At 40.0% G+C, this 72,089-nt stretch overlaps 2 protein-coding genes and 4 long non-coding RNA genes across 6 annotated transcripts; 5 read left to right on the top strand and 1 right to left on the bottom strand.

Moving 5' to 3' along the window:
- The first annotated feature begins 14,292 nt into the window (after nucleotides 1–14,292).
- LOC120893990 lies at nucleotides 14,293–15,269 on the top strand. Its single transcript, XR_005738166.1, has 2 exons — nucleotides 14,293–14,712; nucleotides 14,790–15,269. It is a non-coding gene; the product is annotated as an uncharacterized LOC120893990 (long non-coding RNA).
- Nucleotides 15,270–16,788: 1,519 nt separating this feature from the next.
- Nucleotides 16,789–17,454, bottom strand: LOC120897174. Its single transcript, XR_005738507.1, has 3 exons — nucleotides 17,350–17,454; nucleotides 17,196–17,265; nucleotides 16,789–17,128 (listed from the first exon to the last, which is right to left on the bottom strand). It is a non-coding gene; the product is annotated as an uncharacterized LOC120897174 (long non-coding RNA).
- Nucleotides 17,455–20,616: 3,162 nt separating this feature from the next.
- LOC120896795 lies at nucleotides 20,617–21,411 on the top strand. The gene is made up of 4 exons (XR_005738458.1): nucleotides 20,617–20,670; nucleotides 20,736–20,850; nucleotides 20,935–21,004; nucleotides 21,072–21,411. It is a non-coding gene; the product is annotated as an uncharacterized LOC120896795 (long non-coding RNA).
- A 23,025-nt stretch (nucleotides 21,412–44,436) lies between these two features.
- On the top strand, nucleotides 44,437–44,804 carry LOC120895389. Its single transcript, XR_005738312.1, has 2 exons — nucleotides 44,437–44,546; nucleotides 44,607–44,804. It is a non-coding gene; the product is annotated as an uncharacterized LOC120895389 (long non-coding RNA).
- Nucleotides 44,805–47,919: 3,115 nt separating this feature from the next.
- Nucleotides 47,920–69,762, top strand: LOC120897103. The gene is made up of 3 exons (XM_040301717.1): nucleotides 47,920–48,127; nucleotides 69,215–69,616; nucleotides 69,685–69,762. The coding sequence occupies exons 1-3, from the start codon at nucleotides 48,120–48,122 to the stop codon at nucleotides 69,749–69,751; spliced, it is 477 nt and encodes a 158-aa protein (XP_040157651.1). The 5' UTR covers nucleotides 47,920–48,119; the 3' UTR covers nucleotides 69,752–69,762.
- LOC120897105 lies at nucleotides 56,188–56,806 on the top strand. Its single transcript, XM_040301718.1, has 2 exons — nucleotides 56,188–56,702; nucleotides 56,775–56,806. The coding sequence occupies exons 1-2, from the start codon at nucleotides 56,250–56,252 to the stop codon at nucleotides 56,784–56,786; spliced, it is 465 nt and encodes a 154-aa protein (XP_040157652.1). The 5' UTR covers nucleotides 56,188–56,249; the 3' UTR covers nucleotides 56,787–56,806.
- Nucleotides 69,763–72,089: the final 2,327 nt, after the last annotated feature.

Below are 72,089 nucleotides of genomic sequence, written 5' to 3'. Positions count from 1 at the left end.
CACGATTTCGACGATTCCGGACGATTCCAGACGATTCCAATGACTCCACGCGGTTCCAGACGATTCTAGACGATTCCGGATGATCCAAGGCGATTCCTACGATTCGCGACGATTCTGGACGATTCCGACGATTCTGGACGATAGCACGATTTACGTGTTATGTTTTCTTGCATTAAGCTATGAGCTATTTCACTTTATTAAATATGGTTTGCATTATTCGATTGTTAAAGACCAACACGTTGAAAGGTGTCTCAATATATCAAACTCATTTCGATAACTCTAATAAAAGGATAAATGAGATACATATTACTCCCATCCTGATAATGAAGGGTGAACATAGTGTTACTATTATGTTTTTCAAAAAGGTATTGTCACATAGCGCAACACAGGTACTGAACGACCTGTATTAAACCAGAAGGGTTAACGGACACGAAGCGCAATCCGATTAGGACCCGAAGTGACGAGGGAAAAGCTATAAAAAGAGCGCAGCATAAGATTTGCGCCCTTTTCAAACCACTCGCGGAATCTGGACAAATTTTTGGCAAACATAAATATATCGTTTCGGCAAGAAATTATTCCGCGTTGGTTTCATTTTCCTACAGGTATAATTTGAATTTTGCTTCACATAAATTTTGTTTACATTAATTATTGCCACAAAATATTAATTTAAAAAGAAATTAACACAGAAAAAAGATCATAAAAATCAGGATTTGAACACACGCTTTCTCGGTTCGAAAACAAAAGTGTTTTCACTGCTCTATTTGGCAGTTACATTAGTGAGGGTGTAAAACCAGTATACAAACAAGCTAAGATGGCGGCAAGCTATCCCCCAGCCGCAAAATCGGGTTTTCGCCGCGATTTTCGACCAAGCGAAAATAAAAATTATGCCATTTGTATGGGGCGAACACACACACACACACGAATTATGGTTGTTGATTATGGGTGGGAAGATTATGGTTATGACTTCTGTTTCACTCTCGCTTACAGGCGATGATGTTCCGTCGCTTTCTCACCAAGTTATTGGTGCAAATCTGTGGTTGTTGCTGCTCTTTCTCGCACGTGAGGGAGTTTTCTTTGTCCTTGTTTTTCCCGTGTGTGACATTGGCTGCGAATCCTCTTGATGCGTTAAAGGAAGTTAAGTTAATTAAAGGGTAAATTGTTAGATGCAATGGCTCTGGCACACTAAATGATGTACCAATTCGTGCACGTTTATGTGCCACACTGCACCTAAAGCGTTTTGTGACTAGCATAACTACAAACACAGTATTATGATGTTTGTAGATTTGGGACATGTTTTGGTAAACTTTTTATGCGGTCGAGCAACAATTAAATGCCGCATGTTGTATACCCTTTAAACCAAACGGCAATCTGCTGCAATCTTTTTATCGTCACTCTGGTGCTCTCTTCGACCAGCGCCCCGACTCATTGAACGCATGCTGTGATGAGACCGGTTCCTACGAGGCCAGACGAGATCGATTCTTATCCAGACCATTCCCCAGATAGCAAGAACCGACTATCCGATAGCGTGATTTGAGTAAGGTTAAGAAGTCGTTTCAGCGCTGTCTACAGCATTGTTCGTTATGTCAAAGAAGAAGAAGTAAATGTGTACGGGAGGCTATGAGCTTGCAATGCCGCACGCGGCCTCAGCACGTGGGGGATGGCGAAATAACCTGTACAACAAAGAGAGCAGGGAGATGGCAGGGAGCTGTGGGGTCCTATCGGCCACGGCCTGCAATCGACCAAGTAGTTCCATGGAGCGCTGGTATGTGGTCAGCGAGTGCGCTAGGTAGTTTGGCAGGCTCCAATCCGACCCGTGGGTGCAACGAGTTCGAGTCGACACAAATTAACTGGATCGTTTACGGATGGTTCCGACAGAGAAGGATTACGCTGGATCCTTTCCTCGGGGCCCCACGCGGCCGCTTAGTTTGGTTTGGCCTCTGGTTAATCCGCCCCTGCCCGCACCTCACTATTGTTTGCCTTAAGGCTTACTGCAAATACAGTTTACATTTGTTATTCTAAACTATGCTAGCATTATTGAACAGCAATACGAAAGAAAAGGGATGGGAAGGAAAGAAGGAGAAAGGGAGTAAATAAATGGGGAACCAGAGCGGAAGGAAGCGGAGGAGCAGGAAGGTTGATAGTCGAAGAGGTGAGATGAGAAGATGAAAGCGGGGATGGCGTGTAGTAGCGTTTACTGTTCCGAAGCGATGATGGGTTCTAAATAATGGGGGACGAGAGCGAAGCGAACTGGACGGAGCATACAGGAACGGGGAGGACATATAGGAAGGGATCAACATGCATTTTTTTGAAAATCGATGTTCTTCCTTCTGTATTGTCCACATTGTCCACATCAATTTTATGAGCTGCGGATCGTACAAAGCTTCTTCATCTTTTTCTTATTTGACACAGTAACCATTGCTTTTCTGCCTGCCTCAGCCACTTCTTCTTCTTCTTGGCGCAACGACCTACGCGGTCATGCCGGATAGTTAGCCGTTGCTACGAGAGACGGTCCATACGAGGCTTGAACTCATGGCGAGCATGTTGCTAAGTCGTGTGAGTTGACGTGACCTGTTACTAATTAGTTTACCCCTAGCGAGATAGGCAGTCCTGGGCCACTAGGATGAAACGACGCTTGAACGCAGGACGGTCACGTTGTTGTGTTTTGTTAGGGTAGCACGACAACGAGGGTCAGCTGAAACAAACCAAGTCATACATAGAATGCGGGGACGCGTAGAGCAGTTTGGCGCGTGAAGGGTCCGGCTGCATCACCGGCATTTGAGCCTCCCGGGGGCCGGTCGCCACAGCCAATCCTCGAGCGCAGCGGCAGTGCTATCGACTATGCATGCAGCATAAACGCCACTTACGCATGCTGCGTCAATCGCCAGGACAGCGTCTAGCCCGTCACACAACTTTCTATGCCATCCTCCAGGCAACGACATGGCCGCGCAGCACCATCCGCAACGATGATGCGTTTTCAAAAAAGGCGAGAGAAGGAGCAAGCCAGGCAAAGCGAGCGATGCATGCGTCAGCCAAGCCGGGGCGGGTCGCTCCTCGCTTACAGCATCGAGCGAGAGGCGGGGGAGACGTTCCATTTTCTCTTCCGTACAATAGACCCCGGTAATTAGAATTAAAAGAGTACACCATGGTGGGTAAATCCTAACCTTCAATCCGGTGGGAGCGAGAGAGGAAGGGAGGGAGGGATGGGAGAAGATTGGAGGGTTTTTACATTATTAAAGAAAAAAATAATGGAAAGACAATTAGTGTTCAATGACATCCCTCATTTTAATGTTTGACCTTGCGTTGACTGTAACTAAGCATTGGTTGGCTTAACATGAGCGGACTAGTGCATTGAATGATCTTTTGTTTGAATTATTTTTTTTGCAACTAACTGCAACTAACTGCACTAACAAATAACATAAAACCAGTACGAAGCATGCATTCAATCGATCCGGCAAATAGCTCGAACGGTAAATCGATTCCATCCACACGACAACTTGCGCGTTGATCAAATCCAGATTCGAACGACGGCGTTCTAGCCAACGCGCAATGCATCAGCGGCCAAAAAAAACGGGAAGGAAAAAAACAATAACCCCAAGTCAAGCGCGCTCACACAAGGTCAATCATTCGCCAATAACTGCTGAGAGAATGAAGGAGGTGGGGAAGTGACGACACTGAAAACGTATATGATCTGGTAGAACGGATAAAGAAGACAGCAGATAAGCGATATCACTCCCACCACCAGCATATGAACAGCTGGTGTGATCGCAACTACCGACCAGCAAGGAGTAAGGGGAGGGCAAGATTCATTTTTTTCTAGCCATCCATAATTTTTTTTTTGTGGCTGCTATTCGATACAACAACCCTGGGAAATCCGCCACAATTTTTGCCATAAAACCCGTCTAAAAAAGTTCGCTTGGTCGAGTAACCTCTTAAACCGGACGTCGTGTGGACGTCGGGTGGACGTCCACACGACGTCCACACGACGTCGGAAATCTTCAATTTTGCGGCTAGGGTCTGTTCTCGTTGAAACAAAAAGTTGAAAGATTTCGAAGAGAACCCGTTACAGTCGTGAAAGCTTCGGTTGAAATCTTTATTCGCCTTCTAAGGCGACTAAGGCCTTAAATGCCATTTGAATGCCTTCAAAGCCGTTTGATGCTGGTAGGGTAGGTTCCCTCGCTCATGAGAAAGCGTATAGTTGCACTCAACCTTTTATGAGGATTTATTGCTTTACGCAATTGAGTTTCTTTGCGCGCAATTATCGGAGTAACTTGCTCCAATAACCAAACATAATATCTTTCATCCATGCGTAGACAATTCAGTCAGTCGATCGGTTCAAGCCGTAGCTCCTCGATCAAATTGGTATGCGAAAATGTGTTTCTGTTTTGGTATCATCGCTTCATCTACTTAGATCGTTTCTTTGTCGTTGAATTATCACAACAAAACGGCTTCCAAAATGTATCGTATTTTTGTTTCGCAAAGAATTCTTTTGTTTTTCTTTCGCCAAATACCGCCGTTTCACATTTTGACAGCTTAATTCTCCTTTTTGGCTGAATCACCATCCCTAGCCGCAAAAGCTCACTTTCAGGAAAATAAAAATTATACCATTTGTATGGGGCGAACACACACACACAAATTATGGCTGATTATGGATGGGAAGATTATGGTTCTGCCTTCTGTTTCGCTCTCGCTCCAAGATGATGGTGTCCCATCGCATTCTCACCATGTTATAGGCCAAAGCTGTGGTTGTTGCTGCTCTTTCTCGCAAGTGAGGGAGTTTTCTTTCTCCTTGTTATTCCCATGTGTAGCACTGGCTGCAAACGATCGCCATCCCCGCGATCGATTGATTTGAAGAGGAATATTTTAGTAGCAAGCAGGTGATCATAGTGTCGAAAGTTTAATTTTACAAGCGATAATTTAAACTCTATTTAATATGTCGACAAAGAGATGGCGCAGTACAGGTGGTTTAAACTACACCCGCAACAAGAGGATGCGTATGTTTGATGCTGAGTGGGAAAACGAGCTGCGTAAGGATAACGCTCGTCCTTCGACATCGTCTCAAATTCCATCGGCTGGTATGTCTTGCAGCTGGCTGTACAATTTTAGATGTAATGTAATTTAAGTTTTACGTTTACATCAGATGCACCGATACCTGCGGCTGAAGCTTTTCCAGAAAGCGTGTCACAGGAAGCGCAAGAAGACGAAGAAAGCATTCCTGTGGGTAATGAGGATAGCGATGATGGAGCTGATAGCTCTAGCAACGATGACCTCTTCAGCGACTTTAGTGAGGACAGCGAATGCAGTACCGACAGCTTGGATGGCAGAAATGTCCAGTTTAGGGACAAACTTAGGCGATGGGCGCTTTCTTGCAACCTCACCCATTTTGCTGTAGTTTCTCTTCTTACCTTACTCAAAGAGGAAACAAGTTTTAAGTTGCCAAAGGATCCACGGACTCTTTTAAAAACAAAGAAAGCAACGTCCAATGTGATAGAAAACATCGGAGGGGGCGAGTTTTGGTACAACGGTGTTGCAAATTGTCTGACATCGTACTTCACGTAAGCAAATGTAGCTGCTTTTTTGCAATTCAATTTTTAACAACCCATTTTTAACCCACCCTTTTTAGGAACATTAAACCCAAAGCATCAACTTTTTGGTTAGATTTTGCTATGGACGGATTGCCCATCCATAAGAGCGGCCCTACACAATTGTGGCCGATTTTGATGCGAGTAACCGATGTTACGCAAGCACTAGTATTTGTTGTGGCTCTTTTTTGTGGAAAAACTAAACCAGCGAGCGCGGAAGATTATCTTCGGCAGCTGGTTACAGAGCTGAATCAGCTGCAGTCAACGGGTATAGCGTTGAGCGGAGTACAAGTCAAAATCCGTGTACGCGCCATCATCGCCGACACTCCAGCACGTGCTTTTATCAAATGTAACTAACGACAGAACAAAGGCATCCTTTCTATCTTTTAATGTGGTATTGCTATTCACAGGCGTTATATCACACAACGGCTATGACTCCTGCCTTAAATGCACAGAGCACTCTGTGTACGATGCAGTCACGCATCGGATGCACTTTTCCGGTGTTGATGCACCGAAGAGAATAGCCAAAGAGTTTAAGGAAGGGAAGTACAAATGTCATTGTAAAAATACCACCCCGCTCATTGCCTTAGACTATTTCGACATTATCGACGATGTTCCAACTACCGATCGACTGCATCTGATTGATCTTGGAGTAATGCGCTACCTGATGAGGTCGTGGAAAAAGGTACATTTGGACAACTAATGGAATCTGGAGGATATAAAATATATATCGAGCGTTACGGACAAGGTGAAGCTACCTTCAGAAGTACCACGAAAGCTACGCAGTATTCATTACTTAAAATTCTGGAAAGGTGCAGAATTTAAAAATTTCTTGCATTACCCCAGCATTGTTGCACTGAAGGATACTCTTCCAGAAGCAGCATATGAACACTTTAAATTATTTTTCTGCGCTATCACTATTTTTTCGTCCCCAGCCCATGAGCAACAATATGGCACACAAAATGCTACTTAATTTTGTGCGTGATTATGCCACACTGTACGGGGAATGCTTTATCTCCAGCAATGTGCACAATTTAAAGCACGTATACGATGATGTGTGTAGCTTTGGATCGTTTAACGAATATTCAACCTACGTTTACGAAAGTGCACTTCAAGTGATAAAACATTTAATACGCACTGGCAATAACATCATGCCACAGGTTATAAACCGCATTGAAGAAATAGCAAGAATGCTTAACGAGCACCTCGCAACAGTTGCTCAGGATTCGCAACAATATCCTGCTATCGTCAATAAAGGAAGTAGCATTAATGTACACGTAAGAAAAAACTTTACGCTAAAAAAGGGACAGCGCGATCAATGGTTCATGCTAAATAATGATATTATCATGAAATTTTCTAATGCAACGCTATCTGATTCAAAAGTTACTGTAGAAGGCCAGTATTTTCTAAAACAAAGGTCCTATTTCATGAAACCATGTAACTCCGCATTATTGTATATTTATGCTACAAAACTGAACGACCTTTCTACCAACACGCATATGGTTTCAGTTGATGAAATCAAATGCAAGTTGGTTACAATCAACATTGACGAAGAAAGCATGCTAGTGATTCCATTATTGCACACATTAGAGAATTAGCTTGTATTAATGTAAATAGAATTAGACCATATAGATTTAGCTTGCATTAATTTAAATAGATCTAGATCATATAGATGATATTTAGGTATGTTGAATTTTGTTGACCGTGTATTAGAACTGTACACAAAAATAAATATGAACAAGAAGCATGTAACACAAAATACAATACAACAACCTCGGCCACGTGCCAGCCCTTCCGAGAGCCCTGCTCAATCGACTGCTCTCTACTAGTGTTGGGTTATACGATTAATTTCACGACCCGGAGTGGGGTGCGAGCCAGCCGGAATCAATTCCGACCCGTGGGTGCAGCGGGTGCGCTAGATCGAAGTTGAACCTACTTGTACCTTTCGGGTCGACCCGAACGACTCCGGGTCGCTTACGGAAGGCTCCGACCCGATAGGTTCGGGTCGACCCGCCCATCACTATTCTCTACCCTCGTCCTCAGCGCACGAAACATACTCAGATGCATCCGCTTAGAATAGACTAGCATATTGCAATGCAGAAAATGCATTTGCACATTTCGTCACGTACGTACAATGTTAATTTTTGTTTGTCTTGATTTCGTAGAAATAAAAATGAACGAATGAAAATTAACAAAACTTGATGAAACGCCTTTTTTATATTTTTTAACATTTTCATAAAGTTCACATATCGACTTAACATTCTAGAATTCTATTTAAAGAGAGAGAGAAAAAAAAATCGTTTTTAAACTTATCTGTCAGGTAGCGAGCTCCTAGTTAAGCAGCTCGTTTGTCTATACCCCTGTATATTGAGCCGATTTTTTCGCATATTTTAGTTTTTTTGAAAAAACCTCGTTATATCTGCATCTGTACACGTATTGAATTCGGTACTTCCTACTGCTTTGAATAGTCTCAAAATATTAGTCTGCGCTGCCATTGCTATTTTTCTTATGCCTGGTCTTGATACTCCCTTCCAGCTGCATTCCGGAACGAATTTGCGATCGAACACTAAATCAAGCGTGTCGTGCAAGCGATTTTCAACATTTAGCCGATGTACGGATGCATTAATTCCCTTCTTAATATTGTTGAAATAATCCTCACTTGCCAATGCATTTTCAAATACCGATAGCTCTTCAGCAGAAGATATTTTGCTCAGAGAAAACTCTTCACTATCGTTCCTACGATTCACACATTGCTGCATAGATTTCCTTGATTGTGTCAACCGTAGCTAGCTTTTTATCAAGTTTGGCGCACATGACCTTTTGCTCTTTTTGCACGCGTCTAATTTTTCGTTTAAAAAAATATCGTCGATTCTTTCATGCATTCGCTGTAGCATGGTCAAAATATCCTCATTTGTGGCTGATGGCTTAGATTGTGTGGAACTTGGCTCAAGAGGGTTTAAAACGGTCGATGTGTATGGTCTCTCGTTCCTGGATGGCAAGGTACACAATGCCGGCGTTTATGTAAAAATATGTTTAGACAGAAAAAGAAAATTACCAAACTGCTTGCCTCAGTTACGCGGTTTAGTAGTATGCAACAATTACTTACCCATCGCTTGTCGTTTCAAAGGAGGCCGCCCTGACATATTACCACCGACTGCGATGCATTTTCGTTGATTAAACAATGAACAGGATTCCAGGTTGCAGGTTGATTCAAGGTCACAGGGAAAAGAGAAAAAGTTTTTCATGTTGGATTCACACACTTGCACTTTTAGTTCTCCTATACAATTGAACTTACCATTCGCAGGCTGAACTTGCAATTTTGTGCCCGGCGGTGCATTTACAGGGTTTACCAGTACAATAAACAACTGTCCACTTGTTTATAACAATAGTCGTTTTGAATAGACACCGCTGTCTACCACTTGCTCACACGTCAGATGGTGTAAGCTACTCTGTCCAATTCAATAACACAATTTTCGCCTTCGATTAGCAACTGTCAGATTCGGCATTGTTTGTTTTGTTGGGACAAATTTTGCAAAAACAAAACATTTTCAAACACGTTTCTTTTATTCAAGTAATATGCAGTATAAACTATACATTTTAATAAATCAAAACATTAATTTTGTTAATTATAAAAGAACCACAAGAAACCGTGCCGAATCCGACCGTTGTGCAATCGAAGGCGAAAATTGTGTTATTGAATGGGACAGAGTAGCTTACACCATCTGACGTGTGAGCAAGTGGTAGACAGCGGTGTCTATTCAAAACTACTATTGTTATAAACAAGTGGACAGTTGTTTATTATGCTGGTAAACCCTGTAAAGCGATTAAAACAATCACATATGACACTTGAGCTACGATCGATCGAATCTCCGGCAAATCTACACTCAATAATAGCCAAATGAGCTGAAGAAGGAAGGAAACAAATCAACACCACGAAGCGCACGCGTCTAGTTTGGTATCATCACACAAGTTGAACTCTCACGTACAGGATGAGGGTCAGGGTGGGTCGGTGGGGGCGAGTCGTGATATACAGCCAATGTGTCAAGCCAAAAAGTGTGTATGTATAATTGGCACAATGAATAACAAAGACAGCAAATGTGAGTTATCACGTCAGGTCAATGGCTATGAAGGAATAGCGACAGGCAAAGCAGTGTATGATCATCGGTAATGCGGATGAAGAAGACAGCAACCAGAGCAGAAATATCATCAGACAGCAGCGATCAATATCGGTCATGCGGATGAAGAAGACAGCAGCGCGCGCCACACAAGTGTATCAAACCAACAGAATACCATCCCTCTCCCTTATCACATATCAAGAATGGAATCGCAATACACGTATATCGTATCCAATAGGAAGAGTAAGGGGGAGAGCAAAGATTAATGAGTTTTTTTTCCTCCATGTGCAGAAACGCAATAATTGGAGGGCGTTTTTTTCGATAAGCACAAACGCTATAATTTTCATTTGCATTTTTATGGTTACTATTCTATACAACAACCCAATTCTGCCATAATTGTGAAGCTTTTCGCCATGACATCCGTTTCAAAAATTGGCTTGGTCGAGTAAACTATTTAACTCGACGTAGCCTCGACGTCCTGTCGACGTTCACTCGACGTCTACTCGACGTCGTAGATTTTATAGCAACGGCGGATTTTGCGGTTAGGGATAGGTCTGGACAAACTCTGGGTGGATTAAAAGTATCATGTGGTGGAATCTGGAGCATTTTCACAATTCGTCACTTGACGTGAGGTCCCCAGGATTCAAACTTTGTTTACATTGATTCAATTTGTTCATACAAGTTATCTACCACAACGGCATGCAATTGACATGGATGTGCGAGGTCACGCGAGGGCTCGCACGCCATACAAGTTCACTGCCCCAGAGCCCTCGCATTAAAGAGCTTGCGAGCCTAGGCAGTTTTTTCGCCGCTAGTTTTAGCAGTTATAATTATAGCAGCCCGAGAGCAGGTATAACATTGGAAATTATAGCTTACTAAACACCTAAATACTGAGATTTTATTTTGAAAAAATCCACAAAAATTTAAATAGTGATCTTTTCGACAAATAACACAGCAAAACAATAATTAATGAACAAAAAATAAATATTTTAAAATATTTTTTAAATATCTTAAGTTTTCGAGCAGATGATACCACTTGCAACCCTCGCAATGTTTGACGGGACATTTGTTGGTTAAATATTCTTTAAAAATATATTTCGGGAATTGGAGTTTCACATTAAATTTCACATTTCACATTAAAAAAATAGATTGAAGTGTGTTATTTCGTGTTATTCCGAGAATTTATTCTCTACTTTATCGTGTTTTTGACATGTTTGAGGAAAAAAACTAAAAAAAAATTTTATTTTTAATATTTTCATAGTTTTTCCACATGAATTTCGTGTCTTGCGTGTAATATCGTATTTTCTACGAAGAAAATGGTTTATGAATTTGATTTTGAAGATTTTTTAAAGATATTTTATACTTCTTTGAAATCAAAAACCTTCAGAAATTGTTTGGGAAAATATTCTGTTTAACAAATCATAACCAACCTGGAGAAAACTCGAATCGCCCACGTTCGATTCCGATTTTCAGAACAGTCAAAGGTCATCTGACAGATAAACTCCATTCGGGAAAGACAGTCGTTAGTCGTGTGTGATAACCGCTTAACTCAAAACGACGGCCGAGCATGTATGGGGTGAACCGCCATAACCAGTGCTAATGCCTTTCTTTCGATCTGTCAGTAGTGTTGTACTGCGGACGTTACCACGTAAACAATGAGACCCCAAATTTTGAGTGATTCAGGCTGAGGGGTATGAGGGAGCTTGAGGAAGCAAGGAAAAACGCGCGGCGATGAGAGTTCGCATTCTGTTTTACACGCGCGCTTCACTAACACCAATACAAATACCGTGCTTTGACGAGCCGTCTGTGAATGTGTGTGTCTTCTTTCAGCGAGCTCAACAACTTGGAGCTACTCGTCACATCGTGTTGTCTCGCTTACACTACAGCATCGAACCATCGCTCCGTATGTCCCCCTCCTACGCGTACAAAACCACCAGTACAGCGTGACGCTTTGTCGGAGATGGTTGTGCGCGTTTTGTTCTAAGTCCTGCGCGCAGTGTTTGTGCGTTGATGCGCATTTCGTGCGCCGGTGTGTTTTGATGAAGTGTGAAGTGAACAGTGTGTACAGACGCACATGCAGTGCATGCATCGGAGGTAAGAATTTGCTGAACAGAGGCAACGCAGATTGTCGACAAGTTTCCAGCAGCCTGGCTCCCGGTACTTTACAGTATGACGCCATTCGTGAGTATGAGCTCGCTGAAAGAAGACACACACGCATTCACAGACGGCTCGTCAAAGCACGGTATTTGTATTGGTGTTAGTGAAGCGCGCGTGTAAAACAGAATGCGAACTCTCATCGCAGCGCGTTTCTCCTTGCTTCCTCAAGCTTCCTCATACCCCTCGGCCTGAATCACTCAAAATTTGGGGTCTCATTGTTTGCGTGGTAATCTTTTACCTGCATATGCTATTGGTCTGGGTTCTATGTCGGTTGGTCCGTTAAATTGAACAAGCACGGTTCCCAATGCAACAGGTGAAGCGTCGGCTATCACTCTTGTTCTTAAACTGTTGTCGAAGAAGCACAATATCTTAACATCGAGACTATCTCCTTCAATTGATTGAATCCTTCTTTTGCCGTTTGTCCAAGATAAAATTGGATATTGCATGGGTCATTTTGCGTAACGGAGCTATTGTAGTTACCAAATCAACTAGAAATCTGCTTGATATGTAATCAAAACTTAAAACTTCGAGCTTCTTCCGTTAAAGAAGGTGGTAGAAATTCATGGAGTGCTTCTACTTTTTTGTAACTAGGTTCTATGCATTTGCTTGAAATTTAATGACCTAAAAATCCAACAGCTGTAAACTTGAAAATGTATTTTTCGTGGTTTAAGTTGATTACTTCCTGCTTTTATACTTGTTTTACCATTTTATCATGTTCTTCTTACGAATCCCCAAACACAAATATGCTGTCTATATAATTAACGACGTTACGTTTGTTCCATTATCCGTTGAAACACTTCTGGCGCAATAACTTTGTCCAACATCAATCTTTTGTATGTGTTTAATCCTATTTGTGTAATAAATGTGGGGATGAATCGACTTTGATTATGTTTGATCGCGCAAATCCCTACGTTGTGTTATATTTTTATGAAAACCAGAACACGCTTTCACAATTTTTACAAAACTTTATTATAACGCGCGCTGTCGAGAGCCGTTTCTCCTTCGTGGTCGGTTACAATAATCATTATCATTATGGCAGCTTATTCCCGCGATCTAACTCCCTACCAATACACACAAAAACAGCACCTGTCAATCGTTTCGTTTATCGGTGAAACGCATATGCAAATAACGCAATTGAAATATTTCACTCGGAACTATGGGCATTTAAAAACATGAAACGTAAACAATGTTATTCCAACTGATGGAATAATTCCTTTATATCCAGCTGAGTATGTTATTTGTTATTTGTTATTTATTAATTAAAATTCAACGGACCGCAAGTGGCCCACTTGAAGCGAATTCATTTACATTCATTCATTATAACATAGTCACATTTCGGTCATTCATTTGTCACGCTTAGTCTTAAGTAACATAATAAAAATGTAAAAGGTCGCACGACACGAATACTATTTAACAATGCGGTGCGCGACATGTCAGGTTGATGACGATCACAAATAACATTAAACTCACGGCACATACGAATAAACGGATCAGAGGAGCCAAAGCGAGTGCGGCGTTCCTCCACGTCAAGAAGCGATCTAGCTCGGAGCGATCTCGGCGGGACATACATGTTGAGCCTCGAAAGAAGCGCGGGCGAGTCGATCCGATTGTCAAGAAGTCCCGCGACAAACAGCCTCTGAGCGTTGCAGTTCCGCTGCTTCAGCGTCTCGATGCCAAGCAACGTAAATAATTTTGTTGAAGAAAATCACGGAAGAAAATCTTCTATCGTTGGCATTAGGTGCCTTTCCCTTAGCATGGCTGCGTTTGCCCTACGCATATCAATGTGGTATATCACTTTTATTGTACAATTGAAAAAAGGGGTGTTTTGTTGGAACTATAACTTTTATTTATACTCTCTATAATTGGACAGAGTTTCCCCTTATAAAGTCTAACTTTTTTTCTGACTATCCTAAATCCTATCCCGCTATTTATACTAAAATTTCCCTTTTTAAATCTAGCTTAATTCATTTACTTCCTATGTATCCTTAATTCCGTCTTATGCCTAATTTCGGCTAAAGAGTAGAGAAGGCCCTACAAGATTTGCTTGCACACAACTTGGATGCAAGTGAGCAAAAAGTACGGCAGGTGTCGGCCATCTTTTTTTTGTTCGGGCATGATTTTTGTGCTATGCGCATAGCATAGCCATCGGCGCCTAAGGGTTAGAAGCGGTTGAAATATTTCGCATAAATTTTCATGAAATTTTTCACATTTGAAAAAAAAATCATCATTATGGCGTTTAAATCGTATTCGGTTGCAGACTTTCCCAATGTGTTGATGCTTTTGTCTTTCCTACTGAAAGTTAGATATTAGAGAAAATAACTGAAAATAGATAGGAATATCTTTTTCTTCGCTTAAGCGGTATTTATTTATTATGTTTAAAAACGAACGTTCGGGTACGGGCCCGGATAATCGCGCCAACTGAATTGGTTGATCTGTGATACCACTGTGCGAATTGACAGCATAGCACCATTGTTGTTTATAAAATCGTTTGCTGTGTAAACATTGCAAATTATCAAATTCAGAAGCGCTTTATACATTATAAACTAAGTTATATAATGCCCTATTTGATTGCATCTGGTAAAATATTCCTCGTTTACTTGCAGATAATTACGTACTCCCAAATTAAACACCCGATCGTCAATTTATTATAAAAGTTGAGGCTGATCATCTAAATCAAGTTTGTTCAGAACTGAAGCGGTTGAACTAATCCCGAAAATGACTGTATCAATGTATCAATGTAATCACAATTCGTGATACCTTCATTCAACTTTATGGTGACAAATAGTCATTCCTCTTAATAATCGCATAAAAACGCTTGCGGCTACAACATTTTCTACAACAAACCTTACACGCCACACAAAGTGAGACACTTGAGTGACGATAAGTACCGTCGTTAATTTTTCGCTATCAAGCAATAATTTACCTTTGTTCTTTTTAGGATGTAGGTGTGAATATACATTGCTGTGTGACAAGTGGTTTTTTTTTTAACTTGGACGATTGTATTGGTAAAGCAAAACTCTTTTCAAAAAAACATGGAAACAGGCCAAACACGAAAATATTTATACATGGTCCATAATGCAAACTGGATGGGTGGATACTTACGAATCAAATTGGTCATAAAGGCTATATATAACAAATAGCGCTATATGAATATGTCACAGTTTTTCTTATCTTGGCTCACAGCAGCTGATTATAAAGATTCGTCATCCTTATTTTAACTGCCCTGTAGATTAAGATGGTGATCCAATGGAGCGTTTGGTCTCAAAGCAGCTTTTGCAAACGCCGAATACGTAGCGTTCGATCACTTAATCCGCATAACCGATATAAAGTAGGTAATACAGCTGTAGCTGAGGCTGGATAACCTACGGCTTGTAACATCTCGTACTGCTCGTTAACTCGTGAGGCGAGCATTTATGTACAGGTCAAAGAAATTGCCTCATCACTCAGAAAGAAAGAACTCATCACTCCAACTCATACGTTATCCAAATCATATCACATAGATCACATCACCCAGCGTTGAACGGCGTTAGACCTAATTGAAACGAATGTTTTCTCCACATAACGTAATCCTTTCTTGTGTAAGGAGTGCAACTCAGAAGAATGCTTGATGTTGTTTTCAAATTGGGGTCAAAAACTGATCCATTGTGTTTTCTAAAAGGTGTTAGTTACACGTACGTATGTTCTTTAGAACCACCTTTGATTTGTTAGCGCAAAAGAAATTGCGTCGCTTCTTTCCATCGAGGATAATCATATGCATAAATCCAACGCTTCCGACGGCTCCGACGGCTCCGGACAATTCCGACGGCTCCGACGGCTGCAACGGCTCCAACGGCTCCGAAGGCTCCGGACGGCTCCGGACGGCGCCGACGGCTCCGACAGCTCCGGACGGCTCCGAATGCTCCAGCTGTCGACTAGTGGCTCCAGACGGCTCCGACGGCTCCAGGCGGAATCGACGGTTTGAATTATTCGAAATCGGAGCCGGAGTAGCAATGCTCGGAAGCGATTCCGAGCCGTGGGTGCGATTCCGGTGACCCATCATGTGTATATCGTGAAATTTGCGTATGTTTTTCCACGATAGCTAGATGTCCGAACATTTCGAAGTCTCTACGCATGACATAAAAAAAGAATTTAACTGCGAATGTATCGTCCAAGGCGCGCGCGAGAGACGTTTCACTGTCCTGTGCAGTACTACTCAGGAGGCTCGAGATGCTAAAATTATATTTACGAATGTTGTCACAATAATGAAAAGAATGAATTAATGTATATTTTCTTAAAAATGTAATGTTTTATATTTTATGCTTATTTTTTTAAAATATTTTATGATTAGCAAATGACGATCAAAACAGCATGTATGTACATATTCGTAGAAAACTTTTATTGTTTACAAAATGTACGTTGTTTACAAAGTACGTTGAAAATTACAACGTTATTATTAAAATAAAATACGTCAATTAATGAATAAATACATATATAAATCCATCACTCAATCCAAAACTCGAACTGCCTGAGAGCGAGAGAACAGTACGATGTGTAGTTCGTGTATAATTCGCCAATAAAAAGTAAAACGTTTTATGTTCTATTATTTAATCTGTTTTTTTTACAAAGTTATTATCTATTAAGTTACACATTACATTCAGTTCGGATTGTTGATCTCGTTGTTGTATTGTGGACTCGAATGACCTTCTAATTGTTTTCCTCTAAAGCCGGGATTCCTCTCCCTACCTACCGGTACCGAGACGGCGGGCACTCATGCTCGTCAGCCGATGAGAGATTTCTCTCTCGGAAAGCGCACCAAAGCGGAACAGCGGAATAACGCATCCAACACAACTGTAGCAGGTGGAAATCTTAAGGACGAATTTCGGATTAAAAAAAAATAAAAATTACCACGCAGTGTCTGCAGACATTTTTTTCAAATCACGTCACGTTCGAACCATCGATCGCACTTTTATTATCTAATAGTAATGTCACGGTCGTGGGGTTGAGGCAGATTCTGTTTCCGAGTTGCGCGATTGGGCGCCCATCGGCGTCAGCAGATTGGTCGGTGGAGGGCGGATCATTCGACGGGCATGGCGTTGGGTGACCGATCGTGTCGTTGACGGTGCCGTGCTGTTAGCTCAACGCGAGCCCCAGATGTTGAACCTTACGCTGTGCTGTAACTGTGCTGATCGTGCAATCGGGCTGTGGGTTCACAGCTTTGTTCTTCGGGCAGCATACCACCGATGATTCGTACGACGCGTGCTGACATTTGTCGCAACAATAGAAATAGGTCGCTGGGGCCTGGTAGAAGAAATAATATGGCACGTTAATGGTTAGAATTACTAATCATGTGCTATGAAGGACTCACCATATTTACGATGTTACGATTCCGATACCGCAGTAGAGGAAGAAAACGATGAGCAGCTTAGATGAAGTATCTGTAAGCAATATAAAAGAAAATGTGTCATATATTGTGACTACAAGAGCAATTGTTTTTCTTATTTTTAGTATTAACCACGTACCGTTTGCCACTCACTCCGCACGCCGCATACATCATATAAAACCGTCCTTGGTGAGAGTGTCGACAGGACATGGTTCTGAGGTGGATTGGTGGTTCGATGTCGCACATAAAAGTTACTGAAAAAAATAGTTACAATAATTAGTTTGTTACAAAATGGAACGTAAGTATTATTGTAACCTACCTTTGCTTTGCTGCAAGCAAAACTATAAATGTATCCGTTGATCGACAGCAAAACGGTGATCTGAAACGACAAACAAAAACACAACACCCCGCCCCAGTTGGTATACAATTGTTGCACATTTTGTGCAACAGTTGTAATCCAGCCAGCACCACGTGGAGGTTGGGGTCGGAGTTCTGAAAATGTGTGAGCATGATTATTTTAATCGTGCTTAAAACACTTTTCAGCATTTGCTAACCACCTTGAATGATAAAATGTGATTAAAATAGTCGTAAAAAAATAAATGGATCTTGGTCCCTATGCTGGTCCTAAGCTGGGCCTACTCAGCTTTTAAGGCGAGCAGAATGCTTTCAAAAACATTCGTACTACACCGTTTGAACTCGTACTCTCTGATGTACGAGATCAACGTCTTCTTGTTTGTTCCCTTGCTCCTCAAAAATGGCTTAATTTTACCCCATAAATTTTCTATAGTCTGTGTATGAATTTCCCTATCTTCTGGATTTAAAAAGCTAACTGAATGATTTACCTTTTTATGCACGTATCCATAATCCTCGAGAGTGTCGTATGCTCTCCAACAATCGGTCATGATTGTGGTGCCCCAATCAACACTCTCGAGGATTAGGTCGTGCAAATTTTCCCTAGTTCTCCTACCGACTATCTCTAAGAAAATTTCCTTATTTTCCTACAAATACCCCCTACCAACCATAGCTCCCCAGTCCTTGGCAATCGGCCTCGGTTGTACTTACGTTTTACGATGAGGGACTCGTCGATCTCCACCGTTAGTCCTGGGCCTCCTATCAGCCGCCTATTCTCCTCAACATACGCACTACATTTTTCCCTAAGCAGCTTAAACCATTCGTTAACCGTTTTGCGGCTAACACCTGACTCGGCCCTAGTACGCTTCACGTGCGAGTTTTGCGACCACTCGAAGGTAATGCGGAGAAGTTGTGCAAGCGGCAATCTCGAGTTTTGGAACACACTACCCTTTCGGATAGAGCATTCCGAACCTTCACAATTGTCGTTTGCACAAATCCATTTGTACGCATTTCTTCTTTGCGTACCTCGCAAAACCATCGAGTGGTGGCACTTCTCACATTCCTGTTCTGTCCTTAACAATCCTGCATCCTGCATCAGTCGCACTACCTGTTGCCTATCCTGCGTTAAAACCGCTAACTGCCCTATCGACTTAACCTGGCTAAGCTCGCTCATTTCTTTGTCTAAATTTCTTTGCTCTTCACTTTTATAAAATCAAATTTTTGATAACTGCTGAATAAATCACCGCTATGATTTTCAAATTTCCTAAACAATAAAAAAAATCGCACAAAACACCAAAAACACAGTTTAACACCAATCCAAAAACCACCTTTGCTCGCGATGCTTTGGCTGTGATTTATTGGTGAAGCACAACCGATTGTTTACATTGTGGTTTAACGGTTTAGCTGTCAAAACATGCAAATGACCCTATTGCCCCAACTTTAACCCCCGGGTAATTAACTGATAAATTAACTGATAAACTGATAAAATTACGATCGTAATTTTATTTTATACGGTAATTTGAATAGAACATATTTTTCCAATGCATTTAAATTTTAAACGTGGAACTTTAACTTTAACGCAAATAATAAATTATTTGTTCGTGTGGGTGGTATGTGCTTTATCAGTTAATTACCCGGGGGTTAAAGTTGGGGCAATAGGGTCATTTGCATGTTTTGACAGCTAAACCGTTAAACCACAATGTAAACAATCGGTTGTGCTTCACCAATAAATCACAGCCAAAGCATCGCGAGCAAAGGTGGTTTTGGATTGGTGTTAAACTGTGTTTTTGGTGTTTTGTGCGATTTTTTATTGTTTAGGAAATTTGAAAATCATAGCGGTGATTTATTCAGCAGTTATCAAAATTTGATTTTATAAAAGTGAAGAGCAAAGAAATTTAGACAAAGAAATGAGCGAGCTTAGCCAGGTTAAGTCGATAGGGCAGTTAGCGGTTTTAACGCAGGATAGGCAACAGGTAGTGCGACTGATGCAGGATGCAGGATTGTTAAGGACAGAACAGGAATGTGAGAAGTGCCACCACTCGATGGTTTTGCGAGGTACGCAAAGAAGAAATGCGTACAAATGGATTTGTGCAAACGACAATTGTGAAGGTTCGGAATGCTCTATCCGAAAGGGTAGTGTGTTCCAAAACTCGAGATTGCCGCTTGCACAACTTCTCCGCATTACCTTCGAGTGGTCGCAAAACTCGCACGTGAAGCGTACTAGGGCCGAGTCAGGTGTTAGCCGCAAAACGGTTAACGAATGGTTTAAGCTGCTTAGGGAAAAATGTAGTGCGTATGTTGAGGAGAATAGGCGGCTGATAGGAGGCCCAGGACTAACGGTGGAGATCGACGAGTCCCTCATCGTAAAACGTAAGTACAACCGAGGCCGATTGCCAAGGACTGGGGAGCTATGGTTGGTAGGGGGTATTTGTAGGGAAAATAAGGAAATTTTCTTAGAGATAGTCGGTAGGAGAACTAGGGAAAATTTGCACGACCTAATCCTCGAGAGTGTTGATTGGGGCACCACAATCATGACCGATTGTTGGAGAGCATACGACACTCTCGAGGATTATGGATACGTGCATAAAAAGGTAAATCATTCAGTTAGCTTTTAAATCCAGAAGATAGGGAAATTCATACACAGACTATAGAAAATTTATGGGGTAAAATTAAGCCATTTTTGAGGAGCAAGGGAACAAATAAGAAGACGTTGATCTCGTACATCAGAGAGTACGAGTTCAAACGGTGTAGTACGAATGTTTTTGAAAGCATTCTGCTCGCCTTAAAGCTGAGTAGGCCCAGCTTAGGACCAGCATAGGACCAAGATCCATTTATTTTTTACGACTATTTTAATCACATTTTATCATTCAAGGTGGTTAGCAAATGCTGAAAAGTGTTTTAAGCACGATTAAAATAATCATGCTCACACATTTTCAGAACTCCGACCCCAACCTCCACGTGGTGTTGGTTGATTACAACTGTTGCACAAAATGTGCAACAATTGTATACCAACTGGGGCGGGGTGTTGTGTTTTTGTTTGTCGTTTCAGATCACCGTTTTGCTGTCGATCAACGGATACATTTATAGTTTTGCTTGCAGCAAAACAAAGGTAGGTTACAATAATACTTACGTTCCATTTTGTAACAAACTAATTATTGTAACTATTTTTTTCAGTAACTTTTATGTGCGACATCGAACCACCAATCCACCTCAGAACCATGTCCTGTCGACACTCTCACCAAGGACGGTTTTATATGATGTATGCGGCGTGCGGAGTGAGTGGCAAACGGTACGTGGTTAATACTAAAAATAAGAAAAACAATTGCTCTTGTAGTCACAATATATGACACATTTTCTTTTATATTGCTTACAGATACTTCATCTAAGCTGCTCATCGTTTTCTTCCTCTACTGCGGTATCGGAATCGTAACATCGTAAATATGGTGAGTCCTTCATAGCACATGATTAGTAATTCTAACCATTAACGTGCCATATTATTTCTTCTACCAGGCCCCAGCGACCTATTTCTATTGTTGCGACAAATGTCAGCACGCGTCGTACGAATCATCGGTGGTATGCTGCCCGAAGAACAAAGCTGTGAACCCACAGCCCGATTGCACGATCAGCACAGTTACAGCACAGCGTAAGGTTCAACATCTGGGGCTCGCGTTGAGCTAACAGCACGGCACCGTCAACGACACGATCGGTCACCCAACGCCATGCCCGTCGAATGATCCGCCCTCCACCGACCAATCTGCTGACGCCGATGGGCGCCCAATCGCGCAACTCGGAAACAGAATCTGCCTCAACCCCACGACCGTGACATTACTATTAGATAATAAAAGTGCGATCGATGGTTCGAACGTGACGTGATTTGAAAAAATGTCTGCAGACACTGCGTGGTAATTTTTATTTTTTAATCCGAAATTCGTCCTTAAGATTTCCACCTGCTACAGTTGTGTTGGATGCGTTATTCCGCTGTTCCGCTTTGGTGCGCTTTCCGAGAGAGAAATCTCTCATCGGCTGACGAGCATGAGTGCCCGCCGTCTCGGTACCGGTAGGTAGGAGAGGAATCCCGGCTTTAGAGGAAAACAATTAGAAGGTCATTCGAGTCCACAATACAACAACGAGATCAACAATCCGAACTGAATGTAATGTGTAACTTAATAGATAATAACTTTGTAAAAAAACAGATTAAATAATAGAACATAAAACGTTTTACTTTTTATTGGCGAATTATACACGAACTACACATCGTACTGTTCTCTCGCTCTCAGGCAGTTCGAGTTTTGGATTGAGTGATGGATTTATATATGTATTTATTCATTAATTGACGTATTTTATTTTAATAATAACGTTGTAATTTTCAACGTACTTTGCACATTTTGTAAATAACAAAAGAAAAATTAAATATAAAACATAACATTTCCAAGATCACATAAATGCATTTATTCGTACCGTGATTATGGCTTCATTCCCAAATATAATTTTAGTAGCTGGATCCTCCTGCTGATTGATGCACATTTTCTTTCTGTGCAAGTAATACGGCACAGGCTAGTATTGCGTCAAGCGCGCTCATCGTTTTTATATATTTTTTTTATTTTGTTACATCGATCCTTTTCCATCGTTCATCGTTTCTTCGTATATATGACCATCGCGCTGCTGCACAAGCGTTAGTGGTTTTAAAGTTTAAAAAAAACTATATTTTATAAAGCTCATCACAAGATAGAGGGGGTCCAGTGTAGCCAATCACAGAGAAGCAATTTTGTGATCTGCTTCTCCTTTATCCTTCTTACTTCATTTGTTTCTATTTTTTATGTTTCTATTTAATTGAACGGGATACAAGTGAAATGGTTTCCAGGCTAAAGCAATGTCGTCGTTTTTATAAATTTACTTAAAAATTAAAAATGATTTCCACTACAGTTTTTATACACTGTAAGTAAAAAAGAACAAAATGGTTTTTTGTTGTCGAACTGTACATAAAAAATCTTATTTATTGACTCTTCTTCGTTACGAGATTAGCATAACCAACTAACAACGGACTTTTGTTTTTTTTAAACAACCATCGTCGTTTTTATAAATATATTTGTTTGTTTGTTTATTTATTAAAATGATCGACGGACCTCATAAGCCCACTCGATATAGATAAGAGTACAATAAAACATATATAGTCACACACTTTACACAACAATAACAAGGGCGCTAAAGATTCTGGCGAGATGCGCGAAGCAAATTAATGCGACTCAACACATTTGCTATCGTCATGCTGGGCTCATACGCATCAGATGCCGCATTCAGAGCAAGACATATACGCAAAAACGGGTCTCGAGAGGCGAAGGCGGTCCTTGTCTCTGGGATGGCCAGCATCGCCCGAGGGCGGAGGGTTCTTGCAGGCACGTATAGCTGTATCGACGAAAGCAAAGCCGGACAATCAATGCTACCGTTGAGAAGCCCAACGATAAAAGCCAGCCTAGCATTTCGTATTCGGTTCTCGAGTTGGGGTAACCCGAGCAACAAACACCTTGTTGTGTAGTCGTTGTTGCTGCCCCTCGAACGTAGCGCGAAATATTAAAAGAGTGTTAGAAATTACTACGTTTAACCAATCGTAGATAAATGGGGAAAAAATATCGGGCTAGGATTACATTCCTTAAATATGTATGTGACAAAGGGAAATTATTAGATTCTGCCAAAAAATCGCTGTTGAGGTTTTTGTTTTGCTTTTGTTTGATCGAATCAGTTTAGAACCGTTATTCACTAATTTGATTGAACGCTAAATACTTCACTAATTGATTGATGGTTCTCATGGCCATTTAAAAATATTAAAAAAATGTTTACATATTTTGATTGTTTCAGTACAATACACGTAAAGATTTTTTTTTTTATTTGTTCGAAAAATAATTTTGATAATTATTCTTATAAAACTCGTAAAACCTACGTTAAAAAATTATAATAAAAACTTCTTAAAATCGTTAAAATATATTTTTCTGTTAAACCTGTCGAGAGTATAGGGCTTATATATTATTAATTATGTGACTCAAAAGTATCAAAAATGCTCATTTTCTATTATGATCCATGTTAGAGAACTCGATTTGTCTTTGGTTTGATATATCTAAGTGAACGAAGGTCATTTGCATTACCTGACTCAAACGGAGACCGTTTTTTGTCCAACAGCTTTCCGTCAGGTTAATGCTACGGAAATCGTTCAGTTTTATGGTTTAACTATTAAATACATATTCTTAAATCAAACGTATTGCATGTAATTACATTCAGAAGGGATTTTTTGGAATAACAAAACACACAGAGATTGGAGAATCATACCACAAGCGCTACTTTTCATGACATTGCCAAACACATTTAAACAATATGCCACACGTAGAAATAATTTTAAATTGGTACGATACTTCCTGCGTTACGCGTTGCAATTTGTTTTGGCAAACAAATCCATTTCAGATCTATTTGGTAGCAATGTTTCGAGTCAACGAAAGAAGTCTCTAACAAGCTTGTGCAATACCGATTTTGTTTCAGTTCGTGTAGCGCGGTTTTGTTTGATACTTTTCCGTTTGAATCAGATAATCGACACTTATGTTATTTATATTTTTGAACGATTTTTAAATGCGTTAGTTAGCACAAAAACATGTTTTTGAAGTATCTTTATAGTTATGGTACGACCATACATTTGTTTTTTCGTAATAAGTCGTGTAAAAATGTTTTAAAAATAAAAAATCTACAAATATGTGAAATAGTATTCAGCAAATCTCATACATTAATTGTTTTTATTTATCTCTTACGGATTTTCCGCAAATCGCGCAATACGACTGTTCATATAGTTGTGGTAGGCGCTCTATTAAGGACAAAGTATCCGGCTGCGTAATACTTAACATATCTCCAAAGCTCTTTTAAGCAAGTATTACCTTTTAGGTCAATACACCAAACAGAAGAAGATAAAGAATGATATGTTTAATCCTTTGACAGTCTCAAAAATTTTAAAAATTGCGCAAACCCATAATGAAGTGATGGCAAAAAGTTTACAAAAGAAAATAATTTTGGACCATTATGCAAACCGTTGCTTTAAACAAAAGATGATGAGAGATATGTGTCAAAATCATTGTATTATTTCCATCCCCCCTCTCCCTACGCGATAAATAATCGAAACGGGGAACAAAAGCACAGCCCGAAGCGACCATGATTCTCCAGGATCAACAATTCTCCAGGATGCTCGGTCCCTGGCTGCAGCCTCCCATCCATGCAGACACCCGATCTCCGTCAGATCTCGCTTCACCTGGTCCAGCCATCGAGTTCGCTGTGCTCCCCTGCGCCTTATGCCGAACTAGGGATCGCTGTCGAACACCTTCTTGATGGGGCATGAGTAGGGCATCCTCATGACATGCCCCAGCCATCGTATCCTGCCAGCTTTCGCCACCGTCAGGATGCTCGGTTCGCCGTACAGCTCAGCAAGCTCGTGGTTCATCCTTCTCCTCTACACTCCATGCTCGAACACACCGCCAAAGACGGTCCGGAGGATGTGTCGCTCAAACACGCCCAGAGCGTTTGCACCCTTTGCATGGTTCAATTGTATTGATGTCTAATCGGACATAGGCCGTATCGGCCGGGCCGTAACAATTAAACAAATAATTTAAAAAATAAATCGGACGATACCAACAAATTGTGGGAACAAACCAAACATATAAAAGATATGACGAATAAATCGTGAGACGAGCCCAAAAATTATGGGAACCAACAAATAAACCGGGGCCGGTCGGGTGATACAGTCGTCAACTCGTACGACTTAACAACATGTCCGTCATTGGTTCAAGCCCTGAATGTACCGTGTCCCCAAACATAAGACTGAGTAACCTGTGATGGTAATCAATGTGTCACAGAAAGCCAAATCTATGAGTGGTACAGGCAAGCCTTCGCCGACAACGGTTGTTGTTCCAAAGAAGAAGAGGAAGATTCGATAAACCGTAGGAAATACTGTAATAGTGTAAATAAATGACTACAAAAAAATAACATGACTGCCTAAAAAAACAAACTCACATTCGTTTGTCTCACTTTAGAGCATTGATTTTTCATTCGAAAGTGAGATGTTGTTTTCAAATCTAAATCAAATATCTAGCACTACACAAACTAAGCGCTAGGCATCGATCTTTCGTCGGTTAAGAATTGCTCAATTTACCGGGTCACTCGATGCTTTATTCAATTTAAATCATGCTCCAGTTAGCAATGGAGCTCAAAAATGATTTTTATGTTTTTATTGAAAAACTAGGAATGAATTAATATTTTAAACAATGTGGCAGCTGTGCTAAAACGAATGGCGAGTCTTTTGATCCGTTTTTTGTCTATCTTCGACGTTTCAATAAGCTCTTCCATCTTTTTGACTTCCATGCCTCCTTGAACTCACATACTTCACATCGAATCACCTTTTGTTTCTATTTCTTAAGACCAGTCTGTTTTTTTTATGTTAGTCTTAATTTTTGTTTAACTAACCATGGCTGACACATACATTCCATAAACAAACAAAATTTACTGAAACATTGACAGTCATTTTCATTAACAGAAAATTCAAATCAAAACTGGTAACAAAGGGAGTGAGATACAGAATTTAACACTATTCAAAACAGATCACAATAAGAAATATCAACATGACTGTATGTAGAAGAATAAACCTTTGTGTTAAACATTTTCGTTTTGTTATATCATTTAAATTATAACAGCGATTTATTGACTATTTCATAAGGATACCATAAATTAGTTTTTTATTCATTTTCTTTTTCAACTGCACTAGTCACTGAGCTACGTAATATAATTAATAGAGTAATTATAAAAGGTATTAGGGTGTGCACATTTTAAACAACGCATTTCCCATGTGCCTCTAAAATACAAAATACTCATGAGGCCCACTTACTGATGCTGATTATGACGCTAAAACAGTTTTTTAATTTTATCAGATCCGACACCTGTCCCGGTACAGATTTTGGTCTCATACCGGTCCTAGAAATGCTACCAAACCTGTACCGGTTTTGGAACTAACCCCATACCGATCGTACTACCAAAGTCGATTAGTTGATCCCGAACTCATTCCATAAACTTACACTGAATACATATCGGTCCTGGAAATGATCCTGGCCCAATATTTATCCTGGAAGCTTTTTCTATCGTTTCTAGAACTGACTAACCCATAGTGGCCCTGGAACTGATTCCAATTATATATCAGAACTGAAACTGATCCTGACACCATAATGGGTTGTGACCAGACATGGAGCTAACAAGTGCAGTGGTTTTCCTTTTTGTTTATCTGTTGATGCAACATCGGTGGATCTTGCGATACTTACTGACCATCATGCTATGTCAGGGGTCTCCAAACTACGGCTCGCGGGACGCATGCGGCCCTCGAGAGCCTATAATGCGGCCCGCGGTGATGTTGCAAAGGATAATGTAAATATCTGATTAATTTCACAATTTTCATCAAATTTTTAATTTTTGCTAAACCATGCCAAAAATCAAGGTACTATAAAAGAAAATGCAGTTTTTTAAATATTCATTAAGTATATTCACATGAAAACGAGATTTAAACGTTCTCATTATTATTATTATTATTATTATTTATTTATTTAATCTTCAAAGGGCCATATGGCCTAATTAAGATGTAACAGTTCAATAAAAAAATACATAGCAAAAACAAGATTTGCATCACAATTCACTGCGGCCACGGCAAAAGCCGGAGACGTTCCTTGAAGCACTGAGTCGAGATGTCGAAGTCGAAGCAATCCGAGACAGTATTGAAGACATCCGACATGCGGAACATAGGGTCAGACCGACCAGCGCTGGAACGGGGTTGAGCGAGCCGCAGAGTTTCTCTAGACCTAAGTGTTCGGGATGGTGCATAGATGCAACAAAGGCGATGAGTCGATAGAGCCATTTAGCAATCCAGCGATGAAAGAGCACTGTGCATTGCGTCTTCTGACCGAAAGAAGTTCAAGGCCTAGAAGACGGCACCGCGCAGCATACGGAGAAAGATTATTGCGATCCTGCCAGGGAAGTAGGCGTAGGGCATATCTCGTGAGCTTACGTTGAATCGCCTCAAGTCGAGCAATTGAAGAAGCGGTAGTTGGGCTCCAGACTACGCACGAATATTCCAGAATCGAACGAACGATACAGTTGTACACAGCTTTGATGCACATGGGGTTGCGGAATTCATTAGTTATCCGGATAACCACGCCAAGTAATTGATTTCCTCTAGCTACAACGTCATCAATATGCTGTTTAAAGTTCAAACTAGAGTCAAGCAGAACGCCCAGGTCTTTGGCATGATTTTGTCGATTAATTGCAGTGCCGTCTATGAAGTAGGTACCAGTAACTGGGCTCCTGCATCGACTAAAAGACACACAGTAGCATTTCTCGATGCAGATAGTCAGTCCATTACGCTTGCACCACGAACAGAAAATTTCGATGCAGTCTTGCAGGAATGTACAATCACCTGTGTTGTGAATAGGCGCAACAATTTTTGCGTCGTCGGCAAACAGACTGATACTGTCGGGAGGTAAAGCGAGGGTAACATCGTTGATAAACATTCTCATTACCAAAAGTAACGTCAAAATGGCCCTCAACAACGTTATTTGCGAAGCAATGCGGCCAGCGAATTGAAAAGTTAGGAGACTCCTGGGCTATGTGATACTAAGACTGCGTGATGTGTGAGTCTGTTTAGTCCTATAAGTCTTTATTTCAAAAATAACTTTTTTGATACACGAATATTAACGGAACGCTTTTAAAAAAGAATTAATCTTATAGCCAAAAACCAAATTAAATTTTTATTTTTATTTAAGCTGAACAATTCTGAGCGAGAAAATGTTGCCGTGACATTGTTATAGCGGTATATATTGAAATTTTCCCAGAAGCATCGGAAAGTAACGAAATAAAATTAATCTTTCCTTTCTGCTCAAAGAACTTAAAACTTAGTCATCTTACTGCATACATCCTACGCAAAAAGCAATCTTACAGCCACAGGAAAGTAACTCAGCGTCAAACTTCACTAGAGTTTAAGTAAAGAGATTATGAAAAATAATAGGTACTGGAGCAAAATGGCTTTGCTGTTCTCTTTTTTTTATTATAATCCTAATCACTAGAAATGGTAGTCAAAGTATAAATTTCAATTAAAATCGAAACATTTCAAGCAAATAACCGCCAACGAAAATTTAAATTTACATTTCAATCGTTATACGCCAAATCTTATGCAATCCGCATACACGATATCGGGGTTTGCGTATGTGCTACGCAATGCCCTCACCTGGCTATCGTACAACATTCCCGGGGCCTTCTCTACTCTTTAGCCCTAATTTCCTATGCTACCTATTCTATCCTTATCTTTTCGTATTAGCTATCCTATTCTAACCTATACTAACACACTTCTACCAATCACAACTATTCCTATAATTATATTCATTACACCTATGTGTATGCGCCACATCAACATAAAGGCGGAGTTCCCTATTGTCCTTGATGATTGGTATTAACGGAGAAACCAATTAACACCTTCCTTCCACTGGTTCAAATATGTCCTTATCTAATAAGAATTGGATTGTTTCGTCAATTTTTGACCATAGTGCCACTGCTGGCCTTCGGAGATGTTGTCAAATCGGTTTAACATCTCTGTCAATGGAAATATTTACGATAACATCCTTCATTTTTGGGAAGGGCTGCTTTGTTATTCCCTCTACAGCTCTAAACTCGTGTGCTTGGTAGTCCAATAAAAAGAACTCCTAGTTCCATTGCCATTGAGCCGGTCTCGTAGTACAGTCGTCAACTCGTACGACATAACAACATGCCCGTCATGCTAAATCCCCAAATAGACCGCGCCGCCATACGTAGGACTGACTATCCTGCTATGGGGAGAATCAATTAGTCACTGAAAGCCAAAGCTCACAAGTTTGGTACAGGCAGGCCTTGACCGACATCGGTTGTTGAGCCAAAGAAGAAGAAGAAGAAGTTCCATTGCCGTTAATTATCCTAGGAGACATTGACGTCCTCCTTTTTAACCATTAATAAATCAGCTACTTTCTCTATAGTCTTACCATTGTCGCACACACTAAGCGTGCAATGCTTAGTGTGTGCCGAGCGCCATTCGGGCAGAGTGTGCACGGAGGCCGGTCGAACAAGAGCTCTCGACAGGGGCGCTCGGAGCGGCTGGTGCGCGGCATGCACTTATCGTTTTAATGTGCTCATTGTGCGTGTTATTATTTATCATGTTTATTCCATAAGTGTTGTTAATAAAGTATTAAGTGCAAATAAGCAGTGCATAACACTACACCTTTCCGGTTCCTCTTTCACATTCGCAACTGCTCTCACCACTTCTGTTCGCGGGCGTTTAGTTCCCGGGTGAAATGCTTCAGGTCGTCGTTTTAAATTGTTCGGTGTCCGACATTGGGATCCGAAATGACCAACCTATTTACATTTATAGCATTCCCTGTTTCTGGCTGGGCACTGATAGTCACCTGCATTGTGGTCTATCTTTCCGCAACGAGCACACCCGAAACCTCGTTCGGCCAGCCGGTCGTATTGGGCGTCATCCTTCCCCGGTGCACTCATTGCCGACGCGTACGAGCTAATCAAACGGATCGTTTCATCGCAATCCAACGACTTTTGCTCTAGTAATCTTTGTTTGAGCTTGGACGGGGCAAATCCTTCTCGTTGTTTCCAAAGTTGCATTTCTTTGCCCAACTCTGGCAGCGGAAAGCAAACTCCTCCGCAGTTTCCAATTGTTCCGGGTTTACTGTCCAAAACCGATTCCGTTCGAAAACGTCATGCTCCTTTGGGCAGAAATAATCGTTGGGCATCTCTATCGCCACTAGATAAGGATCAGCGCTTTCCTCCCCTTCTTTCTGTACGTCCGCTCTAGGAATGGATGCAAAAACTTCTTGCATATCAGGGCCAGCTTTCGCAAGGAAAATATTGTTCATCCTAGTGCGATCGTTTTCGCCAGTCGCGGTGGTAATGTATTCGAAGTTCCGTCGATATTTCACCTAATCGTTCTTCACGGCGTTTTTCTCCATCGCTTTGAAGAAAAATGGTTATACATTCCATGCGTCCATTTTCCTGTATCCATTTTGTTTTGCTTTATAAAACTAGTAATTTTGCATGTGCCTCCATTTTCTTTCTGTTTCATCTTTCTAATCCGTTAAGAACCACCGTTACATTCCCTTTGTACTGCTCTCCGGCAGGTACATTATTTCCTTCTTTCCTCTTTTTCTTTCTATTTTTCTTACTGCTCTCCGGCAGCCTAACGTCCCCTTTCTACTGCATGTTGTGACAGTACAACGGTCCGACAAAATGTAAACAAACAAGATACCGTATGCGAGCGCCCACACGCGTAGTCCAAAACAGCCGAAGTCATACAAAATCATGAAAAAATCTGCGCCCTTTTGTTCCGACGTCCTCGTGAAGTTTACCGAGCCGAACCGAATAGTTGTGTTCGATAAACATGTGTGCGTATCAGGTAGCAGCATTTGTACTGCTTACCTGCCGTATGCCGCTGTGATACCGAGCGAGACGCATAGACAACGCATCAAAAGGACATATGTAGCCGTGAGGAACTTTTTCTGTGTCTCTTTTGCCTTGTCCTTGCCTTTAGATCCTGATGAGTGAAGCATGCACACCTTTTGGGTACGTTCGTGGTATAAGCTCTGTCTCTCTCATGTTAATGGTGAAGATAGAATCGTATGCCAACGGCTCTGCATTCGAGCGTGGGCAGGCCCGTGGACGCCGTCTGTTCGCACGCTATGGGTTATGATACCGTCCGCGAGAGGAAGCCCCGTAGGTAAAGAGACAGGAAATGAAGGGAAACGACCTTTCTTCGGGATTAAGATGCGAGAGAGAGAGAGAGAGTGTGTCTTCGGGAGAAAGTAGAAAGGTATAAAAGGGATGACCGCGGAGAACATAAGTCTCTTTCGAACCAGTACGGATTTTTTTTTGTAACATCACGAGCAATATACAAGTCACGACGTTATAAGAAACCGCGAATTGTTTAAATCGAAACATTCGAACGAGCACTGTTGTAACCGTTGTAGGGTTCCGCCGAACTGTCAGCCAAGCGCATCGCGGATAGGACAAAAATAGTTTAAATAGGGAACGAACGGCAGTTTCGACCCCTTTTCAGTAAAACGAACTCGCCGAGACAACAAGCCACAAAACGCATAAAATAAAAACTAATTTTTTGGCACCACGCCTAAGCCTAAAAAATTCGGTTTCTTTGTTAGTTTCTAACAAGCACTATTCCAGTTGCGGGAATCAACAACTGCACTCCGGCAGTTTTACATTAGACTCAACGATTTTCCTTGTAATCGTTCCCAAAATGCTCTCCGGCATTCCTTTATCCTCCGAATCAATCATCCGAAAGGTATCCTTGTATGCACTCCAGCATTCTTTTCTTTCGTGTTGCTGTCCGACAATCCTATCTGTTTGGTAGCTGCTCTCCTACGGGCAATCAATTAAACGTACACAAATTGATACAAAACAGTTATTTAGATATTTTCACGACTATCACATTTATTTCCAATCCTCAATGTAGATTTTCATTTCACTTCACTTGTTTAAACTTTATTTTTCCTTGTCATCAATTGTGGTAATCTGCAATTTCGGTCCAGTCGTGATCGCGTACATGTATATCAAGGTCTATTGAGTATAGAGGTCGATTTATAGCTTGTTTTTGATCTGACATTTTGAAGCCTGTTTTGTCAGTTCAGTAAGAAAGTGTTTACAAATCATTTCAGCAGTAGCGTGCTTATCGCAATCCTTCCAGTTGCGTGTTACTCGTGCTGAAAACTTCATATGCAGCTTCGTGTACATATCGTGCTCCATGTAATCAAAGGACAAGGAACCTAGCTCCAATAACTTCAAAAAGAAAATCTGCTCTTATCTCTATTTTTCTTTCTCGTTAGTCGACTTCTAATATTCCATCATGAGGCTCGATGCCCGGCAGCAGCGTCCATCAATGCAGGCACCCGATCTCCGAGAGACCCTGCTTAATTTGATCCCGGACCCTCTTAGTGCCGAACAGAGAGAGGCGAAATTAGATCAAACAAGGCAGTCGCAACGGAGCTGCTGTCTAGTTCAGACGTGTCTTTTTGAGCTCGTAAAAATCTCAGTTGCATAAACGATTAAACGTGGAATACAGTTCGATCGTATTGTGTGTGGTCATTCCACGTCAATACATGTATTGATGCAAAATTAGCGTATGGTGCCGTATAATCCGTCGATCTATAGCATTCAAAACACTCTCCTTACCTGACTCTCAGCTTATTGAGGCAGTTGGGATTCAAGTGCCATCAGCTGAGGGCCACTGTGATTTCATCTCAGTGTACTGCCCAAAGCAGGCTCGTAACGCCGATGGTTAAAAAATGCTGCAACATGATCTCTGAATCCTCTCACGTAGACCAGCTAAATTCATCTTAGCCGGATAGTCCGCGCCAATTAAAATTGGCGGTTATTGTGAGAGGATTTGCGAGTGGGGTCCTACACCGTGGCTTTCCCGCGGTAATTCCATTTCTACGCTAGATATTATTTCTAACATATATACCCCATTGATGTCTTGACCACTAACACGGGGCTTACATCAGATCATCTACCGGTGACAATGGGTGCTTCGGGGTCACGAATCAGACGACTGCAGCGGAATTATCGGGAATGGATCGGCGGACTGGCTTCGTTTTGAACGCTACATAGGGGATAACATCGATGCCTCCCCTTCTCATAACGTTTGAGGATATCGCAGCAGCTATCTCCAGCATCGTTGATAGTATGAGAGAAGCCGAGATACGCTCAGTCCCTTTGGTTCACATCCGAGATAAAGAGCTAGAACTGGATGCTTTGGCAAAGCGTTAAAACTCTTTCAGGCGAAGGTTTCAAAGGACAGGAGACTGGGCCTCCTACTCTGCATTGTGCGCTCTGAAACTTGTCGGAGCTAAACTGATTGTCTGGTCTCAGTTGAAGTTAGGAACATCCAGTTAGCGAACAGGGTATGCTCGAGGCTCTTCTGGCATATGACAAAGGAAGCCCAACCCCATTCTTTAAAACACCTCTTCTTCCGCTTTCACTCCTAGTGAAAAAGCTGAAACTTTGGCTTCACATTTTGCACTGGCCCACAGGCTTAGTGATCCACTCACAATTCCGTATGAGAATGCTGTTCATACTAGCATTAAGGAGTTAAGTTCGGCACTTTTGGATGCCATAGAGATTGACCGTGTCACCAGCGGAGAAGTTCTTAAAATCATTAAATACAGTGTTAGCTACAATGCTCCGGGATCAGATGGACAGTGTGGAAATTTGCTAAAGTAGTACCACCTGAAACCTAGGAAGGACCCATGCTTGGGGTCGTGCTATCGTCCTATTTCTCTATTGAGTGCTATGAGCAAATTATTGTGTTGACCTATCCAATCCGGCATCTATTATGTCCGATTCATACAGGGCCCGTTTGAATCGGACATAATCAAGAATGAAAGCGTTCTACTCTGAATCGCCGGCTTAGATGTGTTTGATCCAGTAAGCCGTCAGATCGGTGGCTCTGAGATGTTTGATCTGTGGTGAATATATAAAGGTACAAACGCTCAACTTGAGGACATAAACCGGGCTCTGAGCCGACCACACAATCTCCCCACGATTATACGAATAAACGCTCTCTTCTATTTCACCAACCTAAGAGAACGGACGTGAGTAAAACCGCTACCAACTCATCATCCGAAACCCTACTTGGAAAACACCCCAAAGATCCATTAAATACAAAAATACGTCGTTACGCGTTGTTTCACTAATTATGTAATATTTAAAAAAATATCATGGGCTGGTTACCAAACAAGTAGTTCTTTTGAAACAATGATCGATTTTACAATAGTATTAAAAAAAATCAAGACCATTTATCACCTATTGATGCAATTTGCATCTAATTTGTCGCTATTATGTATCTATTCTTTCGCCATTTAAGCAATGTGGAAGGTATATCCACATATGTTTGCAATAGTTTTCACAGTCTGATGATGTGATCAGAGCGGCTCCTGTTTCAACTGTTCATTAATTCAACTTCATTATTCGGAGTGGATCGTTTTGTTATTTGCTTCCACTGGGTAAACATATTATTTTTATCTGGTTTAAGAATGGGCTGTATGGTGGCAAGTGCATGATTTTGTAGCCATATTATTCTATTTTTTGTTTGACATCGTAAGTCTTATGGAATGCTATGATATCTAATAATAATATCGCATTTGTTTTGATCTTGTCTATCAATTTCTTATGCAACTCGTCTACGAAACTAATAAAAAAATCCTTATTTATCGCGCGTGTTCGGGACACGTAATGAAGAATACCATTTCGGCTCATAGCACATAGCAACGAAATATATCGAGCTCGTAGTGCTGGAAAATGACGAGCCCTCTTGTATCTCTCATTGAAACATTCAACCCCACTTCGTCTATGAATATAACTTTATCCTTATTTTAGGATGCAGGTACCCTAGCGTTGTGTATTCTACAGCGTACTGCTGTCTATAGTTTCATCAACATTTCTTCTAATGGGTGAAAAGACTGAATATTTGTTTTAAGTTAGAATCTACAATTTATTTAATTGCTCATTCGATCCGCACACTAAGACCTTCACCAGCTAAGAGAGACGCAGTTTCTCTCCATCTCGTCGATCACCCCGATATTGTCCTCTTCGTCAGTTTCGGCTTCGTTTATTCCATCGGTCGCGCTCGTTGTCGTTGTCCGCCTCCTTATCATCGGCCGCCGTATTAGTAGCCGCCGCATTAACAGGTTGGCTGATAAGTCCCCGGTCTAACAAAGAAAAACACATTTTTTGTCATAATTCGTTCAACATAGTTCCCTTCAAGAGCGATACAACGATTATAACGACCGTCCAATTTTTTGATACCATTTTGGTAGTACTCCTTCGGTTTTGCCTCAAAATAGGCCTCAGTTTCGGCGACCACCTCTTCATTGCAGCCAAATTTTTTCCCTGTGAGCATCCTTTTGAGGTCTGAGAACAAAAAAAAAGTCGCTGGGGGCCAGATCTGGAGAATACGGTGGGTGGGGAAGCAATTCGAAGCCCAATTCATGAATTTTTGCCATCGTTCTCAATGACTTGTGGCACGGTGCGTTGTCTTGGTGGAACAACACTTTTTTCTTCTTCATATGGGGCTGTTTTGTCGCGATTTCGACCTTCAAACGCTCCAATAACGCCATATAATAGTCATTGTTGATGGTTTTTCCCTTCTCAAGATAATCGATAAAAATTGTTTCATGCACATCCCAAAAAAATAGGCCATTACTTTGCCAGCGGACTTTTGAGTCTTTCCACGTTTCGGAGCCGGTTCACCGGTCGCTGTCCACTGAGCCGACTGTCGATTGGACTTAGGAGTATAGTGATGGAGCCATGTTTCATCCATTGTCACATATCGACGCAAAAACTCGGGTGTATTATGAGTTAACAGCTGCAAACACCGCTCAGAATCATCAACACGTTGGTGTTTTTGGTCAAATGTGAGCTCGCGCGGCACCCATTTTGCACAGAGCTTCCGCATATCCAAATATTGATGAATGATATGACCAACACGTTCCTTTGATATCTTTAAGGCCTCTGCTATCTCGATCAACTTCATTTTACGGTCATTCAAAATCATTTTGTGGATTTTTTTGATGTTTTCGTTGGTAACCACCTCTTTCGGGCGTCCACTGCGTTCACCGTCCTCCGTGCTCATTTCACCACGCTTGAATTTTGCATACCAATCAATTATTGATGATTTCCCTGGGGCAGAGTCCGGAAACTCATTATCAAGCCAAGTTTTTGCTTCTACTGTATTTTTTCCCTTCAGAAAACAGTATTTTATCAAAACACGAAATTCCTTTTTTTCCATTTTTTTCACAATAACAAAAATTGCTTGACAAAAGACGCTCTATCTCACAAACTAATTGACATACAGACGTCAAATTTTGACACGAATCATTTGAAGGTTGGTACTATATAAAAATAATATGCATTTAATACTAGCGGCGCCATCTATGTGTCAGACCGGGGACTTATCAGCCAACCTGTTATGTAACAATTCTCTTTATGTTTCAATCGGCCTGACGCATCACGGATTTCTTCTGAATATGCATCTACATGTTGTCGTAATGTTGAAGCTAGAGATTGTCCCAACATACTTTCTACTCCACTACGTGGACCAAAATGTTGCATTATTTGCGTATTTTCTGAGCGTCGTTGAATTTCTTTTGTACATAACTGATAAAAGATCTTTTAAAAACAGGCGTCTGTAGTTTATGGCAGTATAAAGATTTGAATAATTTTCTTTGTAAATTTTGAATGCGGCAAATGCAGTAACATCTAAAATGTTATAAAAAATGCTAATGGCCACCGATTTGTCTTCCTTTTGCAACTGTATTCGAAAAGACATTTGTCCATGTTATCCACTCTTCCTTTTGAACGAATGTAGTCGGCGATCATACGAGGTTTATTTTTAGGGCCTTGAATTTCTGTATCATAGTGGAAAGTTGACAACAGTACTACTGCCCTATTCTTTTTAGGAACATATGAATAAATTGCAACATTTTCATTGAAGCCAAACAAAGTTGATAAAACCTCTCTTGCCTTGGGATTTGAAAAACTACTGGGAACAAACGTTAGTCGTTTATTCACTGTGCCAAGCAAAGCCAATTTATAGTCTGTCATTAATGAGATAGCGAGATTATAACTAATAAAAAAATTGACACAATATTGCGACCACTACTTCGAAATACGCGACACAAATCTTTAACAACACGCTTACCTTGATTTTTTCTCTTATCTCCTGAAGGAGATAAGCCTGTGTAAATTTGCCCATTTACAGGATACGAAGATTCTGCATCACATGTCCACCCGTACTTTGCTGGTTTTGTAGGAATATATTGGGTAAATCCAGTACCACCACGATATGGAAATAATTGTCCTTCAACCGTAACATTCATTCCTGCAATGTAACACTATTGTAAGTTTTTTAGAAGCATTCCGAACACTCCGCCAACACTGTCAGCCAACTATCGAGCGTTCAACTAAAAAGCATGCCAACTAAAAAGCGTTCAACTATTTAATTCTGACTGTACTCCCAATAGCAGAAAGCTAGGAAAAAATGTGTTGCAACTTCACTTTTTTTATACTGACAAGAACAAAGTTTTATGCAGCTTCCCTGAAAATTTGAAGTCATTTCAATTACTAAAACAGAAGTTATGAACAATTTACCACGCAAAATTAATTTCTCATACAAAATGTATGACCTACCCGGGTAGGTGGTCATAGAAGTAAGGGGTAAAAAAAGGTAAAATAAAAGAATATATGAAAAATAATTTTGAAAACTCCCATTTTTTATACTGGCAAGAACAAAGTTTTATGTAGCTTCCCTGAAAATTTGAAGTCATTTCAATAACTAAAACAGAAGATGTGATCAATTTACCATCCAGATATGCAAACTCCCATACCCAATGTATGACCTACCCGGGTAGGTGGTATTAAAGATGAGGGTTGTATTTTTGGTCATAGAAACGCAGGTTAAAGGCGTTTTACAATCGGCCTCAGCACAATTTTTCGATCGAAAAAATCGATAGGCTTACGTATAACTGACATTATAAATATTTCTTTCATACTCCTACATTAAGTCGATTCTCATCGAGTTCAGTATTTAGTGTAGACACTTTTTTTTTAATAATGTATGCTTTTACAAAACTTTTTTTTTCAAAAATATCAACCTCGATGTTGAGACGTTATCAACAGCACTCTTTCTTTAGCCCGCAGTAAATTATTATTAATAAAAACAAGCGTTTTTTAAGCTATCTTTAAGTTAGAATTTTATTGAGAGACGCTAAAAAATCCGTCACTTGTCTCGGGCTAAGGCGAAAGAGTGAACTTTCTTCTCTCCCGTAGCCCTGATCGTGAGCCTTCGGGAGTACTCGGCCCGATCAGTGTTGGACGTTGTCCACACTAAGCATTTACCATGTCGCCCTCTGTCGTCAATTACAGGGAACAACACCTTCTGTGCGAATCGGTTGTTAATAATTATTAACACTCGATTTATGGAATTATTCTGATATTCGAACATATCCGCAACTCAATGCGTTGCGAACTTTTCGCCATACAAAGCGGAACGATCGAATTTTTGTAGCATGTTTAATTTTGCTCGTGAGTGTCATGGTATACCAGTTTTCAAAAAGACCAGCAAAATGAACACTTTGACGGCGAAATGAGTGCAAATGACAACAACATGACAGCTCAGATTTTTTTTATCGAAAAATTGTGCTAAGGCCTAATACCTTTTGGCCTGATCAAGAATTAGAAAAATGCCGATGACTATGCTCAGGTTCTTCCACTGAAAACGATGGGAAAGAATAATATGAACAGCACACACACACACACACACACACGATCTTTTCGTTTGAGTTTAAGATTGCAAGTGTTTATAAACAATAAAAAATGTCTTATATTCTATTTTACTTTCTAGGTTAAACCGATTTTCCAGAGTACGCTTTTTGCTATCATTTCCTGGATCGCTTGTCTCTTTTCTTTTCCGCGAGGACCGAGGGTGTAAATGTTCGCCCGCCTTATCCTTTGTTTCGCATGAAGTTTTTACCGCGATCCTTTTGCCTGCTTGTTATTGATGTTATTGTTATTGATTTACCGTGTTCTAACGTTCGTCATGTGCGGGCATGGGTTGTTTATGCTATCTGATGAATGGGTGCATAGATCGCTTTCGTGCCTAGCACATTGTTTTATTGCACCGAGTTGTGCATATGCAGATCGCGTTTAAGCCGAACTGGATCGGCTGCTATCAACGATCTTATCTATCCGATGTGAAGCGGCTACTCTCAGCGTTCTCTGCGATCTGTGCTGGACCGGTTGCTCTCACTGCTCTTTGCTATCCGGCCTAGAACGCTCGACATTCCACTCTTTTTGATTTGATGAGTCGGTTTGCTGTGAACAAATCATCCAGGTTCAATATGAATCGACCTGACTAAACTGTTAAACAATGTTTTGATACACAAAGGATCATTGAACTCTTTCGTCATTTTCCGTACTAAACCTAGGGTCCTATTGGCTCTGCTAACAACGTCTTCTATGTGTTTTGTAAAAGTTAATTTATGATCTAGTAAGATACCAAGATCGCGCGACGAAACGGCGACGAAACGGTCTTCGACTAAATCGTTCCAAATGCATCTTTGCGACATCATCCCTCGAATGCTTGGGTCATCGCATCGATCGTCACGGCCTGCACAAACCAGACAAACACATAAATGCCATACGCGACGCTCAAACACCAACTACACCAGGTATTGCGTTTCGATTAGGATTCTGACAGATCGTGTTTTGCCTATCAAGTAGAGATTATTAAAATTGTTCAATTTTAAGGTGGCAGAATGTTGGATTTTGAGATAGGCAGAACACACCCGCAAGTTAGGCAATGAATTAACAACGCCTATGCATAGGCAATACGCATTACATGTATTTTCCCATTAGACAGAATTCCCATTTAAACCAGTTCCAGTCCATAATCCAGTTGGAATATTGCCAACTTAACAGGAATTAAACAGGAAAATGTTTGTACAGGCGGTCCCCGAGATACACGGTTAATGGGGACCGAAATCCGCCGCAAAATACCGCGTATCTCGAATTTCCGCGTAAGTCGAATCTTGTGATTTCCAGCTAAAATATCACTAATTTTCGTGCAATTTTGCAAGTAGGGGGTGGTTTTAGCCACCAAATTAATTATTTCATATGTTTCTAATGAATTGTACAGTTTTAAACCGTTTGAAATGGTATTTTACATTCGATCAATACGGAAATTATTTGGTATTTCACAATGTATGTGTCAAATCAATACAATTTGCTCAAATAACTGTCAGATTTGGAAAACCGCGTATCTCCGAATCCGCGTATAAGAGGTACCGTGTATCTCGGGGACCGCCTGTATCGCTAACGGAGCACATCGGCTCCTGATAAGAACCCCCCAGAAATCACCAATAAATTGAGTTAGAATTCCAGTGTTAATACTTAGTTCTTTCTCCAGTTTTTGTGAGCATTGCTCTTCTAGAGAAATTCGATTCTCTTTGGCAATATCCAAGACCCCTTTGGCAATATCCGTTGTTAGGCGGAAGTTTGCATCGGGGTGCCAGCCTTTTTCAAGGCTTTTGCTCGGGAGTACTGCTCCCCTTTCTAAAAATACAGTCCACGAGACGGAGTAGGCCGTAGAAACCAACATTATTAATTTATTTATTTATTAATTAATTTATTTTATAATTCTTGTCCGCCAATGATGGCCCCACAAGATATCGTAAGTTACTATAGATTAATGTAGCACAGACCTTCACTAATAGTGGACATAGATGTTGTTCTGTATTTACTGTTGTGAGTTCACTGGTTTATTAGAAAAATACTTCGGGTTTACACAATTCGTTTTATACGCGATAACAATGGCAATCGGAGAGAAAAGAGAGCGGAGAGAAAAGAGAGAACCAAAAAGCGCGGACGCAAGCGGCGTGGTCTGCTTGGATGACAGCTGTTGACGTCTGTCACTTATCCTGCGTTCACATACATAACAGATGTGTGAAAATCAACTCCTGCATAGAATGAATTAAAACTGCGTGCCATTGCTGATATCGGTTCATTTGCCGCATAATTAGTGTTATGCCTATCTACGTACAAAAGGGACGATGAACGAGGACTAGGGCGAGGAACGTGTATGTTCACTTTTCTTAATAAGCGAGGTGCGTCAATTTCTCCTTTTATCAGTTTGGCTTTAAAGCTTGTTTTAGCCTTTTCACGCCGCTTCTCTAATGATTCTTCACCTAACAATAAGCATCTTGTCCTATAGGGTAGCGTGTCACCATTTGGCCATCTAAGCTTTTTAATCGCGTAACGAAACATTTTCCTTTGTACACTTTCAATGCGTTTGATCGAGCGGTCGGTATGAGGACACCACACAATTGATCCATATTCTAAAATCGACCTGACTAAACTGTTAAACAATGTTTTGATACACAAAGGATCATTGAACTCTTTCGTCATTTTCCGTACTAAACCTAGGGTCCTATTGGCTCTGCTAACAACGTCTTCTATGTGTTTTGTAAAAGTTAATTTATGATCTAGTAAGATACCAAGATCGCGTGACGAAACGGCGACGAAACGGTCTTCGACTAAATCGTTCCAAATGCATCTTTGCGACATCATCCCTCGAATGCTTGGGTCATCGCATCGATCGTCACGGCCTGCACAAACCAGACAAACACATAAAAGCCATACGCGACGCTCAAACACCAACTACACCAGGTATTGCGTTTCGATTAGGATTCTGATTAGGATTGCGATTCGCATAGGATTCGATTCGAGTGGGATTGCGAATGGGATTCTGATTGCGATTCGATTGGAATTGGGATTGCGATTGAAATTAGAGGCTGTCAGGCCCGAGATACGCTATTAATTGGGGTCGAGAGAAACCCGGCATCTCTAATTTAGGAAGTCGAATCACGCAGTTTTCAGTCAAGATATAGCAAATGTTCGTGTAATACGGACGTCACACGAAGCGTAAACTTTGGCGTAAACTGGATTTCAGCCATGCAACCCTGAAATCTTTTGACAGGAAGTTTACGCTCTCCCATACAAATCAAGCGTAAACTTTTTGAGTTTACGCCTCGTGTGACGTCCGTATAATGTAGCATTTAATTTAATTTTTTTTTTTTATTAGATATTTGTTGTGATACGTGATCGAAATGAAGTGACACCGAGAACAGCTAGCATGCCAATACACAGTTTTATTGAAATCCAAGTGTATATATACAAAGTTCATGAGGCCGCGTTTACACGTAGTTGTTGTGTTTACGTATGGATAGTTTGATACTTGAATTGACACCTTAACAATATTGAGTAGAGGTCCTGTTTTCTCGGGAACCTGTACTAATTATTGTGTAATGTAGGGATCAAGAGTGGGAGAGAGAAGTTAAGTGAAATCAGAGAGAGCGAAAAATATTGAAACATGCAAAAATGAGGATGAGAGAGGACCCGACAGACAAAGAGAACGAAATTTTCAGGCGAGGGGTAGGTAGAAACACGCGGTGGGGGCCCGGCCCAAGATCGGATCCAAAGTCCGTTGTTTTGGGCTGAGAATTAAAAATGGCGGATGGAGTGCTACCACGGAGAGAATGCGCTCTCTTGCTTGCCTTTAAAATACACGAGGCGCTCTCGCTGTAAAGAACGCTCGCTCGCGCTGTTTCATCGTATTTTCCTCATACCCCTTCCTTCCCGTTTCTTTCGGCTTGCGCTGCGCTGAACTGGTACCCCCTCCCACTTGATTCCAGCGAATTGCGCTGCGCTGGACTGACACCCCTTCCCGCTCGTTTCTTTCGTAGCGCGCTGTGCGCTTTCCTTCATTCGGACTTGGTACACCCGAATCAAAACAAAAACTTGAACACATCAAACTTGGTTTATATTTTATCACTTTTATTGCAAATAAAGGGGCATTTTCACACATAGCTTCACACAATCTTGCCACAAAATCACACAAATTCTTAATATAAAAAAATCGTCGTATTTCAAAGAGCCGTCTAACTGCGTGGATCCCGTTCGACACAGCAAAAATGGATTCGATGTTCGATACAGCAAAAATAAACATTGAAATAAAGCAGCGCATATCACACATTTAAGATAAATGGTGAAAGAAAAGCGCAGCTTCATTTCAATGTGCACAACACTTCAACACTTAGCGAAACTTCGATCGTCCGGGACTTAGGCTAACACGCGCGCAGCCTTTCACGGCGAACGCTTGAGCTGAACTGACGATTTCGTGTGGTGGCAAGAAGGGGAGCGCACAGAGGAACACTCGCTGCACTAGTGCGAGCGAGACACCGATACCCGCATGCCGCTGCGAGAAAACCAAACTGAGCGCGCAGGCTGAAAGTGAACGCACACATTCACACATGTGTAATTGTGTGAGTGCAAAAACTGTGTAGAAACCAAAACACGCTCGCGCCTCCGCGTAATTCCGCGTATTTCCAACCGTCTCCCCATGCTTCTACATGCCCCTCGCCTGAAAGTCACACACTTTTTCATTCTCATTGCTAGTAGGGGAGAGATTGGACGAAAGCAGAGATAGAGATGGAGAAGGCACGCGGAAAAGGAGACGGACGTCTACCGGTAGCTAGCGGTAGCTGGGATCAAGAGAGAGTGAACTCCGAGAGTGAATCGAGAGAGAGAGAGAGAGTGTGAGAGAGAGACAGATCGTGAGATCAGGAAGAGAAAACAAGTCAGGCGACAGGGAGAAATAAAGCCCAAGTAGCCTTAAGAAACTCTATTTGATTATTAACAGTTTTTTAAAGCCTTTAATAATCAAATAGAGTTTCTTAAGAGAATATGAAATTCCCAGCGTTACATCATAACGACGTATTCCGTTACGCTCGTTTTTTTTCGATTCAGGTTAATATAACACACAGTGTTTTTCAAATTTTATCTACACCATTTCCAATTTATTAAATATTTGGAAAATCATTTTTCATTCTTATTTATGTAATAATGCGTATTTATTTTTACACCAAACTATTTTTTTATTAACTGTTTGAAAACTATGTGTTTTCTTTTATTCCTCTATTTGAATCTGCGGTGATAATAAAAAAAGAATTTAAAAATAAAAAAAAAATATTTAAAATTTTCAAATAATACATGTGAACAGTTTGATAATAGGTATGCAATATTTGCAAATGAGAAAAATTTTCAAAAAAATGTATATTTTCTTGGGCAAAATAACATGCTCTTGATGACGATAATTTTTGAGACATACTGTAAATGCTCACGTACATGGCGCCTCCATTTCTTATGTCAAAAAGTTCGTCAAGCTTCGTGTGTGTAGCTTGTGTGTAGATGGCAACAAAACCAAGCGTCTGCGACAATTTCTATCAGCTATTGTTTAATTTGTGTGTCATCATGATTTTATAACAGGTCAGTGTATTGATATTACCAATATCTTTACATGAGCTACATAAGTTTTATATTCCGCAGCATATTTGATTTGGATAGCGTTTGGACATTATGTTTTTCGTCGACTGCTGCAGCTGACCTCCATGCTGATATAATGGAAGAAACCCATGGAATGAAAGAAACTTATGTGATACAGTGACAATATGCAGTGACAAAACGATGAAATGTCGAATAAAAGTATTTGTGGTGAATTTATGCATTTATTCCATGAAATATTAACACCTTCTGTTGTAACTTAATGAAGATCTATAAAATACATGTAGAATGAGACAGAGCAATACAGCCATCTCTGTCGATTTGTTCGTTGAGTTTGACATTTTTCGTTAAAAATACCGGCAAAATTTAAATTTTTAACGAAGCATTGACGAAGCCAGGAAAGCGTTACGCAGTGTTTTAAGCCCTGAAATTACTGCTGTATGGAAAGCTAAAAGTAATACTTTTAGGCATACTTTTAACGATTTCTTAACAGGAATGTGTGACGATCAAGACACTTACGTCAAATGACGAATTTTAAAAATGCACTAGAGTCCACCACCTGATATTTTTAAATCCACCTCGACCACCGCTCAATTCACAACAGCGCTTCCAAAGTGTTTATATTAAGAAGATGATTTATTAGCGCATTTTCCGGGCGCCATCATTGAGTATTGTTATGTCAAATCGCACACAATTTGCTATTTCTCCCTCCAGCCCTCCAAAGTGGTTAGAAAGGAGGTGTCGTCATGTAGAGCAATTGGGCATCGAGGCTTTAGAAAAAAGCACAAAACCAAAATCGACGGTAGTTGTCAAATATGACGAATGTTGCTGATATTTGGATAGAATAAATGAATTGTCTTCGTTTAATAAACATTTGTTTAGCATTAAAAATTTGTATTTTGCATCCACACTCCATAAATCGGCATTTTACACGTAATAATGCAGCTGCTGCCTGTAAACAAATATCGACGGCTGTTGTCAAACTGAATCTCAAAATGGCAACATGCCAAACACTAAGACGACACCTCCTCTATTTTCCACCTTGCTCCACACAGCATAACCGTATTAATACACGATGCGCAATCTCAGATTGCGCATATATTCATGTAATCAAAACATATGTCATTTCGCGTAGCCAATTCGGAGCTATAAACGTCATTTCCTTACAATTCCAGATCGCGCCAGCATTGCGCATAAATTTTCAAGATTATATGTCCGAGATATATGTATAATTTTTTTTTTGACAGATAAATATATCAAACCGATCCGTTTGAACGTATGAATACACGATGCGCAATCTCAGATTGCGCATATATTCGTTTTATCAAAACATAAGTCATTTCGCGTAGCCAACCCTGAGCTATAAACGTCATTACCATACATTTTCAGATTGCGCCAAGATTGCGCATACATTTTCAAGATTATGTGTCCGAGAGATATATATATATATATATATATATATATATATATATATATATATATATATATATATATATATATATATATATATATATATATATATATATATATATATATATATATATATATATATATATATATATATATACCGTTTGACAGATAAATATATGCGCAATCTGAGATTGCGCATCGTCTATTGCTAGGGTAACATGGATCGCAACATAACAACTGACAGCTGCCAAACGCTTCTTTGCTGGTAACATATTTTAAATATCCTTAGTAGGCAGCTCATTGCTCGTAGAAAAGCTACCAACCTACTGCGATGACCGACAGTTAATGAAACGCTTTACTTCCTTTCCCAAGCGAAGCGTTTGGCAGCTGTCAGTTGTTATGTTGCGCTCCGTGTTTTGCTGTGTGGAGCAAAGTGGGTAGAAAGGAGGTGTCGTCATGTAGAGCAATTGGGCATCGAGGCTTTAGAAAAAAAACACAAAACCAGGATCGACGGCAGTTGTCCAATGCGACGAATGTTGCTGGTATTTGGATATGATAAATGAATTGTTTTCGTTTGATAAACATTTATTTAGCACTAAAAAAATGTATTTTGCGTCCACACTCCATAAATCGGCATTTTACACGTAATAATGCAGCTGCTGCCTGTAAACAAATATCGACGGCTGTTGTCAAACTGAATCTGAAAATGGCAACATGTCAAACGCTAAGAAGACACCTCCTCTATATTCCACCTTGCCTAAACCCACTTTGGTATTACCGTCCAAATAGACTTACAGCGACAACGTCGCGCGCGAAAAAAGTAGCTCAATTTTGCAAACAGAGCTACTCGTCTCGCGCGACAGTTTTGCTTCATCCGAAATAATCGAATTATCTAGTTTTATTACAAGCCAGATTAATGCCAAACATTAAAAATTAGATCAGAACACATTTTAACCTATTTTTGTGTGTTTTCATATATAAAACAAGTTGGTTGACTGAGTCAAATGAGCTACTTTGATCTACACAGAGTGAAATTTTGAGCTATTTTCGTCGCGCGCGACGTTGACGCTCTATGTCTATTGGACGGTAATACCAAAGTGGGTATAGGCAAGGTGGAATATAGAGGAGGTGTCTTCTTAGCGTTTGGCATGTTGCCATTTTGAGATTTAGTTTGACAACAGCCGTCGATATTTGTTTACAGGCAGCAGCTGCATTATAACGTGTAAAATGCCGATTTATGGATTGTGGATGCAAAATACAAATTTTTAATGCTAAATAAATGTTTATTAAACGAAAACAATTCATTTTTCATATCCAAATATCAGCAACATTCGTCGCATTTTACAACTGCCGTCGATCCTGGTTTTGTGTTTTTTTTCTAAAGCCTCGATGCCCTATTGTTCTGTATGACGACACCTCCTTTCTACCCATTTTGTAATGAACCCACTTTGAAATCGCACGTCCGACGTTTTCTGTCAAACCTTATATAAATCTTGTCAGATGAAATCGTATCGAATGAGGGTGGTGGCAACGCTTTTTCGCATGCGATTTTATCGGACGGCCTGTCAAATTTTTGTATGGTTACGTCGGACGACGAAATCGCACGTCCGACGTTATCTGTCAAATCCCATATAAATCTTGTCCGATAAAATCGTATTGAATGAGGGCGGTGGCAACGCTTTTTCGCATGCGATTTTATCGGACGGCCTGTCAAATTTTTGTATGGTAACGTCGGACGACGAAATCGCACGTCCGACGTTATCTGTCAAATCCCATATGAATCGCGTCCGATAAAATCGCATCCGATGAGCGTTGCCACCGCCCTGAGCGCTGCCACGGGCCTCAAAGTGGGTTTATTATACAGGTGGGTTTATCCCAAGGTGTTTTGAAATGGCAAGGTGAAGTTGTTCAGAGCAAAATGACATTTCTCGTCATGACATAACTCGTGTTGTCGAATAAGTGTGTACTTAACCTAAACCTAAACCTTCAATTTGCCTGTATTATGGAATAGTTGGTGAATGTATAAGTTTTTTCGGGGGATATTGATAACTATTACAAGATTGGATCCATAGAAACCCGTTGTTTCGTTTATTACATGAACTTGAGCTTCATCGCAGTTTAATTCTTTAACGTACACCGAAGTGTGTCATGAACAGGTAAGCAAACCATTTGTCCATACATTTAATCATCACTTAACACTTTAAGCGGCGCGATATCAAGCTTTGTATCAAACGCTCAGTGATTCTCTTGAGAACGAATAAGGTAGGAAAGAAAGAACGAGAACGACTTGTGTTACTCCGCTTATGGCAATGAAACAAATGTGTGAGTACAGTCGCACGAGAAATTGTTGTTCGCATCTCTCTTTTTTGTTGTGCGCTACGTGCTCACTCGAAAAACTGTGACGTCAGGCCAGCGGTCAAAGAATTAAGCTGTATAATGGGGACACCAGTATGATAAACCCAAAGCGAAGCAAAGATCGACCAGAAGAATTATACGCACTGTCGAAGCAATTATATCGCGATCCGCCCACTCGAATTGATAGCTGCTGGTAGACGTTTGGCGAGGAGGTGAAAACATTCCTCGAACGAACGAACCGTTAAAGCTGTTCAAATGCGAAATTGTCGAACCGATGGTCACCTTCGATACAGACTATGAGCCCTTTGTGCAAAGCATTAATAAGAACTACAAACTGACGCTTCCGGATCTAGTTAGAGTGAGACAGCTCGTATTGATCGCGGGCAGTGACAATATCAAAAATTCTCTATCGATTTCATCTAGCCGCAAGAAATTACACCAGGACCCACCCTCTTGTTCACTGCTACGCCTTTGCTCATCAGAAGAGAAGCAACGAGAGGAGCGATATCCCGAAATGGTGATGAGCCACAGCCCACAGAGCAGTCGTCGGAACGTCGACAAAAATGTCTGCCTAAAAAACTCTACCTCCTTTTCGAGTCATGTTTTGCCGTATTCCACAATGGTAAGTGTTACGTGCATCGTCAATCCGTACGTATTTTACGTCCATGGCGAACAGCACATTGAAACAATTGACAGAATCGTCAATTTTTATCGGCAGGACGCGCAAGCATACGAAGGGAAATTGCAATCTGGCTCCGGTTAACAGAAAGTAGTGGTAGGCTTTATGTGATGCGTTCCAAGAGTACCACCAACTGGTATTGGTGGTTGGTACTTGAACTACTTTTTTCCCGAGTTACCCGAAAAATGCCTTCCAGGGACATTCGCGTAACTGGGAGTTTCGCGCAACTCGAATATCAAAAATATGATCATCTTCTTCTTCTTTGGCTCAACAACCGATGCCGGTCAAGGCCTGCCTGTACCACTTGTGGGCTTGGCTTTCAGTGACTAATTGATTCCCCCCTCCCCCATAGCAGGATCCTACGTATGGCGGCGCGGTCTATTTGGGGATTTAAACCATGACGGGCAAGTTGTTAAGTCGTACGAGTTGACGACTGTACTACGAGACCGGCTCAAAGGTCTGAAGGTCTAAAGTCATACATACTGAAAAACGCCCAAATATGATCATAGAAACACATATATCATCTTTCATTAGAAAAAATTCAGAAAAAGCACCAATAAAATATGATCGTAAGACTCCACAGCTTAACTCGGAGCGCAACATAACAACTGACAGCTGCTAATCGCTTCAGAAAACGCTTCTTTGCTGGTAGCATGTTTTGAATATCCTTAGTAGGTTGCTCATAGCTCGTAGAAAAGCTATCAACCTCCCGCTGCGCAAAGCGATCGAAAACTTCTCAAAATCAAACTGCAAACATATTTCACAGCCCATGGCTGTGGAATATTTCGCATTCAAAATTGTTGCAAATTTATAATTTATAATTGAAAGAGTAGTGGAATCCTTTAATGGCTCGAGCAACAGTCGTAGTAGCAACTACGACTTGGTGATGTTCCCTTAACTTTGCCACCAGCTCCTTCAATGATTGTGAGCAATCCTCGTCAATCCATTCTCGGATACTAGCAATCTCACGTTGTGAAAGCTTTTTCGTATTCGGTGTCGTTCGTTTTGTCGCCTCAATTACACCGGTTTCTCGGTACTTCTTTACGATGCCGTGTACCGTAGAATGCCTCAAGTGCAGCATTTCGGCAATTTCTTTCATATTCTTGCCTTGGTTGTAGGCTCGAACAATGCGTTCGCGGTCTTCGTTAAATGTTATTTTTTTAATGACCCCACGTTCCATTTTGTAATGCTGCATGTAAAAAGCACGAATATTAGTAGAAAACAAGGACTATACTTACAATCAGAGAATAATTACCTTTTATTAGAATTTTAGCACCCGACAAAAAGGAAACAGCTTTCAAACGTAAACAAACAGTTTACTATGCTCTTCCTTTCAGAAATCCAACGGTAGCGGCACAAGATTCGATCGTAATGGCATATGATTCGACCATAGTGGAACGCGATTCGACTGTAGTGGAACGCGATTTAACCATGGTTGCGCGCATTCGATCGTAGTGGCATGCGATTCGAAGCAGGCGGTTTGCGATTCGATGCAAATGGCACAAGATTCGAACGTAGATGGAAACAGGTGTATCTTCTAGGACGTGAATTATTATGATTAAAGTTAGAAGAGTTTGTATTTTGTGTGGTGCTATTGTGTTGCGGTTGCCCAAAATTATTTATTCCTGAATGATTAATACTACTGTTAATAGTGTCACAGCGTAATCTACTATTATTGTTGAATTCTACATGATTTCCAAATCCATTTTGCGTGGTTTGGCTATTTAAATTGTATCGTTATCGGTGTTTGGGCATATATTTGTTAATATAGTATTGTTGGCATTTGTTTCAAACATGTGCAAGTGGTTCAATCTTTGCTCAACTTTTCGGATATGTTCGAGTTGTATTACTTCCTCCTGGAGATATTCTAAAAGCTCATCAAAACCAAGATGTTTATTAGTTCTGGCAAGCGTTTGTAATTCCGGATTTCTCAATCCTGCCAAAAAGTGTATTTTTAGATTTTTTTGAGCATAATAATCTTCTGTATTTGCTGCATCATTGCTGATAATACACTCTTTTAGCTTCATTGCCCTTTCTTTCTAGTTCGAGAAAGGTTCATTGACTTCTTGCCGCAACATCTCGACTTGCTAGAAAATGGCTTCCAAGCTAAACTTATCACTGAACACTTTAATCAGATTCGCTTTTACGTTGGCCCAATTGTCATCCTTAATACGGTTAAAGTAACTAGCCGCATTTCCCTTCATTTTGAACATCACCGTTCGTATCAAATCTTCTTCCGATTCTCCTTGCGGAATGTGATTCGCAAAATACTCAATTTGGTATAAAAAATCGTCCAGATCTTTTGCCGCTCCGTGATATTCCGGAATGCATAGCATTGCCTTTCAATCGGAAACTCATAAGCCATATTTGAATTCGTACCGTTTAAAGCTCTTTCAATTTCGACACTTTGGTTAAACAACTCTGCTTTGAGGATCTGGAGGCGTTCCTTGTAGCTGTATTGGCGATTTATACAAGATTCACTAATTGCTGTTGAATTTAAATTTTGTGTTGGTTCGAATACACAAATTTCCGACCACAAAATACCGCCTATAAAATATTCTTGCTGATCCTTCAGGATCCCCTTGTCCCGCACGTCGAAGAGATAGTCGGAAACTATCAAAGAGGATTCCGAAACGGAAAATCAACCACTGATCAGATCTTCACCATGCGGCAGATCTTGCAGAAGATGGCTGAATACAGACACAACACATATCATACCATCATTGACTTCAAAGCCGCATATGATAGTATAGCCAGGGTAAAACTGTATGACGCTATGAGCTCTTTTGGAATCCCGGCCAAACTGATAAGGCTAGTTAGAATGACTATGACCAACGTCACATGCCTGGTGAGGGTGGATGCAAAACTCTCAGGACCTTTTGCTACCACCAAAGGGTTGCGCCAGGGGGACAGGCTTGCCTGTCTCCTATTCAACCTGACACTAGAGAGGGCCATCCGCGACTCGAGGGTGGAGACTACGGGAACCATCTTCTATAAGTCAACCCAGATCCTGGCATACGCTGATGATATAGACATCATTGGTCTGCGGCTCTCCTATGTAGCAGAAGCCTACCAAGGGATCGAGCAGGTGGCAGGGAACCTCGGATTGCAGATAAACGAGGCAAAGACCAAACTGATGGTGGCAACATCAGCGGGCCTACCAATAAATAATCAGAATTAACGTATGCGTGATATACAGATAGGTGAAAGCACTTTTGAAGTCGTCCCAGAACTCACCTATCTGGGGTCAAAGGTCAGCAACGACAACAGTATGGAAGCTGAGTTGCGCGCAAGGATGCTGGCTGCCAACCGGTCATTCTACAGCCTGAAAAAGCAGTTCACCTCAAAGAACCTGTCGCGACGGACGAAGCTGGAAGTTTATAGTACTTATATAGTACTGGTACTCACATACGCCTATGAGACATGGACACTGTCCAAATCAAACGAAACCCTCTTAGCCGCGTTCGAGAGGAAGATGCTCAGGAAGATACTTGGCCCCGTATGTGTGGAAGGACAATGGAGGAGCCGCTATAATGACGAGCTATACGAGATGTACGGCGACCTCACTGTCGTACAGCGTATCAAGCTCGCCAGGCTCCGGTGGGCTGGCCATGTTGTACGCATGGAAACGGACGACCCAGCCCGTTAAGTCTTTTTAGGCCGTCCACAAGGACAGAGGAGGCGTGGTAGGCCCAAATTGAGGGTGCAAGATGGCGTGGAGGCGTCCGCCATTAAGGCCGGGACAACGGTCTGGAAGACGAAGGCGCGAGACCGTGAGCGGTGTCGGACACTCCTGAGGCAGGCCAAGACCGCAAAGCGGTTGTAGCGCCGGATAAGTAAGCAATTCGGTTCTAGAGCTCGAGCAGTACAGACAAGTAGATGCAGAGTGCTCAGCAAAATAAAAAAAAAACTAAAGACAAGTGTGCGTTAAAAATACTAGCGTGTGGCAGACCGGCACCATGTCGGCAACGGGACAATCCAGCATTAAGCTGGACCTTTCTCATGTCCCAAACAAGCCAACAACTAATGAAGTGATTGACTTCATAACCGGAAAACTTGGAATTTCGATGATACAGGTGAACAGAATTCACCTCCGGACGTCGTCCGTTTCATGTCACGTAGACATCAAGGAGCAAAGTATTGCCTTGGACATCGTAGAAAAGAACGATGGCAAACACACTATTCAGTGTAAAGGTGTGGAATATCCCATACCAATTACTATGAACGATGGGTCAACGATCGTGAAGATTCACGACGCTTCAGCGCAAGATACAAACACACACATTAAAAATCACATGCAGAGATACGGAGACGTTATCTGCGTTACCGAAGGTGTGTGGAGCGACGCCTTCGCATGTGCCGGTATTCCGAACGGATATCGCTACGTTAGGATCTTATATCCATATCAACGGTGAAACAACTCTCGCTACCCATAGAGGACAGCAGCACACATGTCGCAAATGCGATCATCCCGTACACCACGGAATGACCTGTTTGAGCAACAGAAAGCTCAACAGCCAAAAAACAAACCTAATGGATAGGCTAAAATCGTACGCAAACGTAACGACGAGTGGGAACCAACAGAAACAAAATGCACTAAATATAACCGGCCAGAGCATGGATTACGTTCGACGAAATCCGTTTCGGCGCTCAGTACAAAATCAATTATGTTCATTTAAACACACATTTACACCCTCCAGATTCAAGTGTTCAAATACAAAATACAGCATGTCTTTGCTTACCCATATGTGTCACTTCTCCGTTTATATCAAGCACTTGAAATCTTGCCGGAGCTTCTATGAACCCTGTTACCGGCAACCGAAAAAACATCATATTCCAGGCAACCGGGCTACACGGGTAATCAGCGACTATGAAGGCTTATAATTTGTTAATGCGTAATGGAATATCGACGCAATATACTGAAGATAATTTAATACACTTATACAGTTTCAATACCTGTGTATAGATTGATTCAGCTCGCTATCGTTTTTACTACGCATGCGGCGAGGTTCTGACTAGGCATGGGCTAATTGTGCGAGACCTATGCCGCACACTCAGTTCACTCAAGTGTGCGGCTGACCACCGCACGCGAAAAAGTGTACGGGTAGGTCTACCGCACGCATAAGGAATGACTTCGGTTGTGACTGATTGAACGAAAAAAAAAACATTAATTTTAGTCGACTGTGTTCAACAGTCAAATAAAAAATCGATCACACTCTGAGCGAGAAAGAATACGCAAATTGTTAGCGTATTTAGTTGGGTCAGTCGCACTAAAAGAACTCCTGTCCAAGACTGACAAGGAACGAGAAATACACTCATACCCGTTGGGTCAGTCGCACACTGCCGCACGCGTGTTCAGTTTGGTCAGTCGCACACACAGCTGCACAAAAAGAACTTCTGTCGCACACTGCCGCACAAAAAGAACTTCTGGCGCACACTGCCGCACGCGTGTTCAGTTCGTTCATTCGCACACAGCTGCACAAAAAGAACTTCTGTCGCACACTGCCGCACGTTTGCTCAGTTCGTTCATTCGCACTCAGCCGCACAAAAAGAACTTCTGGCGCACACTGCCGCACGCGTGTTCAGTTGGGTCAGTCGCACACAGCCGCACAAAAATAACTCACACTGACTACGCTAGTAATATGCTCGTTCTCTCTGCGCTGTCGGATCAGTCGCACACAGTCATACAAGGAACTGCTACCGCACACTGTCCTGATGAAACACAGGGTTTGATGTCTTTTTGGTTGTTTCTTCATTTTTTGGATTTATCTCACATTTTATTGCATGCTTCCTAAATTATTTTGGACTCATTCCTCAATTTAATATTTGTTTCTCATATAATTTTGCATTCGTTTTGTGATTTATTCTTACCATCCCAGTTGTTTTGAAACAAATAATTGAACAAATTGTATGAAACGTTAAATAATCGTGATCCATAAACCCTGTAATAGGAGACAAAATTGGTATCAATAGCATCTTCTTCCTTCTCATTTTCTGCTGATTGTTTTTTTACGTAGCACCAGACATTCTTAGCGTGGGGAACTGTGTGGTATTGATATGTATCGAATGTAAGAGCAAGGAGGGAAAAACGTACACTAGGTATTTGCTAGTTGAATGATTTGAAATGTGGATCATTTTTTTAAGTTGCATGGTCGATGTGAGATTTATAAATCTGTAGACAAACAGAGACCGAACTGTCATGTGTAGGCATTAAACGTCAAATGACACATATGTACATACCTTTGCATTTATACAAATGTCAAAAAGATGTGAACTGTCAACAAAAATAATAAAGAAGTCAATTCACGCTGAACTGTTAACAGAAAAACACGTGAATCTGTGTCTGCTGTCCTTACGTCCTTATGTCCCTACGTTCAGCTCGCCTCCTACATCTCAGAAGTGGGATACGATAACTAGATAAAATTCCACGCAGTTTCTGTATTCGTGATTGTGTTTGGAAGCCTGCGGTTCGAAATGCCAACGAAAGAGGAAATGCTGTGCGCGCTCGAGTACGCCAAGGTAAATGTACCACCGACTGCTACAATTTCACAATTACGTGAATTGTACAATGCAAACTTTGGAAATATCGATGAACCAGGCGTGTTAAGCGATGTTCCGCGGATATTGAAACCCCGAAAGCAGAAGGCAATTTAGCATTGCCAACCGAGCTGGTCAATGCTGAGAACAATGGCGCCGCCATTTTGCGTAGTGCTGTAAGGCATGCTGAGAACAATGCGGTATCGCATGATTCAACTTTAGTCGGAACCCTAGAAAACGTCACACATTTGGTTCCAAACCCAATAAACACCGCTCCAAGTGTACATGAAGAGATAAAACTTCTTAAGAAAAAACTCGAAATACTTGAACTAAAGCAGCGAATTAGTCTCCTCGAAGCTCCGGTTGTTACACATACAACGCAACAACCGTTATTCATCAAGTTCAATGAATTTGTCGATGTATTCAGCGGTGATAAAAGAGAGCATGTTGAGCGATGGTTCAAGGAACTTGAGCGTGCATTTCTTCCCTATCGCATGGATGATACTATGAAGTTCCACAGTACACGCCAATTGCTTACCGGTACTGCTGCTTTGTTTGCTAAATCCCTAGACGTTACAACATATCATGAGTTGAAAAACCATCTGATACAAAATTTCGGCACAACCACATCTTTAAAGAGTGTATACAAGCAACTGAGAGGACGACGACTTGCACGAAACGAACCCGTCATAAGGTATATTTTGGACATGCAAGCTATGGCATGCGATGTACCCATCCCAGAAATGGATTTAATTAATATTATCATCGATGGAATCGGTGATCCCATCAACGAGGCATGGATTAGATTTTCTGCAAAATCTATGGGCGATTTAAAACAACTGCTGAAAAGATATGAGGAGATTCGTCCACGTAATGCTGCCACACCATCATCATCAGGGTCCATCTGCCAGCCGTTAGGATCATCAAGCAACCAACAAAGTGAAGTAAGATGCTACAACTGTTCGAAATTCGGGCATTATAAAAGTTCCTGCCCAATGCCGCGTAGACCACCAGGATCGTGCTTCAAATGTCACCAAGCTGGACACGCTGCTCGTAATTGCCCGAACAACATAATCATTCCATCGGCAGCAGCTCATCACTCAGTTCAGGATAACGTACAGCAGGAAACATTTAATACGGATCTAGAAGAATTTCAACAGGTGAGTGTTGCCTTCAAAGATCAAAAGGTCAGAGTAGTGTGATGACATGCATACGTTCTCTTCTCGATACAGGAAGCCCAGTGAGCTTTATAGATTCTGCTGTACTGCCCAAAACTCTTTTGCAACCACCTTCAATTTCACTATATCAGGGACTCGGAAACCAGAGATTAGTCGTCTGTGGTGAGGTGTTATGCCAAGTCAAGTTTCAGAAGAATCAATTAGAACATCCATTTATTATCCTACCCAGTGAAAGTATTGCTTGGCCGATGATCATAGGTCGTGATCTATTAAAAAAATGTAATATTTTTCTTTGTCAACGCAATTTAAACAATGAATTCAATAAAGAAAATCTCACTCTTAACAGCGATGTATGCATGTCTTCACCTGCTCGCAGTATTTCGTTGGCTCAATATACACTAGAATCAATACCGACTAAGCTAGAAAGACTATGTCCTGAAGAGTATCATGACAGTCAAAGTGAGGCATTTGCAGAAATTTGTGCTATTGATTTACCTGACGTGAATGAAGTGGAAGAATTAAAAATAGGCAAACATATTAGTAGCGATGAAAATACTGCTCTATTAAGTTCCATTCATCAAAATTACATTAATTACCCGCCTGATAAAATCATTTCACCCGATCATAGAATGAAAATCAGTCTTATTCATGATATGCCTCTATATACAAAACCTCGCCGATTGTCTTACGGAGAACGGAATCAAGTACGAGGAATAGTAAATGATCTTTTAGAAAAAAAAATTATTCGTCCCAGTAATTCGCCATATGCCTCGGCACTTGTTTTAGTTAGAAAGAAGAACGGAGAAATCCGTATGTGTATTGATTACAGACCTCTTAATAAAATTACGATCCGAGATAATTTCCCCCTGCCGTTGATCGAGACATGTCTAGAGCATTTGAGTAATAAACGAGTTTTTTCTCTGCTGGATCTAAAAGCGGCTTTCACCAAGTAAAAATGCACGAGGATTCCACCAAGTATACTTCCTTTGTGACTCCTGATGGTCAGTATGAGTATCTTAAAATGCCTTTCGGATTGAAAAATGCTCCTTCTGAGTTTCAACGTTTCATCAACACGATACTCCGGGAATTTATCGAAGCAGATAAACTAGTTGTATATCTAGACGATATTATAATTGCTTCAACGGATTTTAAGTCCCATTTGAACACACTTAGTGCCGTCCTTAGAAAAATACGACATAACGGATTGGAGCTTCGACTAGACAAATGTCAGTTTGCTCAACAAGAACTGGATTACTTGGGGTATAGAGCAAATTCATGTGGAATACGCCCTAGCGATAGGCATTTAACGGCTATAAAAAATTATCCTATGCCAACAAATACCAAACAAGTACGAAGGTGCTTGGGACTTTTCTCCTATTTTCGCAAATTTGTCCCTTCCTTTTCCAACATAGCAAAACCCTTGACCAATTTATTGCAAAATGATAAGCGTTTTGAGTTTGATTCATCATGTGAAGAAGCATTCTGTTCGCTACGTGACAAACTTATACAGTCTCCTGTCTTGGCAATTTTTGATCCGAAGCGTGAAACGGAACTACACTGCGATGCCAGTTCTTCTGGTTTTGGAGCAGTTCTATTACAAAAACAAGATGATGGAAAATTCCATCCTCTAGCTTTTTTCTCTAAAAACACAACAAAAGATGAAGCTAAGCTTCACAGTTATGAATTGGAAACGCTTTCTATTATATACGCATTAAAACGATTTCACGTTTATGTCCACGGAATTCCGATAAAAATCATCACAGACTGTAATTCACTTGTAGAAACCCTTAAAAATCGTAATTCCTCTGCAAAAATTGCTCGATGGTCGCTTTTTCTCGAAAATTATGAATACTCCATCCAACATCGTTCTGGTGCTTCAATGTGTCATGTCGATGCCCTGAGCAGACTGCAAGCTAGTTGTGCTGTTCATGAAATTGATTTAGATTTTCAATTTCAATTAGCTCAAGCGAGAGATCGTGCTATTGAACAGATGAAGTCCAAGTTGGAGCTAGGAGCTGTTGATGGTTATACGTTGCAAGATGGATTAGTGTATCGAGAATCTCCAACCAAGGGACTTCAACTGTATGTGCCTCATGAGATGATAGATAACATCATTCGACATACCCATGAAAAGATCGGCCACTTAGCAGTAGATAAGACATGTGACAAAATAAGCAATCATTACTGGTTTCCTTGTATGAAGCCTCGAGTGGAACATTTTATAAGAAATTGCTTGAAATGTATTGTATATTCCGCCCCTCCCCGCATCAATAATAGAAATCTGCATAGCATCCCCAAGGAAGGAACACCATTTGATACACTTCATATTGACCATTTGGGTCCCTTGCCATCAGTGAGGTCGCAGAGAAAGTATATTTTGGTGGTCATCGACGCTTTTACAAAATTTACTAAAATTTATGCTACTCGCTCTACAAATGCTCAAGAAGTCTGTAACATTCTCAATCAATATATGTCTTATTACAGTTGTCCGAAGCGAATTATTACCGATCGAGCAACATGCTTTACTTCCAATCTTTTTGAAAATTTTCTTGAAAATAATGGCATTAAACACGTCTTAAATGCAACATGTTCACCTCAAGCGAATGGACAGGTCGAACGAGTTAACCGCATTCTTCGCCCAATTCTTAGTAAACTCTCAAATAGTCCTGATCATTCTGATTGGAGTTCACATTTACGCGCAGCCGAATATGCATTGAATAATACCAAACACGCATCTACAAATTTTGCCCCTTCTATTCTCCTCTTTGGCGTCGAACAAAGAAGTCATGATGTTGATGAATTGACCGAGTTTCTTGATGAGAAAAAATATACCGATATAGCTCGAGACCTAGCTGAAAATCGTAATAAAGCATCAGAAAATATAAAAAGATCTCAGGAAATCAATGAAACCTACTTCCGTAAAAACCACAAACCCGCTCTCGAATTCGAAATAGGTGATTTTGTTGTAATAAGAAACGTTGACACCACCGTGAACCAAAACAAAAAGTTGATTCCAAAATTTAAAGGGCCATATATTGTACATAAGATTTTACCTAACGATCGCTATGTTATTAAGGATATAGAAGGTTGTCAGATAACCCAAATTCCATACGATGGAGTTTTAGAAGCTAATAAATTAAGAAAATGGATAGAACCTTCCGAGGTTATTGAGACCAACGAAACTTAACAGCAACATTCACTTAAAATTAGATTTAATTGAGGGCAATTAAATACTCAGGATAGCCGAGTTGTAGACAAACAGAGACCGAACTGTCATGTGTAGGCATTAAACGTCAAATGACACATATGTACATACCTTTGCATTTATACAAATGTCAAAAAGATGTGAACTGTCAACAAAAATAATAAAGAAGTCAATTCACGCTGAACTGTTAACAGAAAAACACGTGAATCTGTGTCTGCTGTCCTTACGTCCTTATGTCCCTACGTTCAGCTCGCCTCCTACAAATCGATGATTTTAATCTTGAAATATTCACCACATGCAAAATCAAAAAATCTCCAAATCTTTATATTCTTTTGCTTTTTATCATTTAAAAAAATATGCCAATTCAAAATGCAATACATGTCACACATTACAATTTCAATTAGCGAGCTTAAACTGTACCATCCCACGATTTTTTATTCGAACACCATTACTAGTGAGGCATGCTTTTCGCACACTAAGTTGATAAGTGCAATATGTATATAAAAGAACGTCAAGTATTCGGAAAGTGGCTTACCCATTATGAATGAGTCCCTCGTTTGTTGGTGTTGTATGAATAATATTGCAGTAGGTAACAAAGTGAAATAGTATTGAAGTGCGTTTCCGGTATCAGAGTTTTAGCTTCGCATTGTCGTTGCGATTCCTATTTTGGTTGTGTATCGAATCAGTCGCATTAAAGGAAAGTACCCAGTTTGAAAATTCATAACGCGTGAATACTTTTTCTGTGGAAGAATCGGCAGGGATAACCTGATAACTATTTAAAGGTAAGTTGCTTTATTATTTTTAACTTTTAACAAGATGAGAAAAAATGACAAATCGTCATTTATTCTTTTTTTTTATTTCATACAAAAATCCTAGTTCAGTGGTCGAGAAAGTACGGCAATCCGTTTACGATTTTTGCCAGCATTTTCACTCCTTAACAGCCCCTTTCTATTGTAGGAGTATTCAAAATCTCCCACAGTTTCACGCCTTCATCTGAAAATCCGGTTTGGAAATTTACTGACATTTGTATAGAATTTAGCTGTCTATGGCGTCAAGTTAACCGACGTTTTTTTCTAGTTCAGTGGTCAGCAAACTTTGTGGCGAAAAGAGCCAAATTCTATGAAAATGTTGGTAGATTTCGATATGAAGAGCCAAATTTGAAAACCAAGCATACAATTGAGTTAACCACTGTCCTCATTTGGACCTTCCTACCACAAATGACATTCAAAGCCAAAACTATTCAATGTTTTGGTCACACCAGTGACAACTATGATCGACTGACTTTTCATGATGACTGAGTAACTTTTAATCGAAGTAATAGATTTAATTATTATGGTAAAATTTACATCATCAATTAAAAATAATGATCTACAATTTATCAATAATTAAAGTTTCCTCAAAATACCAAAGCACAGTGATAGTATTTATTTTATTTGAATAATATTGCTATAATTATAATTTACAACAATTGCTGACGGGACTGGAACTATACCAAAACGTTCTTTAATTAAAAAAAAACTGTTCGTTTTAGCAGTCATACTGTTAAAGTCATTTAGGCTATTAGATAATTGAACAAATATTTAAAATTTAATTTTTGATTAATGTTGTAATATGTTTTAGTTAAGATGGCTTCTAATGTCGCTACGTCCAGCTCGATTTGGGATCATTTTACAAGGAACGGAACAAAAGCAAAATGTCGTTACTGCTACAACGAAATAGCATTTACGAAAGGATCTACCTCCAACCTAAAGCGTCATATGAAAGCAAAACATCCATCAATATCACTTGAAAGGCAACATCTCGCATCAACTACATCACCATCAACACAAAATAGTGAAGCTGGTCCATCGTGCAGTTCGCGCCCTCCTAATTTAATTTCAAATTTTTTAAAACAACCCATGAATAGTGAAACAAAACGTAAATTAGATATCATGCTTTTAAAATTAATTTGTAAAGATTGCCTCCCATTGTCAATAGTAGAGAGCGAAGCATTCAAAACATTTGTTGGTTGTTTGAATCAAAATTATGATTTGCCTACCCGTAAGAATGTATCAAATGCTCTATTACCCAGTATTTACAACGAAATATTGGTTAAAGTGCAAGGAGAAGTGAGAAATGCAACTTCTATAGCATTGACTACTGACGGTTGGACAAATGTAAATAATACAAGTTTTTTAGGTTTAACTGCACATTTTATAGATAATGATTACAAACTATGTTTGTGCCTTTTAGAATGTTCCGAGATATCACTATAACATAGTGGCCAAAATATAGCGGCTTGGATCAAGGAAGTTATAATTAAATACGAAATTCAGGACAAAATAGTTGGTATTGTAACCGATAATGCGGCCAACATGAAAAGCGCGGCTAGAGAATTAGAATTTAATCACGTTACATGTTTTGCCCATAGTTTACATTTAATTGTTAAAGATGCCATTAAAAAATCAATCATATCTACCGTTGATGAAGTTAAAAGGAAGGTTATGTATTTTAAGAAGAGTCCAAAAGCCACTTATGAATTAGCTGATACCCAGTCAAAATTTAATTTACCAAATTTAAAATTAAAGCAGGATGTTCCAACGCGATGGAATTCAACTTATGATATGCTAAACAGGTTTTATAAGAATAAAATAGCTATTGTTGCTAGTGCAGACAAATTAAACACCTTGGATCCTATTAAAATAGACTGGTCAATTTTAGAACATTCATTGAACGCTTTAAAAATATTCAATGTTGCTACTAACATGGTTTCAGCAGAAAAAATATTACTGTTTCTCACGTAGGCCTACTAAGTAAGATGATAATACGCAAATTAAACGAAACTGATTATACTATTCCGGAATTAGGCAATCTCGTGACACATCTTAAAGAAGGCGTAAAAAAACGTTTGGAAATTTATTCCAATAATCAAATGATAGCAAAATCTATGTTATTGGATCCTAGGATAAAAAAGCAAGGTTTCCATGACGAACCCTTAAAATATCGGGAAATATACGAACTTATTATACAAGAGTTGATTCCGTTTCAAACCCCCTCAATGAATGCACAAGAACCACACAATATAGACAATGAGGCAAACTTGTTACTTGGTGAGTTTATAACATGGGTTAATAACGCAGAATGCGAGATTGAAAACCCTATAGAATTAGACACATAGAAACATAGACATAAAAAATGATCCTTTGGAATGGTGGAGAATTCATAGTTCAAAATATCCGTCAATTTATGCACTTGCCAAAACAATTATTTGTATTCCGGGAACATCTGTACCATGTGAAAGATTATTTTCAAAAGCTGGACAGATTTATTCAGATAAGCGTTCTAGATTACATCCTAAAAAATTTAAAGAAATTATTTTTATTCAGCAAAATGTAGATAAATTTTAAAAAATTATTTAGTTTTTGGATTGAATTTAGGTAAGCCTAAGAATGAAATGAATTGTTAGTGTGTATGATATATTTTTTATAACTTTTCTCTTAAACTAAAAATTTATAAATTAGAATTGTAACACCATGGACTAAACATCTCAACAAATACATAAAAGTAAAGTTTTGTTCGAGCATCCGCATTATTTATTTAAAATAAAAGACAGTTCAAAATTTAATTCTTTGTGTGACCCACAGTGCGACTGACCTACCGCACGCGTTCAGTTCCTCATACTGAACGAACTACACCGCACGCGTTCACTGAAAAGAATCAAATTGCCCAAGCCTAGTTCTGACCGTTCCCTGAAATGAAATATTTGCTTAACCTTTTTCTGTACCGATGCTAATAAATGAGCAACAATCTATGCGGTGTTCTAGGTGAAGTACTGTAAATTCTCGTTATGTAAAATGATAATAATGCGTAATGCTGGTAGGTGTTCAATCAATATAACACCCCACATGGAGGTACCGTTCGTTCGCGATCTGCGCCGGCTGTCCTGGAAACCTGCTTCTAGTTCGGTTCCTGTTGGAACATGACTCCGTGGCTCGCTTGCCACCGTGTGTTTGTCTAGCACGTGTACATAGCTTAAGGTTATTTAAATGCATAATTTTTTTTTCTTTTGGCTCAACAACCGTTGTCGGTTAAGGCCTGTCTGTACCACTAGTCGGGTTGGTTTTCAGTGACTTTTGGATAACCCCCCATAGCAGGATAGTCAGTCCTACGTATGGCGGCACTGTCTATCTGGGGCTTGAACCCATGACGGCCATGTTGTCACGTTGTACGAGTTGACGACCACGAGACCGGCTTACATAATAAATATATATATATATATATATATATATATATATATATATATATATATATATATATATATATATATATATATATATATATATATATATATATATATATATATATATATATATATATATATATATACATATACATATAATCATATATGTATTTCAATATATATATATATATATATATATATATATATATATATACATCTTAAATGATTCCATTAAAATTCCTGAAATCTGCATTATGATACTTTGGAATCGCGAAAGATTACCAATTCGGCACAAATCCGCAGCCCAAAACCTCGGGGATTTCATCCCACATAATAGGGAACGAACGTAACCGTCAAAAGAGTTCATTTTATTCAAAAACTGGCCAGATTCAAAAAAACCGGTAAAATGAACATCGTTTAAAGGGTCGTGAGTGCCTTTTGCACTGAGCGCCGAAGCGGATTTCGTCGAACGTAATCCATGCTATGCCGAACAACTACGACGAATACAATCCCAGTGGAACAACCACCACAACCTCAACCGGGGACATCGGGACTGAAATTTATACCAATAAAACAAACTGATGCAATGACGAACGATAACAGCACCGTCACAGAGACAGCGGTTAATTTGGAAACCAATAAAGGGGTACAGGTCACGATCGCCTTCGGTGAAAAGACAAGCTGATAAAAAACTGACTGATTTTATAACGGTAGAATCGAAACGAGGGCGAACGAGGTATACGAAATCGGCTGAAGACAATATTATAAAAGGTAGGAGACAATCTCGATAAATTATAATTACTAACACAGCTGAAAAAAAAAAACGATTCGACACATCGCAAAGTAAAAGATAATTTCGAAATGGCCAACACCACTACACATTCAAACATAACAGAATTCAAAAAATCCTATCGTATAAGAAGTATCAATATCTGCAATATATCTAACAAAACCAAAACAGACGCTCTTATAGCTACAGTAAAAAAGCTAGATTTAGATATAATATGCATGCAAGAGGTCAATGATTCGTCATTGGAAATAATTCAAGGCTATGAATTAATAACAAACATAGATGAACGACAAAGAGGGACTGCAATAGCTTTGAAGCAAGACATTTCATTTACCCATGTAGAAAAAAAGTTTAGACGGGAGAATTATATCCCTGTGCTTTGGCAGAACAAAACTAATTAATATCTACGCACCATCTGGTAGCCAAAACAGAATACAAAGAGAACGTTTCTTTCAACAGTCGTTAGCATATCACCTAAGACATCCCGTTGAAAATATAATTATTGCAGGAGATTTCTACTGCATTATTGAAAAAAAAGATGCACTTGGAACCTCGAACTATAGCGCAGCATTACGTAATGCAATTAATAATTTGAATTTAGTAGATACTTGGATTTTGTTAAAAAACGGACCAGAATTTACTTACATTACTTCAAACTCTACTTCACGTATAGATAGGATCTATGTATCACGTAATCTAAAAGAAAATCTCCGCTTGGTTGACATTCACAGCGTTTCGTTTAGCGATCACCGTGCTTATGTCATACGATTAGCCCTGCCAAATAATAATCAACAAATAATAACAAGGCAAAAGCTATGGTCGTATAGGAAATATATTACAACACAAGAAATTCAAAACGAATTCAAAGAAAACTGGATAAGATGGACCAGGCAAAAAAAAACACTACGGAAACTGGTTAACATGGTGGATAAAATATGCAAAACCAAAAATCAAAAGTTTTTTCCTATGGAAAACTAAAATGCATTATAAAGAATATAATCAAACGCATGATAGGTTACAATCTAGATTAAATGAATCATATTCGAAGCTTGTAAATAATCCTGATGAAAAAATAACTAAAAATCGTATAAAAGCTGAAATGCTTACGCTACAAAGAAAAATGACACAAAACTTTATCAAAGAAAACAATAACTACATTGCAGGAGAACCAATGTGTACATTTCATCTATTTAAACGAAGGAAAAATCGTAATTTCATTAAAAAACGTTTAAAATCCGTTTAAATAGTCGAACATTAGAAAACAAAAAAGAGATACTCGACGCCATTCAGGAACAATTCAAGCTACTCTTTTCAGGCAACGATAATTGTTTAAATTCCCAATTATTCCCAGAAAAATATCTGAGGCATGTGTGCTCAATAATGATCTAACAAAAGATATTGAAATTGTAGAAATATTTCATACAATTCGAACAGCAACTAAAAATCGTAGTCCAGGATTAGATGGTTTATCATATGAGTTCTATGAAACATTTTTTGATATTATTCATAAGGAACTTAATCTTATAATCAATGAAGCTCTTGATAATGATATTCCACCCGAATTTGTTGAAGGAATAATTGTTTTAATACCAAAAAATAATAATACCTTCAAAATCGAAAATTGAAGGCCTATAACACTGCTCAACGCAGATTATATGATTTTTAGTCGAATTTTGAAATTCAGAATGAAAAATATCCTTGACACACACAATATCCTAACATCTTCTCAGAAATGTGGCAACGGAAAAAAACAATATTTTTCAGGCACTTCTCTCGATTAAAGATAGAATTATGAACCTCAAGGAAAAGAAAATAGCAGGAAAACTCATCTCTTTTGACATGAAAAAGGCATTTGATCGAGTCGACCATACATATTTGCATAACACCTTGACGGCAATTGGATTTAAAGAAAACTTTATAACGCTCATCAAAAAAATTTACTCAGTATCTACTTCAAGATTGTACATAAATGGATCCCTCCAAAGAAAACTTCATATAAAAAGATCGGTAAGGCAAGAAGACCCCATGGCAATGCATTTATTTATCTTGTATATACACCCGCTTCTATGCAAATTAGAAAACATATGCAACATTCAGAATGATTTAGTCAACTGTTATGCAGATGACATTTCTATTATCACAACGGATTTCAATAAAATATTCAACATAAAAAAAGCATTCGAGGAATACGAAACTGAGTCAGGAGCAAAGCTTAACACTAACAAATCCCTGGCAATGGACATAGGAGTAAAAACAGAAATAGAATCAAAATAAAATCAACACAGAAAGGATTGAAAACAGAGAAAAAATCAAAATCTTAGGGATTCTATTCACAAACTCATTTCGTTTGACGATGAAATTGAATTGGGAAGCGACAACACATAAGTTTGCTCAATTAGTAAGACAGAATGAGAGAGCTCAACATTCAGCAACGGGTCATACTAGCCAATACTTTCCTAACATCTAAATTGTGGTACATTGGATCAGTTATGACAATAAGCAAATACCATCTTGGGAGGCTTACATTCTATCTGGGAATATTATATGAATATATATATTTAATGTTAGGTGGATTTTCTGTTTGATTCAAGAAGCTTTTTGTAAATGGCATGTGTTGTTTTTCAATTAGGTGTCGGTTGATCAATAATGTTTTAAGTTTGAGTTCTGGTATTAGCAAGTTAAGACCTCCCTTGGCTTTGTTTAGAGCAAGTTGTTGCATTTTTACTCTTGGCCCTCCATTTGACCATATGGGTAAAGATAAAAACACAATAGTAAAGATAAAAACACAATAAACAAAAAAGATTATAAATTCAAGTACATCATTACTTCACAAATATCTTTCCAACTTTTATGATATCTAGGCATGTTTCTAGTATCAAGTAGCTATCGCTTACAGGTCCGAACTTAAGATCACAATACCCTACTCGCAAATTTCCGTTAAATGCCTTCTAATGGCCTTGTAATCGCCTGCGAATTGAAGGCGATCAGCAGTGCATTTAGCAGTAATTAAATGCCTTTGAAATATGCCAATGAAAAATTTCGCTTTGAATTTGAAATTTGAAATAGCAACTGTCAAAAGAAAACCTTACAAGCGTCTTCAGCACTGCACTGTTGTAGTGTTCCCAGATATGAGCGTAAGATTCGATAGCACGATTTACGTGTTATGTTTTCTGGCATTAAGCTATGAGCTATTTCACTTTATTAAAGATGGTTTGCATTATTCGGTTGTTAAAGACCAACACGTTGAAAGGTGTCTCAATATATCAAACTCATTTCGATAACTCTAATAAAAGGATAAATGAGATACATATTACTCCCATCCTGTTAATGAAGGGTGAACATAGTGTTACTATTATGTTTTTCAAAAAGGTATTGTTGTCACATAGCGCAACACAGGTACTGAACGACCTGTATTAAACCAGAAGGGTTAACGGACACGAAGCGCAATCCGATTAGGACCCGAAGTGACGAGGGAAAAGCTATAAAAAGAGCGCAGCATAAGATTTGCGCCCTTTTCAAACCACTCGCGGAATCTAGACAAATTTTTGGCAAACATAAATATATCGTTTCGGCAAGAAATTATTCCGCGTTGGTTTCATTTTCCTACAGGTATAATTTGAATTTTGCTTCACATAAATTTTGTTTACATTAATTATTGCCACAAAATATTAATTTAAAAAGAAATTAACACAGAAAAAAGATCATAAAAATCAGGATTTGAACACACGCTTTCTCGGTTCGAAAACAAAAGTGTTTTCACTGCTCTATTTGGCAGTTACATTAGTGAGGGTGTAAAACCAGTATACAAACAAGCTAAGATGGCGGCTAAGGCCTTAAATGCCATTTGAATGCCTTCAAAGCCGTTTGATGTTGGTAGGGTAGGTTCCCTCGCTCATGAGAAAGCGTATAGTTGCACTCAACCTTTCATGAGGATTTATTGCTTTACGCAATTGAGTTTCTTTGCGCGGAGTTATCGGAGTAACTTGCTCCAATAACCAAACATAATATCTTTCATCCATGCGTAGACAATTCAGCCAGTCGATCGGTTCAAGCCGTAGCTCCTCGATCAAATTGGTATGCGAAAATGTGATTCTGTTTTGGTATCATCGCTTCATCTACTTAGATCGTTTCTTTGTCGTTGAATTATCACAACAAAACGGCTTCCAAAATGTATCGTATTTTTGTTTCGCAAAGAATTCTTTTGTTTTTCTTTCACCAAATACCGCCGTTTCACATTTTGACTGCTTAATTCTCCTTTTTGGCTGAATCACCATCCCTAGCCGCAAAAGCTCTTTGCCAGAAAGCGTGTCACAGGAAGCGCAAGAAGACGAAGAAAGCATTCCTGTGGGTAATGAGGATAGCGATGATGGAGCTGATAGCTCTAGCAACGATGACCTCTTCAGCGACTTTAGTGAGGACAGCGAATGCAGTACCGACAGCTTGGATGGCAGAAATGTCCAGTTTAGGGACAAACTTAGGCGCTGGGCGCTTTCTTGCAACCTCATCCATTTTGCTGTAGGTTCTCTTCTTACCTTACTTAAAGAGGAAACAAGTTTTAAGTTGGCAAAGGATCCACGGACTCTTTTAAAAACAAAGAAAGCAACGTCCAATGTGATAGAAAACATCGGAGGGGGCGAGTTTTGGTACAACGGTGTTGCAAATTGTCTGACATCGTACTTCACGTAAGCAAATGTAGCTGCTTTTTTGCAATTCAATTTTTAACAACCCATTTTTAACCCACCCTTTTTAGGAACATTAAACCCAAAGCATCAACTTTTTGGTTGGATTTTGCTATGGACGGATTGCCCATCCATTAGAGCGGCCCTACACAATTGTGGCCGATTTTGATGCGAGTAACCAATGAGCCGGTCTCGTAGTACAGTCGTCAACTCGTACGACTTAACAACATGCCCGTCATGGGTTCAATCCCCAAATAGACCGCGCCGCCATACGTAGGACTGACTATCCTGCTATGGGGGGAATCAATTAGTCACTGAAAGCTAAACCCACAAGTGGGTACAGGCAGGCCTTGACCGACATCGGTTGTTGAGCCAAAGAAGAAGAAGAAGAAGAACCGATGTTCCGCAAGCACTAGTATTTGTTGTGGCTCTTTTTTGTGGAAAAACTAAACCAGCGAGCGCGGAAGATTATCTTCGGCAGCTGGTTACAGAGCTGAATCAGCTGCAGTCAACGGGTATAGCGTTGAGCGGAGTACAAGTCAAAATCCGTGTACGCGCCATCATCGCCGACACTCCAGCACGTGCTTTTATCAAAGGTAACTAACGACAGAACAAAGGCATCCTTTCTATCTTTTAATGTGGTATTGCTATTCACAGGCGTTATATCACACAACGGCTATGACTCATGCCTTAAATGCACAGAGCACTCTGTGTACGATGCAGTCACGCATCGGATGCACTTTTCCGGAGTTGATGCACCGAAGAGAATAGCCAAAGAGTTTAAGGAAGGGAAGTACAACCGTCATTGTAAAAATACCACCCCGCTCACTGCCTTAGACTATTTCGACATTATCGACGATGTTCCAACTACCGATCGACTGCATCTGATTGATCTTGGAGTAATGCGCTACCTGATGAGGTCGTGGAAAAAGGTACATTTGGACAACTAATGGAATCTGGAGGATATAGAATATATATCGAGCGTTATGGACAAGGTGAAGCTACCTTCAGAAGTACCACGAAAGCTACGCAGTATTCATTACTTAAAATTCTGGAAAGGTGCAGAATTTAAAAATTTCTTGCATTACCCCAGCATTGTTGCACTGAAGGATACTCTTCCAGAAGCAGCATATGAACACTTTAAATTATTTTTCTGCGCTATCACTATTTTTTCGTCCCCAGCCCATGAGCAACACTATGAGCTGGCACACGAAATGCTACTTAATTTTGTGCGTGATTATGCCACACTGTACGGGGAATGCTTTATCTCCAGCAATGTGCACAATTTAAAGCACGTATACGATGATGTGTGTAGCTTTGGATCGTTTAACGAATATTCAACCTACGTTTACGAAAGTGCACTTCAAGTGATAAAACATTTAATACGCACTGGCAATAACATCATGCCACAGGTTATAAACCGCATTGAAGAAATAGCAAGAATGCTTAACGAGCACCTCGCAACAGTTGCTCAGGATTCGCAACAATATCCTGCTATCGTCAATAAAGGAAGTAGCATTAATGTACACGTAAGAAAAAACTTTACGCTAAAAAAGGGACAGCGCGATCAATGGTTCATGCTAAATAATGATATTATCATGAAATTTTCTAATGCAACGCTATCTGATTCAAAAGTTACTGTAGAAGGCCAGTATTTTCTAAAACAAAGGTCCTATTTCATGAAACCATGTAACTCCGCATTATTGTATATTTATGCTACAAAACTGAACGACCTTTCTACCAACACGCATATGGTTTCAGTTGATGAAATCAAATGCAAGTTGGTTACAATCAACATTGACGAAGAAAGCATGCTAGTGATTCCATTATTGCACACATTAGAGAATTAGCTTGTATTAATGTAAATAGAATTAGACCATATAGATTTAGCTTGCATTAATTTAAATAGATCTAGATCATATAGATGATATTTAGGTATGTTGAATTTTGTTGACCGTGTATTAGAACTGTACACAAAAATAAATATGAACAAGAAGCATGTAACACAAAATACAATACAACAACCTCGGCCACGTGCCAGCCCTTCCGAGAGCCCTGCTCAATCGACTGCTCTCTACTAGTGTTGGGTTATACGATTAATTTCACGACCCGGAGTGGGGTGCGAGCCAGCCGGAATCAATTCCGACCCGTGGGTGCAGCGGGTGCGCTAGATCGAAGTTGAACCTACTTGTACCTTTCGGGTCGACCCGAACGACTCCGGGTCGCTTACGGATGGCTCCGACCCGATAGGTTCGGGTCGACCCGCCCATCACTATTCTCTACCCTCGTCCTGAGCGCACGAAACATACTCAGATGCATCCGCTTAGAATAGACTAGCATATTGCAATGCAGAAAATGCATTTGCACATTTCGTCACGTACGTACAATGTTAATTTTTGTTTGTCTTGCATGTGTGTGATTTCGTAGAAATAAAAATGAACGAATGAAAATTAACAAAACTTGTTGAAATGCCTTT

This window comes from Anopheles arabiensis, chromosome 2, assembly GCF_016920715.1.
Source record: "Anopheles arabiensis isolate DONGOLA chromosome 2, AaraD3, whole genome shotgun sequence".
NCBI classification, from domain to species: Eukaryota; Metazoa; Arthropoda; class Insecta; order Diptera; family Culicidae; genus Anopheles; species Anopheles arabiensis.
This window is presented reverse-complemented; position numbering and strand designations above follow the sequence as displayed.

Coding starts and splice junctions, on each gene's coding strand:
- LOC120897103 (XM_040301717.1), top strand. Junction 69,617..69,684: donor TGTCTGACATCGTACTTCAC/GTAAGCAAATGT, acceptor CACCCTTTTTAG/GAACATTAAACCCAAAGCAT.
- LOC120897105 (XM_040301718.1), top strand. CDS start 56,250: ATGCAAGCTATGGCATGCGATGTACCCATCCCAGAAATGGATTTAATT.